The sequence below is a fragment of the Lygodium microphyllum genome, chromosome 29, assembly GCF_053477565.2.
Source record: "Lygodium microphyllum isolate KBCC chromosome 29, Lygodium_microphyllum_v1.1.10, whole genome shotgun sequence".
NCBI classification, from domain to species: Eukaryota; Viridiplantae; Streptophyta; class Polypodiopsida; order Schizaeales; family Lygodiaceae; genus Lygodium; species Lygodium microphyllum.
Window position 1 is genome coordinate 67,637,074 of NC_141163.1, and position 72,089 is coordinate 67,709,162.

Sequence of the window (72,089 nt, forward strand, 5' to 3'; positions counted from 1 at the left end):
ATTTTCTCTAGGGCCTCTTCCATGTCCTTTTGTCCCTTCATAAGGCTTGAAAAATCTATCCCCAAGCTTGTTTCTTCTTCTATTTTCTCCGACGGGAGCTTCTTGGCTTGCTCTAACCAGAGTTTTTGTGTGCTTTCTTCTTCTTTGCCCAAGCCCACCTCCTTCTTTACTTCTAATTCTTTCTTCACGTCATTCATCTGCCTCTAATATACATTCACATGTTTAGTCTTTTTGAGCTAATAGATAGAAAATGCCTCTTTTTTTTATCTCTAGCTCTACTATGGTAGGCTTTCTTTCCTCTTTCGTCTTCTCCAACTATCCTTGGAGCTCCTATACATACTCATCATACTATTGGTCGCAAGGCTAGTGGCATGGATGTTGTCGATGTGTCCACCTTGGGTTTCTTGAGGTCCTTCCTTGATTCAGCGTCCCTTGTAGCTAGCCTCTTTGTCCCTAAAACAAGATCTCCACCATTGGGCACTAGGCCTAGCGGCTTCGAGCTCAACAAGTAGTGCACCCACACCACCACATTGCTTTGGTCCACCTAGACTCCTCAGGTCTCTTGAATGGCAACAAGTGTGACAGTCATTGTGGAAGATGGTGGGTGCAGCGGGGGCCTTTCCCTTACCCAACATGATGTGTTCTTGAGCCTTCTCTTCCACAATGGTGCTTGATCTCGGCTGATTCTTCTCTTAAGCTTATATATGTTGGCTCTTGAGGGTGGGAGGCCTCCTCAATCAATAGCCTCAAGGTGGCCATGGCCAACTGCTCATCATATTCTTCTTTCAACCTCTCCTCATCCTCTAGCCGCTTCCTCTTTCTTTCCTCCTCTGCTTTTCGTGATTCTTCCTCAATCTTCTTGGGCCACTTGTTCTCTTTCCCTTGCTTCTTCCTTCCCTCATCTTTCAGCTTCTTTGACTCTTCTAGCTGCTTCCTCTTCCTTGTAGCTTTCTTGGCCTCTTCTCTTTGCACCCTTGGTACTTCCTTGTCTCCTAGGCTTCTTGTGGAGAAGGAGACAAAAGTCTGCACTTGTAGTGGTGAACGGGCTCATGATTCATGGATAGGGGAGCACTCTAGAGTCTCTTCCACCACCTTAGGCTTTTCCATGTCTCAAATGGAATCTTGAATGATCGCAGTGACGACACATCCAAATCCTATGTTGGAGGCCTCGCCTGATGGTTTCTTTCTTGCCTTCCCCGCTATGGAAGCCGAGGACTCCCTACCTACTAGTCTTGCATCTATGGCTAGTGCCTTTGTTGAAGCTTCAATGGTCTTTCAAACATATCCATTCCAATTCACCTCATCTAAGGACCTAGTTGTGAGACTCTCCAGCAATGGTACACCAATCCTGCTCATTAAGGCATTGTACCTCTGACTAGAGATAGAGCATGGATTGTCTTTGCCTAAAACCTGCTGACCTCAAGGTCTAGGATGTCGGCTATGTTGACTCTGTCATTGGTGTGGACTAGGGCCTTTTCCATACCTAGCATGTTGTAAACATCCCTTTTAAACCACCTCTTGATTTTGTTGACCAAGCCGAGTGCTCTTTCTACCAGTTTTGAGGCTCAGCTCAACTTTGGCCCTGTGGGTTTCTTCTTCTTGTCTCACAGTTATAGTGCCGTGATTCCTATTGTCAGCATCAAAGGTTCATAGGAATTTCATGTACTTGGTAAAATCCAAAGCCTATCCGACCTTCTCTACGTACTTGCTCAAGTTGCATTGGTCAACGGTCCACTCCACATCCTATTCTTCCATGACCACATCTTCCAAGTTCATGATGTCCTGAACTTGAACTAGTTGAAGACCCTTATTTGAGTCATTAGGCTATACTTCACCTGCTCTTCTTTTGTGAATGGAATCTTGCTACCTTTGTCTTGACCTGCCATGTTGGATTCATGTTATGACATTACAGCTCATCATTAGTTTTGTCTTGAGACAACTCCTTGCAACAAGATAAGTAAATACTAAATGCAAGTTATGGAAAGGTGAAATGCTTAATTCTAGAATGAAACTTTTGCTTCAAGCGGTCCATGCATTCCAACAACCATTCCCAAAGTTAGCTTTTAAAATTTGGTTGAGGTTTTAAGATACGTGTCCTTTTCCACCTTACCCCCTCCCCCCTGGGAATGATGTGAATCCTTCCTAGGATTGGAGGATGAAGGGTTAAGGGCATTAAGTCATGTTGTGGTGCTTCACTTTTGCATGAGCCAAGCATAAAAGTGTGGGTTATATTCCAAGTGATCATGTCAATCCATGTCATGAGGTCAAATGCCTACGTGGATAATGTGGGTCAAAATGTTAGTTAGAAAGTCATCAAAGTTGATCGTGCTAGCGATGTGTAGCTCTTCCTTGGTAAGGATTTGATCTAAATAGGGGTGGGACATTTATGATCTTCTAAGGGTCGATTGCGAGTGATGGCCAATATTTTGAAGGAGGTAGGAGCTACATAAGTAGGGTCATACTCAAAGGTTTTGATGGCGCATCTCCGTTCAGCATTGGTCATGATTGGGCAGCCCTCTTGTTCCCATTAAAGACAGAGAGCATACCATTTACATAGAAAAGAGGAGTAAGTGACAACCAGCTTTTTAAGTTCTTCTAGCTCTTGACTTTCGGCAAAGACTTTGATCTTGCTATAGGAAGTGATTAGCCTTTGTTTACGAGCTTGCTCTCAAGAAATCTCAATGGCAATCGATTCCTCAGCTACCACCCATGGGGATTTAATGAATATGAATTCAGATTCTTCCCAGTGCATGGGAGAATGCATACATCACTTGCCAAAGGTTCTTCTAGGAGGCCTAAGTCCAACAGGTCGTAGCTTTAATAAGCATAGTGAAGGTGGCATCCAAATGGCGAATGCAAGTGACCAAGTCAACCCCCATATTCACAACTAAATCAGAGGACAAAGTGAGAATAGATCAACACTCATAAGAGGGTCTAAGACCTACAGGAGATTGGGCTTTAACTAGGCTGGATAACTTAGCAATTGATGCCTCGTGTTGGTCAGTAGAGTGCTTATTAGGGACTTGTGTGAGGGTCTTTTCTAGGGGCTTTGACATTGCACTACTTCTTGCTTGTGGAACAACAAGGACACCAAGAGTGTTGGGTTGTGTCATTTTAGGGGCAGCATGATATGGTTTTGGTCGGTAGACCTATTGAGGCTCTATGGGTTTGGTGGCTTTTAGTTCAAGTAGCTTCTCAATTTTTCTAGGAAGCGTAGAAGGTTTTGGAGATGAGCTAGGAGTTGGCAACTAAGGGGAGTGCACATGCCACTCATGTTCTTAGGCAACCAAATCTAGTTGTTTTCTTGATAATAGCCTTGAGCACACAACATGGCTTTAAGAACCCATCAGACTTGGCTATTTTTTTGGTTCTATACTACTGAATTTGTCACCTAGGCATAGGGCATGATGTTCAAGGATTATGGGTCCATGCAGGTTGACTTTTAGGTGGTCGTGATTATCATTTAGGCCCCCATTTGAGCTGTGGCTCAATGCTTTGGGTCATGTCTTCTTTAGGTTGTGATCGGTTTGTCCTAGTTGGGTGGGATGAGTCATGACCCCCCCCCCCTTGAGACTTTGCACTACGTTTCCCTATCGGTGGCTCTATAGGCGTAGATGGTGCCACACTATCCTTGCTGAAAGCTGTCACTATACACACCCTACCAACAACATATGGTGGCTACTCTTACATTGACACATGGTTGTAGCATTGATGGCTCATGCAATGGATGGGTTGAGGGATAGTATTTCTTGAGGCGACTACCATTGAAGAAGCCTATGCCCTCACCCTCTAAGATCTCAAGCTCGACATTTTCGGTTTGTCGACTAATATTGTGGACTTTGAAAGGCTCTAATCATCTGAACTTCATTTTTTGCTTATGGCCCTTCACAAAGTATAGCAACATTGGGTCACCTTGCTCCAAGTCATGATATTTAACATGCTTGTCAAACCAACTCTTGTGTCATGCTTTTTCATAGATTAGCACATGGGTAGCTAAGATTGAGGTCTCAGAAAGACATTCTAGCTTTGCTAGGCATTTCGTCCATGCCTCCTTTCCATTCCATCTCTCTTATACTGCCACTCTCAATCTTGGAATGAAAAACTCTATTGACAGGATCACTTTGATTCCATAAGTCAACTTGAAGGGTATTTGCCCCACTGCCATCTTGTAGGCTTTCCTATTGGCCCCTGATGATACCATGAGCTTGTTATCCTAGTCACTGTTGTGTGCAAGTCAGAGACCACCTTGGTCAGGACATTCATTAGGATTATGTTCGTGGATTCTGCCTCATCGTTGGCCTAAGGGTAGTAAGGTGATGACTTCCTATGCATGATTAGGAATGTGGATAGCAAATGAGCAATCACTTCATTAATGAAGTGTATGCCGCCTTGGTCACTAACTAGCTCGATGGGGTAGCCGAATCGTGAGATTGTTGACTCTTAAAGGAACTTTGTCATAGTCCTAGCATCATTCTTCCTAGTAGCTCAAGCTTTGGCCCATTTTGTGAGTAGTTATTAGTGGCTACTATGATGTACTTGGCCTAGGAAAACTATGCTACAGGATTGATCGGCCCAACAAAGTCAATTCCCCATTTTTCAAAGGGTTTTTGTGCTATGATTGGGCTCAACTCCATCTTATCTTTACGAACAAGAACCTTGCTCCTTTGGCACTCGTCACAATACTTTACAAATTTGGTAACATCATAGAATAGGGTGGGCCACCACAATTGAGATTGTAGCACCTTATGGGCCACGATATCTCCACTAAAGTGCCCTCTAGCGATTCCAGCATGCGCTTTACTTAGTGCATCATGCATTTCATGCTCACACACGCATCTTCGGAATAAGCCATCCTATCCCAATCTATAAAGCTAGTCGACAATCAACTGATAGGGCTGAATCTTAAGGATAAGTTGCTTTAGCCTGGTTTTTTTTATAGAAACAGCTCCCACATCAAACTTTGATGCATGAATGTGCACATGGAATGTTATGTTATCCGGCTCGGACAATCCGAGTTGGAGTGCCCGATTTTGGGCATCGAAGCAATTGGGGTCCAAGTCGGACTACATCCGAGTTCAAACTGTCCAAATATGTGGTCCAAGCCAAATGAATGAGGGTGCGGACAAGTGGTCCAAGTGGTTCGGGTCTGAGTGTCCAAGTCAAGTGACTTGGATGAGGAAAGGTGTGTCTGAGTGGACAAAATTTGAACAATCGGACCCTACAGGCAAGCATCCAGTGTGGTGGTGAATTACCAAACGATGAGAAATCTTTAAAAACCCTACTTGCACCTTGCTAATGATTGCATCTAAGGAGTTGACACTGATCAACAAGCACCAAGTGATGTCTAGAATATACCTAGAGGGTCAAAACATGTTGGGATTAAGATCATGATGCATGATCTCTCCTCTTTGATGTCTAGAATATACCTAGAGGGTCAAAACATGTTGGGATTAAGATCATGATGCATGATCTCTCCTCTTTGCCGAGGAGAGATCACATGTTTTGACCCTCTAGGTATATTCTAGACATCACTTGGTGCTTGTTGATCAGTGTCAACTCCTTAGATGCAATCATTAGCAAGGTGCAAGTAGGGTTTTTAAAGATTTCTCATCGTTTGGTAATTCACCACCACACTGGATGCTTGCCTGTAGGGTCCGATTGTTCAAATTTTGTCCACTCAGACACACCTTTCCTCATCCAAGTCACTAGACTTGGACACTCAGACCCGAACCACTTGGACCACTTGTCCGCACCCTCATTCATTTGGCTTGGACCACATATTTGGACAATTTGAACTCGGATATATAGATATATATATATATATATATATATATATATATATATATATATATATCTCTCTCTCTCTCTCTCTCTCTATGTGTGTGTGTGTGTGTGTGTGTGTGTGTGTGTGTGTGTGTGTGTGTGTGTGTGTGTGTGTGTGTGTGTGTGTGTGTGTGTGTGTGTGTGTGTGTGTGTGTGTGTGAAGCTTTCTCTCTCACTCTCAACTGAGAAAATGAGCTCTCCCACTTGTTCCTAGCCTTTTAAGGCCCTTCTCTACTCAATTCTGATCTCCCCCCTTTCTTCCCTCTAATACATTATACATTATAACTCTTTTTCTCTCCCTTTTTCCCTATTTGGCCTATTTACAACAGCAAAAACCCTACAATGTATAACCTTATTTTTCTTTTTTTTCCTTAATCCTAGTACATTCAAATCACAACCAAATGCCTACACTAATCCAATCTATTCATCTAGACTCCCAAAAATAAGAAAAGTTAGTTGCTAAGGAGATCGAATACCTCTTTAAACTCCCTCACTTTCTACCTTCTATCTCAAGCACCGATTCAGGGAAAACCCTACTTCCATGCTCAATTCGGAGCATGCAATTACTCAAAGATTGAATCCATTGGTCCTGACAACAACGGAAAAAAAATGTGGAAGCCTTTGCTTGATCATTAAGGCCCACAAACCATTTATTGCTTCAAGCATTTCAAGCCAAGTGCAATGGCTACCTCTCACACAGCCGTACGCATTCTCACACCTATGAGTGTAGTAGGCTTACCTCCATGCCTGATCAGGTTGACTCCTCTCTCAAGCACTCTGGTAGCTCCGGATCCAAGCTACAAGCTCAAGAAAGCTTGATCCTCAAGCTCCAAGCTCCCTGCTCCATTGCCGCGCATGAGATAAGAGCAGAGAAGAAAAGAAGAAGAAGAGAGGAGAAGATTGAGAGTTTCTATACCATGGTCCCTCACCCTCACACACTCACTCCCTCTCTCAAGCTCAAGCTCAACAAGCAAGAATAAGAAGAAGAGCAAAGGAGAGCTAGTTTTGGCCACACACAAGAATGAGCTTTTATATTCACCTTTTGGCTTTTATACATGCTCTAATCCCTTTTGGGCACCCATCCCTTTTTTACATGATCGATCATTTTAGCATGAGTCCTCTTTCCTATTCCCTTTTATTTACATTGCGGCTTCACCCATGCCCATCTACTCTTTACAAATTATATAGGAGAGAGCGTCGCACTCTTTTACAAAGATTTAGGGGTGCTTTCGCATGTTAATATGGACCTCTTCCATTTTTGCACTCGCCTTTTTTGCACTTGTCCTTTTCCCTCTTATTTCTGCTATCAAGATGCCTTTTTTTGCTTTGCCCTATATTTTAAAATATTATTTTTCTTTCCTTTATTGCACTAGGGTTAACAATAGGAGGCCTCCCCCTCATGTTGTGCGACTCCCGATGGAGTAGGGAAGGACCGCACAATGTGAGGGCAAGGGGTCGCAAGATTGGGAGGCCCCCCCTTGCATTATGTGACTCCTCTCGAGGGGGTGGCACAATGAAAAGGGGCCAAATTGAGAGTTTTCCACACCCCCTCTTACCTTGTGCAGGTCCTGGGCCTACACAATGTGAGGGGAGGGTGCTCATTCAGCTTGTTATGGCCATATTGTGTTGTGCGGGCTTTGTAGGGGGAGAGATTCACCTTTGTAGATGAGCGTCGAGAGCTATGGATATTTGAGAGGATTGCAATGTGCAAAGTAAAAAATTAATCAAGTATCAAATTTTGTGCTATATGCGATGCTTACATGTGCTGGCGTCACTCAATACCATGTCAACAAGAACATGCATATTGGTGTTTCCCATATAGTTGTGTTTGCAGATTTGGATGCTACACAGGTGTAGCATATGGAAGGGACTCTTGAGCTTGCTTAGGAGTGAATCCAGTTCTAATGCTCCAAAACAAGAGCTCGCTAGTACTAAAGGCACTCCTAGTGCTTTAATCCAATAACGTAAGAGAAGTGGACGTAGTCCTGAGGAGATGCTTGTAGATTTCCTTCATCAAATGGGACAAGAACATCTACTACCACAAGTATATCATGTGTTTTCTATCACTACCTCTATGGAGGAATGGATTAAGGCCTCGCGAGTCTACCTCAAGGAACATGAGGCCAATTTTTTGGAGTGGACGTCTATTGGAGAGGTTCCTATCGAGGGCCTGTGGTATGTTCACATGAATGATGCCTTTGTTGATAAGCCCCAAAGGAAAAGGTTCTATAGGGCAGTGCTAAGGATTCCTAAGGGCATGAAGAAGGCATATCTATAATTCCCTACACACAACCAAAACTACCATCTCATCAAGGATTTTCATGGGTTTGTATGCTTTTTGCACGTGTCGCTAGGGGATGAAGGGAAAGAGCCTATCCATGACCTAGAAAATACACAACACCCTTGTGAAGTGGAGATAGAGGGAGTGCAAGAGGTTTCACAACCCAACAAATGTGGGCAGTGAGAGGGAGAAAAGTGCTCAACTTGACATTGAAGCTTTGAGAAGGGAGAACATAGAGGTGGTGGATTTTATTGTTGAGTAAGAGATGAGTAAGAGATTGAGGAGGATGTTGGTGAAGTTTTCACAGCTTTTCTCCCCTCCTTCCTTATTGGCAAAAGGTAGTATGTTCTCTTGTTTAATATCTAGGCCCTTTTTAACATTAGGGAGGACTATTGCTTAGCCATTGTTTCACATAATCTAAAAAAAGATTCTAATCTTATTATACCAGATTGGAATAAGTATTTGCTTGTGGATTCAAATGTCAAGGAAACAGAATACCTCTCCTCAGTAGAGACTTTGACTATGATATATAAGGATGCACTCCAATATGAGTCATCCATTCCTTCATAGGAAGAGTTCGAGGCAACACAAAAAAAATTGAATGTTTCTCGCTTGGGCAAATCAAACACCTAAGCCCTTGCAAATGGGCCAATCATCCATTCAAATATGGGATGAGGGGTTTTTTGTTTCAAATGAAAATCAAAAGGTTTGTTTCACAAACTATGTTCATTTGGATACCATATTGATTTTCATAAAAATTTTCCTAAGATGTCAAAGACCTCACCATTCCAAAGTTCATTGCATTCCACCACAAGTTCTCAAGGGACAATGCAGAGTTTTCTCTTTTTGCATTGAAGAACTTTTCAAGATATCTTGGAGGCTATCCTTTTAGGTGGAATGTAGCAAGATAATGTTTTTGGAGAAACATGAAGCTATGAGAATTTTTGGTCAAGGCCTTGGTTTCCATAAACCTTATGCCAAATACCACTTAGCATATGCATCATTTGAGTTGATGAGCAGGATCAAGGATCCGAATATACTTGCAGAATATGCATTTTCTTAGAAGTAGATCAATTCCAAAAATTGATCAATAGTTCTTTAAATGAACTAGAGCAACAAAACAAGAAGAAGCTGGATCATCTTCAAAGAGACCATGAGTAGAGGAGTGAGCTTCATTATTGTGTACTCGAGAATAGTAGTTTTTCGGAAAAAGTGAGTTGTATATTTGTTATGTAAAATGTTTCTTCCAAAAAAAGATAATTGATAAGTATTCTTCTGTGTCAAAATCTCTACAAATACCTCAAACATTTATGAGGAACTATTGGTTATGGGTATCCAATTTTTCCCTTGCCTTTGTCTAGTTTGTCACCACACAGTATGTTTGATTAATGCATGAGAATTCTCTCACGATTCTTTTCTCTCCAAATGTTGCATTGCTTTGTTGATTTCATATGTTTTTTGTGCTTCTTTTCTATTAGCTCTATGGACAAGCTTTTTGTATGTCCATTGGTATAATTCTTGTAAACTGTTGGCTTTCTCTACTCCTCCATCATGTCTTCTATCATTGAAATAGTCGGTAAACACGATATAATGGGTTTTCTCAATACCTTAAGCTAACCACATTGATAAACTTACATATTCCTTGGCAAACCAAGGGGTGTGCTCATATAAAATGTGCTATCAAATCATAAGAAAGGAAGCCAAATTAGTGCTTCATGTACCTACAGCTAAGCAATTATAGTTTATTAGATATTATGAAGATAACATACCATGTAGTAGGTAATGTGCTGATCTTTGTCCATGCACTATCCATTGAATTTTTAAATTCGTATAATGTTGTTTCAAAGGCCTACTAGTCATCTATGTTTCATGCGTGCATGTCACAAAAATTAAATATTGTATCTAAAGACTTCCAAACATTGGCTTTGCGTGGTCATGCTTCACCACTCTCAGCATGGTCCACAATTGCATTGCGGATGCACTTTCACCTACTGAATTGAATTTTTTGAGTAGAATGTTTTACATGACTAGGATTATCTAAGGGTGGTGGAGATTAAAATCTCCATGCTTTCACACCCCCAATGGAGAGTTTATTTAGGATGTCTTGACTATTCTTTGACCTTTTATCATCCCTTTCAATCTTCACATTTCCACCATGCAAACCAGATAATGCCTTCTCAAGTGCTACAATTTCTTTGACCTACATAGACCTAGGTCGCATTGTCCAAGAAAAACATATATACAAGAAATGTAATTTCTTAATGATCCTACATAGACCGTGCATTGTGCAGATATAGATTTGAGATAAGGGAAAATCTAAAATAACTCTCAAAACGTGGGATCTTTGAGGTGCCTATTGGGTGCCTTTTTCCAATTCCTTTTGTCAAGTTCCTTTGTATCATGCATGCAGTATATGCATGGGCTCTTCAAATTGGCCTCTTTTGAGACATTGTACATGCACTTTGGGATCTTCAAATCACCTACTATATATGCCAGTCTACTTTGAACCTTCCAAATGTGGAAAATCAGAGTTGCAACAAGAAGAATGTGCACAAGAGGGAGATGAGAGCTCAAAGTACAAGAACAAGATATTGGTTACTAATTTTCTCAAAGTACAACTTGGGTACACTCTATCTCACACTTGATAGTGACCCATAGGCTATTTATGTAGCCTTTGCCAAGCTAGGGTTAGGGTTTTCCCTGCCCCTTAAGGCCATTCACATCCATTTGCCCTCGTATACTCTTGCTTAGGGTAAATTCCCATGCCTATATTGTAACAACCCCCCTCAATCAAATGGGATCCTTTATAAATCAAGCTACAAGGATATTCATAGGTAGAGGATGTTACAAGACTCAAAAGAGTCGGTCATCTGTGGATTGGGAGGAGGCAAAGCTGGCCTCCAATTCCTTAGATACTAGTGGAACATTGGGACACTCAGTTGTGATATGCTCGATCTTTTTGCATTTGTTGCACTTCATTTTGTTAGGGTATTTCTTCCAACAATTGCTTACAATATGCCCTTTTTTGTGACAAAAGGAACGCTTAGTAGAAATGGTACGAACTAACACTTGCTCACAGAAAGTGATTGCTAACGTTTCTTCAATATGGTTTTTCTTCTCTTCATCCAGGCAAGACTGGATTGTACTTGCCAAAGTTGGGTTTGGAATATTAGTTAGGGTAGTCACAAGGGTTGGAAAAACCTTCTTCACAAACTTTAGTAGGATGGCAATGGCATCTTCATCATGGATGGGTGCTTGAACGGATGTAAGCTGTGCCATAAGCCCCTTCATATGTGAAATAAACTTGATTAGATATTCTCCATGCTTGTATTCCAAGCTAAAAAACTCAATCTTGAGAAATATATTGGAGTTCTTCCATGTAGCATTGTAGAGCCTTTCAAGCTCATCCCACTTTTCTTTGGCAATGGAAAGTTGGTCAATGTGATGAGTTAAAGATTCATCTAAATGAAGCATGATGATGGCCTAAGCCCCTTCATCATCTTCTACATCAAGGTTATTGGATGGGTCAATTACTTTGGTCCCTTTTATGAAGGGTCACTAGCCTCTTTCCATCATTTTGTATTTTAGCAAGACTTGCCAAGGATGGAAATCTTTTCCATTAAATTTGTGAGTTTGAGGCCTTACATTTGCATAGGCCATGGCCATTATAGGAAGGTCTAACCAATTGCCTTAAGCAATGGCAGTGTTTAATCCTTTACAAGTGGCCAAGTACAACCGAATAACAAAACTGATAGTCAAGTTTTAAAGTTGTAGAGTTGAAAATGATTGGAAATCATACATATGCAATATCTCAAGATAGGATTTGGGAGGTCCTGTTCTTCAAACAACCCTTGATTTAGGCTTTACTATTTTTATAGGTTTTAGCGAGGTAAGCTTTGACTAGACTTCAAGCTCTTCCCGATAATGCGGCCTATTAGTGGAGTTCTTGGTGGAGCATAGCTTATTGGTGAATTCTATGCTTTTGGATGAATCAAAAGAGAGTACAACGGCACTCATATCTCTTATGTACCATCACACTAATATTGGGATATGGTCTATGTGTTTACACTTGTACACATAGCCTTACAACAACCAAGCAGGAAGGGATAAATGTTATAAAGCACTTTGATGGATTTAATTTTCTACTAAAAAGACCAGATTGAGACAACACCAAGCTAGCAACATTATTAAATGCAACATCAATGCTTACAAGCACTCATCTCAAGATTTATGCCACTTGAGATGTAAGATGTGGAGTGTTTGCTGAATTAAAGAGATCCACCGAGTGTAAGAACTTTGAAATGGAGATTTCAAACCTTCAACTAACTTTGGAGAAGATTAATCAGTGATTAGAATCACTGTTAGTGCTTAGACATTGAAAATTTTGAAGAATGAAAAAGCTTGAAGCTTCCTGGCTAAGGCTGCTAGGAAACAAATAGTTAGGGTTTGGTTGATTGCAACCACCACCAGGAAGAATTTCACCAAACCCTCTTAGAGGGAGATAGCCCACTGGGGGGCTCTGGAAGCCCTATGGTTGTTGGAGGGATTGCTGCGTCTATAGGCCGCGTTGATCTCTGGGAATCGATGTTTGCAAATCTACATTGATTTGATGATTTGCACAATGCCACCTTCCACACTACCCAATGTTGCCCTTTCATGTGCCAGGGCTGGTTGCCTTGTGTTGGGGAAGAAGTCCTCAATTGAAGTCAAGAGCTGAAATGTTCTCCTTTGGCTTCCCCAGGTCCTCCAAGGTCAGGAGGTGAAGCTGGCTATGGAGGTTGAAGGTCCAAGATGAGAAAATGAAGATTTTCTTGTGCACTTAGTGAGGCCGAGGTTTGAGGAAGCTAAAAGGATCAGAGGAGGCTCTGATACCACATGGAAAATCAGAGTTGCAGCAAGAAGAATGTGCACAAGATGGAGATAAGAGCTCAAAGTACAAGAACAAAATCTTTTTTACTATGTTGCTCAAAGTACAACTTGGGTACACTCTATCTCACACTTGATAGTGACCAATAGGTTGTTTATATAGCCTTTGCCAAGCTAGGGTTAGGGTTTCCCCTGCCCCTTAAGGCCATTCACATCCATCTGCCCTCATATACCCTTATCTAGAGTGAATTCCCATGCCTATATTGTAACACCAAATCCTTCCACATCCAAGATTCTTGCATCCCTTTGCTCACTAATGATTTGGGGAACATTTTTCTTATGGAAAATCCAATGCAAGGTTTCAAAATTCTTGGACATAACCTAGAATACACACATATTATAAGCATGTGACACAACAACAATATTAGCATAAGTAAACTTCCAATTTAAAAATATTGTTCACCTCAAAGGACCCTAGAGAGAGTATATTGTTCTCAGACTGGACACTAAACCATTTTAGATTGTGCTTTGAAATTGTTGGATTGAGTGTCCTATTCATCAAGGTGATGGTGATCCATTCTAGCTTTTTATCCTTCACAATATGTCACTCATTGAGCTTGAGTACAAATTTCAAGAGACCATAACATTCATCTAGAGTCACCTCAAATAATTGAATAGAGCATGACTGTAGGGCCTCCAAGATGTAAAATATATTGTTGTATTTGTTGTAAACCATCACTTCCCTTGGTGCCAAATGATATATACCTTCGATATGAAATGGAACTCCCAAGAGTTGTAGAACTTGATCATTCACTTGTTTTTGCATTCTTTTGAGTGGTGTTGGGTTTGTTGGCAATATTGATCCTTCTAGCTTAGATTCCTTCATCTTCTTGTAAAAAGATTTGTAAATGGCTATGTATCCCCTACTAGATATACCTACCTCATCCAACAAAGCTTGCATATCACTTGAGCTAAGTTGACTCCCTCTTAGGAAAAACTCAATCTCCTATTTCACAAGATTTTGATACTTTGGATCCTTCAAGATTGCTTTGATAGCTTCCTTATTTAGAAGCATTTTAAAGTGTTCAATTGATACTTTCACGCTTTAAGTCGTTTCTTCATTGGGTTGTAGGATATCCCTATATTCACAATAAATAATGTTGAGTTATCATAAATTATTTTACAAATAGTTTATGAGATAGAGAAAAAAGTAACAAAAGCTTACTTCATTGCATGTATTCATTTCTTAATACTACCATTTGTAGCTTCATGTTTTGAGTATTTCTAAGTTTCCTACATCATTTGCGAACCCCCAATATTGTTTCTTTAAGCCTCAATTGATCTATCTGTTTCTCCAGCTCTAAAATAGTATCCTTGTTTTGTGATAATTTGTGCTTACATTGCTCTAATGTTTGCCTCAAAGAGACATTCTCCTTCTCTAACAAATCTTTTTCTAACTTGTGTACATTGCTAATGGCATCCAAATGTTGTGTATCATAAGAGGCCATTATAACCATTTTCAACGAAGCTTACTAAGGATGTAACATCCCTAAATGGAGGCATGGAGTTATGCAAATGATCTTTTGGATACATCTTCCTATCAGTCCATATATCTATATTCCTCTTTTCTTACAACCTATAAAGTTCTTTAGGGTAGAAGACATGAGATAGGGTTTATTTTTATTACTTAATGGCTCATACTCACAATCAAGCTTGACATGGAGGTGATATGCCTCACTTCTATATCTATTTGATGATGATTCTTTAGACACTGCCGTCTCCCTTTCTGATGTTGATTCCATCCTAGCCATCTCCATTCATGGTGTTGATTCGGCCCCAGCCATCCCTATCGATTCCGCCTCAACCATCTCCTTTTGTGATGTTGATTTAGCTTTATCCATCCTTATTTGCGATGTTTGTCAAGTTGCTTTTAAAAAAATGAGAGAAAATACATGGAAATCTTCCAAACGTAATGTGGCAAGTACAACTCAGGGCTTCACGTAGTCTTTTGGCTCATCTTTTGATAAAAAGAGACAATGTCATTAATTCTAATCGATTCAGATACAAGCCGTCAAGTTTTGAGCATTGGGCACTTAATTCTAAGAACTGACCTCTAAATTCTTAATTAAGATTAATTGACAACTTAAAGGCTACAAGAAAATTTATATATTTTTTATTAAAAAATCCTATTTTTTTAAATTTTAGTCATTCTTATTGATTTTTAAATTACCTCTCCCTATACTAAGGTGGAATTTCTTGCAAGGCCTAAACTTGAGTTTGAATCTCCCCTAATGGTCACAAAATGGCAAGCAAGTCTTCTGCAACCTTTTATAACTAGTGCATATCAATACACTAAGTAGCCTTTTTTACTGACTACTCAACAGTACACATAATCTAAAACCATGTTTGTAGATAAGACTTACATTTACTTCTTGACAAACACCTCAAAAGTTACATATTTGAAATCTGCAACTTATGCATCCACTTTCAGTTGATACGATCGAAACTGCAGTATACCTTGAAGATGATATGCATACCAAATCTCAAGAAAATCCATAGAATATATAGTGCTCTACTTGCACATTAAATCTCATAGCAATTTGAGATTTTTGCTCTATTGCCCTGCCTCGAGTGCCTCCACAAGTATTATCCAAAAAAGAGTGGAAGAATGGGAGAGCTTCTTACCCATTGCTTGCTTGCTCGAATGATTGGGAAAGTGCACACACACTAGCCAACTAGCTTGGCCATGGCTCTTACCATGTTGAGAAACATGGATCTAGAGCTAGTTAGCTATGGTGGATGCAAATCAAACACATGACACATTATCAAAATGAGAGATTGTAACTCAAGCGAATTAGGTTCCAAGATAGATTAGCTTGGACTCATAAAGATATTCTTGAGTAACTCAAATTGATAGTTCCATTGCCTTGAAATGAGTGTCAATAAGTAGATGCCTTTAAAGCTTTATGGATAGTACCACTTTTCTTCTCTGTGCTTATGGGATTTTGGACATCTCTTCCTAGAGCTTCTAAAGCTTACATAATATGTCTATCTTCCAGCCTCTTTTGGGCGCACATCGTTTGCTATTCTCAACAGTTGTTGTCCTTGGAAGATGGTCTTGCAATCTGGCAAGGAGATGTTGGTGCAAGGAAATTCTTATACGGGAGGAAGATGGAGTTATAGACAAAATTTGGTAGATTTTCTTAGTGAATCTTAGCCATGGCCATTTAATATTTTCCCGTAGGGATTATTATCACCTAGAGAAGATAAGACCTTGTTATAAATTAGAGGTTTTTGGGGGATTTTTAGATTTGGAAGGTCTTGGCAGGTTGAGATGAGGATGTTAGAAGTGCAATTTTAAGGTTTGAAGCTAGGATATCTTAGTATTAATCTAAAGGGGGAAGCCTCATAAGTTATGCTACCTTCCAAGGAAATTATTAAATCATCATGATCCAACTACCTATGGAGACTTTACTTCCCAACAGCTAGCATGCATGGTTAATAATTAAGTCCTCCTACCTGCTACTTCTTCATCAACAACATCGATACTATCATGATGAAGGCATGATGATCATTAGATCATATGATGATGGCGGTAAGTTGAAAAAGGGGGATTGGAAGGTTTAAGCTTTCTAAGGTTTAGGGCGGGGGAGAAGGAAATGAATTAAAGGAGAAGAAAGAAAAAAAAAATATAGAAGGTGGAGAAAGAGGCCGATAAAACGAAGCATGAAGAAGAAGAGGGGAGTATGGGATCTTGGGGGACTTTTTCTGACGGCGAAGAATGTGGAGGAGAGGGAGATTGGAGAAGAGGTGCCATTGGATAAAGGCAAAAGAAGGGAGAGAGAGAATGCAATGATTATCATGATCATCACCATGACTATGAATCATCATCACCACCTTCGAAATCATTGTCATTTTCACTATGTGTCTATACATTCAATAATGAGGAGAGAGATAAAGATTATCAATGGCAACACCAGTACCAAGAGTCATCATTGCAGTATTAGGAGGGTCGTCATTATCAAGTCTCATTCTCTCTCTATCATCCCATCCTTCTTCTTAATTGTCGCCACTCTCTCCATTTAGAATATGGGTATACAATTTACCACAACCTACATGAAATCATCACTCCTCACTTTGCTTTGATCAAAGAGATCAATCATGTAGCAAGGCATCATCAATCTATGGCATCTCAAAATCATGCCAATCAAATCAGATCAATCGACAGTCACAAAGAGGATTCTTCTCTTCCTTTCCAACCTATGTTACTAAAGGTTTAATTAAAAGAAACAACAAAGCCTTGTTCAAGTGTGGAGAATGCAAGACCATAGTAGTGACTTTGGGAACATAACCTTAGACTAGAAAATCAAGAGAATTGTTGTGGAGCATTAGCAGACCCCACTCCCTAGCTAGACTGTGGGACGCGTACTTCCAAAGATAAAATTTTGACTTGTGTGTTTCCAAGTAAGCACTCGATTCGTTTAATAAAAATAAATAGTATGAAATTATAATTTTCCTAGTTGAGAAATTTTCTCTAATGTCTTAAAGCTTATCTTTCTACTCTAAATTATTTTTAGTATTTTTTATAATTAATTTTATTTTTAAAAATTTATATATGGTTAAAAAGCTTTTAAAAGCTCTAAATTTGTATATATAAATTTTTATAAAATCTATGGGTGATCGATTATTAGATATAATATTTTTCTTATGAATTCTATACTATTGAAGGTCTTTTGAAAAATTTTCAAAATTTTTGGAAAGGATTTAACATGTCTTAAAAGTAAAAAATAATTATTTAAAGAGAAAGTTATGGTTTTTATTAAATAAAAAATTATGTTTTATACCAACAAAAAGTATGATATCTTATGGGAAAATTAAGGGTATAATTTTTTATGTTTTAGTTAGAATTTTTAAAGTTTAGAGAAAGAATTATGATCCATTATACAATAAATAATATGTAATAACTATAATAATAATAAACCATTAACAACACTAGAAATTACATTTTGTTAACACAATGGAATGAGAGGAAGCTTGAATATCTATGTTGAAACCTTATATTTTATTTACATAAATATTTTTTAGGTGCTCGAGAAAATGAAAAGTGGAGGGCCACAAGTAACTGAAGGAGTTGAACTACTACAATAAAATAATGTCATAAATACTTTGAAAGTTAGACGGAGTTGTTGAAATTAGTGATACTTATCATTTATTTAGTAAAACAACTCTTAAGAGTTGGCTTGGCAATCCAATTAAAAATGGCTACGATCACTTGCTTGAGCTAATGTGCCAAACAGACACCTTACACACAAGAGAAAGGTCACTCAAGAACACAAGAATAGGGATGGATGCCAAAAAAATTTATTGCTGATTTTTTATTATTCTTCCATGTACAATACAATGTACACAAAGTGTAGATAAGATACAATATTAAAAAAAGTGGCCTACTAACTCAAATAATGTATAACTAACTATAACACAATTTTATTGAATTTGGAAATCTTTCAAGTCCCATTCTTCATTATTTAGAATATTGGGACTCCAAAAAGACATATTTAAGTTTCACAAAGCTATCATGTGACACATAATTGGAAATCTTATGAAACTTGAAACCTATTGAGCCATTGAACAATAAATTTGGAGCAAAGGTGTGAGAGTTCTAGCAAAGAGAAAGTTTTGACCATGAGTCCTAAACTTGTGGAAATTTCACAAATTCACTAATAGTGTATTCTATACTAAATTGATTGGTGCCACAACTATGCAAGTTGTAGGTATGTACAATAAACTAAATATAATAAGTGGTAAGTCAGTGGAAATGTGAGGATCATAATGACCACCAACATGGTAAGTGTAGATATGCAAACCCATCTAACCAGGTAGTACATCATCAATGTCTGCAGATGTTGAGCTTACTATCTCAACAAATATCGGTCTACTTTCCATGAGAAATAGGTAGTAGCTAAAGAAATCCATCAAATAGGAGTGTGTAATCCTTGTTTCATTGACATGGAAGACATCTCATGACATAATCTTTAACATCCCTCCAAATGCCTTTCCAATAAAAGCTCTTATGGATATTATCAAATGTCTTGAACAAACCATGATGGCTCACTAAAACTAAAGAGTGCATGTCTCGCAAAATATTGTCTTTCAAAGATGAATGAGGAGTCAAATAGACCCATCCATGATACCAAAGGAATCTGTTATACCACTTATAATTTGGATACTCTTCTCCTTGGCCTTGCTAAAATTACTTTATCATTTTGAATGCTCGCTCATTAAGTAAGTACTCTTCCTGAATGTTATGGATCCAATCTTTATGTACGTTGAAAAGAGTGGAAATGGAATATACCAACATTCTTGACAAAGCATTCACTACCACATTATCTTTTCCAACTATATATGATATCTCAAAGTCATATCCTTGAAGAGTGGCCAACCATCTTCTTTGCTTGGGAGACAAATTGGGTTGTGAAAGAAACTGTTTCAACATACAATGATCACTTTTGACTTTGAAATGGTTGCCATAGATATAGTGATGCCATTTTTTAATAGCATGTAATATTGCTAACATCTCTTGCTCTCATAAACATGTAGTTAGTGCTCCTTGTTGTCAAGCTTTCGGCTCTCATAAGCTATGACTCAATGGTCTTGATATAAATAGCTCCTACTCCTCTTCCATAAGCATCCACACATATGATAAACCCCTTAGAGAAGTTCAGGCGCATGCAAGAATAGGTGCTAAAATTAGAAGAGTCGTCAAGCTTTCGACTCTCATAAGCTATGACTCAATGATCATGATATAAAATAGCCCCTACTCCTCTTCCGTGAGCATCCACGTGTATGATAAACCCCTTAGAGAAGTTCATGCACATGCAAGAATAAGTGCTAAAATTAAAAGATATTTCAAGTCATTAAAGCTTTTTTCAACAATGGAGTCCTAATAGAAAGCTTATTTTTTAAGCCTATCTGTCAATGGAGCTGCCAGATGAGCATAATTCTTGATGAACCTTCTATAAAAAGAACATAATCTAAGGAATCGTCTCAAAGATGTTGAATTTGTAGGGGTAAGCTATTCCTTGATACATTTCACTTTGTTTGGATCCACTCTAATTCCTTGCTCTTCCACAATATGACCTAAGTATTCCACTTCATACTTCAAAAGTGCAAACTTGGACTTGCTATTGTTAGGACTAAAAATGGGCCTGATACTAGCTTTAGGGCTCTAGCCAAGGGCCTCTATGCTCAACCAAAACACCCCACGGCCTCGTGGCTAGGAGTGTCTGGAGGCCAAAAACATTGATCTAACTTAGACATGCATTTGTATTGTTCATAGTCCAACGAATCCCTTCTCAACTCCAAACAATCTGAGTTTTCAAACAGATTGGTGTCTAGCAACTCCTATCACATACACAAGGAGCACCCCCCAAGTAGATTATTGTTGCCCCACTATAACTCTCTTATACCTCAGAGATTGGCCCCAAGATGCAGTGTCCAAACATATAGCACATGCAAAACATAGTGTCTCTATATATTCATTTTAGGAGATAATTCAATCCTTACCAAATCAAGCCCCAAAGGGAACGAGTGTACTATCCTACAACATGGGACTCCTTACGCTCTCAATGCGGGTCAATAATTGTAACATTCAAGTGTAATGCATCTAGGATTTGTTTTTCTAATACCATGTATATGTAATGCAATGCAAAGCTAAATGCCCTTAAGTGCACAAATATGTAAACTTATAGATCAAACAGTTCGAATTGTGCACAAACAATTCTTTTCATGACTTCACTCTAATGTAGTGCGTCGTTGTTAAGACATCACTGAAGTAATTCATGCTGCAGCCCTTCTTTAAAGACTTAAAATGAACAAATCCTATATGTCAACATATGCATAACATTAGATTTCAATGGATTCTTAACTCTCACAATCCTTTTCCCCTAGCGTTTATGGTTTTGCATTTGTTGGTAGGTGAAAAGAGTATTTTTAATGTATTTTGCATATTAAAAAGTAGTGAATGCATACTTTAACATAAAAATGGGGATAGGCTAAGACTAAACCTCATGCGCTAGCTCCAACATACATTCATATCATAATTTTTTGTAATTTCTTGATACATAAAATCTACTTTCTCCATATAAAATCCATTTTTCTTGATTTATTTTAGTATTTATAAATTATTTTTTTACTTTCAAAAATAAGATGATTAGAAATACTGGGTTTTGTCATCATTCACCATTTCATATTATAAGAATACAATATGACTTAACAAAACCCATAAAATTCATGATTTGCCATAAAATCGCACTTTATGGATTTTTCATGTTTAGCCTTAAATTATTAAACAATCACTACTTGCTATTCTTTTTTATGTTTCTATAAATACAAATCATTTCCAATCATATGAAATCAAAATGTATCCATAAACAATGAAGAATCCCACTTACGCATTAAACTGCATAAAAATCCATACGTATCTAACATTCAGAAAGCTATTGGCACTTGTCCATGGCTATTGATGCCTTTTTTACCTTTAATCTATGCTCCATAATGCTTCAATATTGTTCCATGTTCAAAATCTTTCATCTAAACAGCACACCCCTCTCTCACATAGAATTAGCCATGAGAACAAGCACTAAGAGGAGAGAGAGAGAGAGAGAGAGAGAGAGAGAGAGAGAGAGAGAGAGAGAGAGAGAGAGAGAGAGAGAGAGAGACTAAAACAATAAATTTCTGTTCATTCCATCATATTGCATGATTGTATAGGTGATAGGAAGTGAAAATTTTGTAACTTGCTGCCTAGATACTACCTGTCCTTGATTGGAATAGCCACAATTTCCCAAAATCGATGATTTTGATGGGGCACCAAAAGACTGATTCCCCCCTCTATAAATCATGGAAATATTAGAGCTTAACCTCTCTATTAATTTTAAGCTTCAAAATATCTCATCTTTGACTATCTATACTTGAACGGAAGTGGTTGCGGCCTAGAACAGAAATCTAGAGACCTTTTGCACTGGCCTGTGGTTGCAATGGGGTGAGAGAAAAAGCCATGAATCTATGATAGCTTATAAGATTTCATGTTTTGCAGAGGCTAAATACGTCATGATGATATCAGGGCACACTAACTTACTGTTGTAATTGTCTAATCTCTCGAAGTTAAGCATCAAAGAGAGACAAACATGGGACTCCTTACATTCTCAATGCGGGTCAATAATTGTAACAATTAAGTGTAATGCATCTAGAATATGTTTTTCTAATACCATATATATGTAATGCAATGCAATGCTAAATGGCCTTAAGTGCACAAATATGTAGACTTATAGATCAAACAGTTCGAACTGTTCACAAACAATTCTTTTCATGACTTCACTCTAACACAGTGCGTCATTGCTAAGACGTCACTGAAGTAATTCATGCTACTGCCCTTCTTTAAAGACTTAAAATGAAAAAATCCTATATGTCAACGTATGCATAACATTAGATTTCAATGGATTCTTAACTCCTCACAATCCTTTTCTCCTAGCGTTTATGGTTTTGCATTCATTAGTAGGTGAAAATAGTATTTTTAATGTATTTTTCATATTAAAAAGTAGTGAATACATATTTTAACATAAAAATGGGGATAGGCTAAGACTAGACCTCATGCCCCAGCCCCAACATAAATTCAAATCATATTTTTTTGTAATTTTTTGATACAGAAAATCTATTTTTTCCATATAAAATCCATTTTTCTTCATTTATTTTATTATTTACAAATGATTTTTTTATTTTCAAAAATAAGATGATTAGAATCATTCACCATTTCATACTATAATAACACAATATGACTTAACAAAACCCATAAAACTCATGATTTGCCATAAAACCGCACTTTATGGGTTTTGCATGTTTAGCATTAAATTATTAAACAGCCACTACTTGCTATTCTTTTTTATGTTTCTAAAAAGACAAATCATTTCCAAGAAATAGAAAACATTTCCAATCATATGAAATCAAAATGTATCGTAAAACAATGAAGAATCACACTTACTCATTAAACTGCATAAAAATCCATACGTATCTCACATTCAGAAAGCCCCTGACGCTTGTCCATGGATGTGGATGCCTTTTTTACCTTTGATCTATGCTCCATAATGCTTCAACATTGTTCCATATTCAAAATATTTCATCTCAGCAGCCCACCCCTCTCACATAGAATTAGCCATGAGAACAAGCATTAAGAGGAGAGAGAGAGAGAGAAGAGAGAGAAGAGAGAGAATGACTAAAACAACAATTTTCTCTTCATCCCATCATTTTGCATGATCGTATAGGTGGTAGGAAGTGAAAAATTTGTAACTCGCTGCCTATATACTACCTATCCTTGATTCGAATAGCCACAATTTCCCAAAATTGATGATTTTGATGGGGTGACAAAAGACTGATGCCCCCCTCTCTAAATCATGGAAATATTAGAGCTTAACCTCTCTATTAATTTTAAGCTTCAAAATATCTAGTTCATCTTTGATTGTTTATACTTGAACGGAAGTGGTTTCGGCCTAGAACAGAGGGCCAAACGAGCTCATAATCGCGAACAGACTAGACACTTGGCTTTATGTCATCAAAATTTATCAACCTGGCCTCTGTCACGCACTTTTGGCTCTCAAATCCATTGGCTACTTTATGACAAAAAACCTTGCGAGGATTAAATGGGGGTTCAAACGACCTCTGATTTGACGAATAGAGACTTGCATTGGATTCTTGGCATTAAAATCCATCTAGGAAAACTCCAACTCATCGATCCGCACTTGTTTCATTTTCCATTAAAAAATGACTCTTTTATGCCTCTTGGGCCACTTTTTCTCTCAAAAAATGGGCCTCAAAATCCAACTCTCATTGGCAACCACGGGATAAGGTGACTCAGCTTGTCAAATCCACAAATTGACCTAGACATCCCCAACCATAAAAAGCATCAAGCTACTTCAATGAAGAATACACAACAAAACACAAGAACAACTCTCTCACCCTAACCCCTAACCAAATCAAGGCATGAAGATCCACAAGGGATAGGCCAAGTATAACTTGACAGAGATCTAGAGCTAGTCACTAATGAACTACTCCAACACAAACATGCTAAAAAGAACTATCGAAGGAGTCATCCTAAGTGGTGGTCTAAACTACCTAGCTACCCTCGGACAATTGGACCAAGAACTCCTACTAGGTGAGGACTCCTATAGCATGATCTTTTATTTTCAAATACTTTTAATTTACCAATTTTTAGTAGAATAGGGTCACTAGGAGTATCTTCCAAAACAATTCTTAGAGTGCTCGACAATGCCTTCACAGGAGGCAGACAATTGCTTGGACCTCCCTAGACACACCTAACCTAACCCTATGACTTCATGCCTTGAGTGCTAATTCCCAATAAAATAAAAATCTCCACATACACATAACCATTCATCATAAAGGGAAAAGCTCATAAAGGAAGGATATCACATGGACTTGGCCACAAGAAGCATCTGCACAACAAGAGCCTCCCTCCAGGCTTCGCCGAATCAGTTTAGTGCACCACTAAAACAAAACCCATTAACTACACCAACACTAGACAACCAAATGGCCCTCTTGGCCTAATGGGATAAAACATTTCTCTAGAAGAACAAACGGCTCTCTTTGTCTAATAAGAATCAAGCATTAAATTCAACTAAAATGGCCCTCTTGGCCTAATGAGATAAAACCAAAAAATGCATCATTGAGTACACCTATTGAAAACAAACCCTTACTCGCCACATAACTGAACTAGGAAACTAGACCAAGGATATGGGCTACTCAAGCCCTACCCTAAGTGCATCAAATTATTGGCCAACCCCCTTGGATAAATGGCAAGGGGTATTTGACGAATATGATGTTGAACGATCCTATGCATCCACAACAAAATAGGAAGGTGATCAAGTGCTACGTGACTCCTAACCCAAATTAGTCTCATCAGTGGCCAAAATAGGACATGTCAGCAATAAATCCCCATAGTAGTCTAAGGTTTACATCTAAAGGCAATTGTAAGGGCCCTCCATGACCACAATTGAAAAAAACATATTCAACATAAGCATAATTGGCCACAGAATCCAGAAAGTGATTCCATTGTTGGGGAGTCAAACCAAATGTCACACAAGTGAATTAGGTTCCAAGATGGAGGTTGGACTCATTAACACAATCTTGTGTGTTGACAATGACACATACACTTTGCTAGAAGTACAAAAGTACTATGACATTGCATTCAAAAAGAGAGCAAGTACAATGCTTTATAGGAATAGACTAGGCTACAATTTCCACCATTGTGCATACGAGATTTTGCATCCTGACTAGCCCACACTGCTCCATACAAAGAGTCTAAGCTAGGTATGATTGCCAATATCTCAATACCCCTCCTCAATCACAACCAGAGAAGTACAAAGTGTGTAGAAGCTTTAGTGAGCAACCACCTGCAAAGTGTGGGCAAACCACAAACATGGTAAACACTAGAGGCCGTCATGCAGAAAAGGGTAAGTGTGGCTACCAAAGACATGGTGGACATCCGAAGACTGTAAGAACAGGGGCCTCACAAAGTGTACAAAGGCTATAATACAAGGTTTACTTGAGGAGTTTACAAGCTTATGTCAAAAGCATTAGGGCTAGGCAATACAATGCTAAAAAAGTCCATCATAATAGGAGGACAGATGGCGCTTGTCCTTCTCCTGGTGGTCTTCTTCTTCTTTAAGAAGAACTAGATAGGACTTTTGGGACCTCTTCTTGGCATGAGAGAATTTCTCCATATACCCGATTCTTTTGCAGAAGTCACATATTAGTTGATCTTTCTTGCCCTTGTACATGGTACCTACATATAGCATTTGTTCATCTTTAGAGGTGCTTGGTTCTTCTTTGGATTTTCTTCTTCTAGCAAGGAGGCCTTAATGTCAACCAATTTAGGACTAGACATGTTGATCAATGTAGTTGACACATTATTATAGTCAAGAGGCGGGCTTTTTAACAACACACCAATACAAATGACTTCATACATCTTGAGATCAACTCATGCAAGCTGAGTTAAGAGACTTTCCATGGAGTTTAAGTGAGTTTCAAGACATGTGTTTGATTTCATATCTAGCTTGAAAATTTCAATCAGTAATCCATACTTAGATGACTTTGATTGTGCACCAAACAAAGTATCTAATCTCTTCCATATATCATTCGAGGTTTCACAGGTATCCACATGGTGGATGTAGTTGTCATCCAATTCCAGCTTAATAATGGCATGTGCTTTGTCATCATTCTTTTGCCAAGTAACTGCAAGGTCCGCATCCCGAGGCTTCTTCTCCTTGCCATTGGTAATGGCCCAAAGACCCTTCTTCATCAGGATGAGCTTGATGCAGGTTTGCTAGGCATGGAACCGACCCCTTTCAACCAAACAAGTGGAGAGTCTTTGCCTATGCTGGAGCAACAAATAAGCACCAAAACTCTCAGATTTGAGTAGCAAAAGATTTAATTGTGTCAAGAGACACACGGAATGTAGCCCAAGGAGTCCACCTTATAGAACATGTAAGATACCACGTGAGTTCAAAAGAAAGGATATATCTATTATGTTGACTTATAGTTTTCTAAAAACAAAAGGGGTTTATAAATATGCTCAATGTAAATCCACATTATGGGTTGTTTTATTCCGAAATTCTTAGAGACACAATGGGGGAGCAATGGGGAGGGGAGTATGCCCGGGATGTGTCTATTTGAGAGCCCCAAATAAAATCCTCATTATGAGCTATCATAGAGACATGGCTTTTTCTCTCACCCCATTACAATCGCAGGGCCAGTGCAAACGTCTCTAGATTTCAAGCACAAAGTGACAGCAGAGGCCTTGTGGTTGGATTGCTAGTACAATCCAACCTAGGTTTTTGAAGAGCTTAGAAAAATGAATCAATGTTGATACTTGAATTGAACGAAGTGGAGCCTCAAGAGGAGAAAGGAGCTATCTTTTGAGAGGAGGCTGCTCATTTTGTGGGACTTTTGAAGGCTTGTGCAAAGCAAACCAATCTATTCAAGGGCACAAGGCTACATGAGGACATTTGCAAACGACACTTACTTGAAAGAAGCCCCTATGCTACAAGCACTTTGATAACTATGCATGCTAAATGTGGTGCTCTTGCAAAAGCAGCACAAGTACCCTAAAGAAGGTATTGTTTATGGATAGATTTTCATGACCTGCACTGATTGCATGATATGCACAAAATGGCCATGATGATGAAGCTCTAAAATGCTTTGATAAATGCAACAAAAAGGTCACTTTTCACATTCAGTCACCTTTACATGTGCATTAGAAGCCTATACTTGTGTAGAAGAACTTGATAGGGGTGAATGAATTTATGATGAGATTGTTAGATCAAAGTTGTTGGAGAAATATGTTGTACTTGTTAGTAATGCTTTGGCGAACATATGTGCCACTTGTGGTACATTGGGAAAAACACAAGGAGTGTTGGATGAACTTCCTGTCCAAGATGTAGTCACTTGGAATGCAATAGTTGCACAACACAGGCAAGGTAAGGAAGCATTGAAATGTTTCAATAAGATGCAACATGAGGGACACTTCCCCCACTTTAATCACCTTTATTTGTGCCTTAAAAGCATGTGCCAATGTAGAAGCACTTGACGAAGGCAAACAAATTTGTGATTGGATCATTAGATTGGGGTGGCTAGGGCAAAATATTGTGCTTGGCAATTCTTTGGTGGACATGTGTGCCAAATGTGGTGCACTTGTAGAAGTGCACGAGCTCTTGGACAAGCTTCCTATGCACTATGTAGTGTCTTGGAGTGCATGAATTGTAGGGTGAGTGTAGGGTATTCACAGCATGGGCAAGGGAAGGAGCCATTGAAATGTTTCAATAAGATGAAATATGAGGGGCACTACTCCACTACAATTTCCTTTACTTGTGCCTTGAAAGCATATGGAGATGTAAAAACAATTGTAAAGGGTGAAGAAATTCATGACGAGATAAATAGACTAGGGTGGTTGGAGAGAGAGAGTGTGGGTTCCTGGAGATTCCTTCTTCAAACAATAGCAAACAATTAGCGTATTAGGACATTGTGCAAGTGAATATACGATCAAATGCCCATCACTTATTTCATGTGTAGCCCATCAAGACACTATTTATCTGAAATCACGACCAAGTGCCCATCCACACCCAAGGGGGAAGGGCTACCACATTAGTAATACTAAGGTCTACGACCAAACGGCTCTCTGGTTAGCCGTTTGGTGGCAAACCTCAGTATTACTAATGTGGTCCCTACATTGCATTCAGATTCTATGAGTGCATTTCAATTGGCCAAAAATCCATTGATCTTCCATGTGAAGACAAAGCACATTGAAGTGCGCTATCACTTCATCATCATGGAGGTGGTAGAGGACAAGTTTGTTGAGCTTATTTAAGATCTTGACTGACAAGAATCCTACAGATTTTTTGACTAAAAGTCTCTCAGTGAAATGTTTTGTCTTCCTTAGGAAGATGATGGGTGTAGAATGAGATGACGTCTATTCCTCATGCTATTGTACTTTATCACTTTTTCCTTGTTCTCTTCTCACAAGGGGCACATTCGCCTTTAAGTGGTAGATTGTTGGGGATAAAGGTACCTTTGTTTAACTGCTTGTGTATTTATTATACTAATAATACATGTACACTGCATGTGGTGGGTGTTCATCACAGTCACTTTATTCTTTCAGTGGTATTTGAATAAGGGAAGGCTGGTCACACATTGTGATTGTTAGAATTCCCAGATACGGTGTCTTTCACTCTTGCTGTCTTGCTCCATCCACCATAGTTCTCGGATCTATTGACATTCCTTCTTCAAACAATAGCAAACAATTAGTGTTATGTTTGAAATCTTTCTTGGATCTATTGACATTCCTTCTTCAAACAATATATGCCCCAACAAAACTCTTGTTTTGGTAGCAAATCCTGGCCTAAGTGGATTCAAGGGCATATCGAGCATCTTACATTTCTTGAAACACAACCTTAAATATTGCAAATGATCATCTATTTTTCTAGAGACACAAAACTCATGGGAATGACAAAAACCAGAAAGTCTCTTGAACTTGATAATTATATCCTTAGTTGGTGTAACGTGTCCCCCTGTCCACTTGTAGGATACGTCTTAGTAGCCCATCTTGGGAAGAGAGTCCAGAAAGTGCCGCCCGGCACTCCCATGGAATGTCACGTGGTTTGCGATCTAGGTATTCCCGAGTCTGCCACGAAGCGGAAGCATTCCAACCGTTCCCACGTAGGATCGACCTGAATCAGGGTTTCCCTAATGGTCAAGTTCATCGGAGGTATCTAGCGTCGAGCTCGGACAAACTACTTTACGCAAAAGCATAAGGGTCGAAGCGGATTTATACTGCACTTGGTTCAAGGAGAATGGGAAACGAGAGGGATGTGAAGCTCGACCTCTCTGCCCATAAGGCATAGTCCCATTCCATTCCCATAAAACAGTATAAATCGGGAACTCTAGCTTTCTAGATTCTAGGTCATCGTTACCTTGCTGTCAATTTCTTTGAGAAAAGTTCCCGGTCAACCGGGACCACCTTTCCGTAGGACGGACCTATGGTCACATCCACCGCACTTTCCTCAATTGCTTTAGTTATCTAATTACCTACCACATTTAGTTTGACAAGCAAAACCAGCTTCCTTAATTAACCAATTAACCATTGGTTCCTTCACGTAACTTAGGCACTAACATAGAAAAACAATGTCAAGCAAGTTCCTTCTCAACAATTGATCTTATTTATCAGTCTTTGGAATACATCATATAATCCAGCTCGAAGGCTATTCCATAATCCGCTCGAAGGCAATTCCATAATCTGCCCGAAGGCAATTCCAACAATCCTCAGGGATCGCTATTCCAAGTTTCCGCCCGTAGACTAGTATGCGGGCCTTGAGATCCAATCTCGAGTCACGTTGGCCTCTTGTGCAGGATCCGGAGGCAAGGGATTTATGGCCAGAGTCCCCCTTGGCACCCAAGCGTCCTCCTGCTCCAAGTAGCACCCACGGAGAGACCTCTCGTGGCAGGTTCAGTCCACGTACCCAGCACGGCTAACAACCCCCTTGGATAGGGTCATGCAGACAATCGGGGGTAACTGATGCTGCCTCTCCCTCCAAGTCTTCAACCTGAAGCATTAATTATTTTTCCAGCTTTAGTTCCTTGAGCAAAGAAGTACAAACAGTGCTCCTAACTGTACAAACACAATCAATCCAGTGGTCGTTTGTTCAGCCAACTGCTAAGGTGTGAATCCTTCCTTCTGAATACATCCAATATTCGTTTCGAGATCAATTGCGACTTGGCAAGATCCCAAGGGTTTTGTAAGCTGTGTTGCTAGTTTATCCTTTTTCCTAGGGTTAGGGTTTATACCCTGTTAACCAAATTTATCAATACCTTAGGTTTCCTTAGATTAAGGTCAATAAATCCTGGACAACCCCATTGTCCTCACTTGATTGGTCAGTTGCTTGCTAGGCAATTCATAATTACCCTAACTTAGCAAATCAGCCCTAAGGAAGGGTGATGTAGTAGGATGATCACTCATCCTCTTGCAAATTAGACTTGCGCTTAGAACTCGCTAGACTTGTTCTAAGGAGTAGCAATACTATTTTGTGATTTAAACACAAAACCATGCGATGTTGCAACTTGTTGCACGAGACAAGTGTCGCACCTAACTTGTGGGATTATTTCTTCCATCACACGGTATTCCTTGGTCAAAAATACATTTGGTCAAGATGTAGGTTTGGGAGTCCTCTTGACCCAATCCAACCCTAACCGTGCTAGGCCGATAACACTTTGGCCCTAGGGTTTCTAAATTCAAATGGAAGTCTAGTATTTGGCCAATTGATCCTTAGGGTAAGAACCCTAGATTGTTCTTGCATAGGCGTTTAGCTAACCCTAACATTCCGTGAATCTGGGTAGGACCTTTGAGGTCGCAAATACTAAGTCAGTTTTTCGAGTGCGATACTAGGCAGAATTTTATCGCGTCTTAGCTCTACCTAGCGCATTGAGGTGATTATCATTTGAGTTACACCATTACAAGCGATTTACCTAATTGATCTAATTGTCTTGCGACAAGAGGTGATCTTTCCTTAGAGATACAAATACTTTTCCCAAAAGATGTAAATAATTGCAAGATATAACACTCCATGTAAATATGCAATTCATAGACTTTTTCCTTCTATGCAGCTATAAGTTCTACAATGATCGTTACTTTTCCTTGCCCAAACTATAATGATTGACAATTTAGAGCTAACTCGTATAAACCCTACGTTGATTTACATCAAGAACTATGCCTATAAACCCTTTGTTTAATGCATTGAATTCAAGCTTTAATATGAAAATGCATCCTTTTCTAAATACAAACTTTGATAAAAGAACTCCATGCATGAGCGAATACCATGAGTCCAACATTAAATTAATCTTTCCTTTAGCACTTAACCTGTTGCAAAAATGAACTATCATCGCATGCAATTTACAAGTTCATAAATTCCTTTCCATGCATTGCGACTATTTTTGGACAACATTCAATGGGCGTCTAAGGATATCTCATGCACAAGTCACGACGAGGAAATTATTACCTAAGTGCATTATGTGCTGTTCCTTTTTCGTGAGGCAATTAAGGATGCATTAGATAAATCCACCTTTTAACTTATGCAATATGTATTCAGGATTGCAACTTGGAAGTGCAAGCAATTTCAAATGCACATCATGCAACTAAATCTTGTAAATCGGGTGAGCAATTAAAATTTCCAAATGTAATTAAACTTGCCTACGAGAATTGGACATGCCTAGTGCATTCTTTTCATGCGAAATCAATTTTTAAGAACCTGGGCATTGAGGTTCGGGGTGTTATCCACACGCGAACTCAGAGTGGAAGCTCCTGCGTGTGTGCCTCACGTCTTTTGCTTGGGGGCCATTAAATCTCGGTTCGACAACTTCCTCTTGGGTCTCTTACGCATTACGAATCCTCTCTGATCGAGATCTTCTCCTCTGCGCAGGACACGACCCTTACAGAATGCGGTTTTAAGAAAAACCCGCAATGCATGGGAGAACAGGGCTTATGGAGGCTTTAATTTAGAAGCTTCCAACTCCTGTCAGGGAACGTGACGTGGAGAGAGAAAGTGGATGATGGAGAGGATGATGGGGATGATGATGATGAAGATGACAAGGATGGTGGTGATGATGATGATGATGGGGGCAGAGGTGGCGGCCTGGCGACGGCTTCCACAGGGCAGCGACAAGCAGCACGGCGTTTTCAAGTGGTAGCAATAGCATGTCCTTTCTCCCCCCCTCACAAGCTTCAGGGGGGGTCATATAGGAAAAAAAGGGGGGGGGGGGGGAGATAGCCACACACGTGGCTCTACATGCCTCCTCCCTCCCCCATGCTCTCCACCACTCAAACTCTTTCCACACTCGCTCTTCCCGCCATGCATTGGTTGAGGGGGAGGGGGTTATTATAAAAAATTTTGCACAAAATTTAACCATTATCCTTTTGCTTTTCCCGTGAAGGGTGTTCCCGAGTGGGCTTGCGGTTTCAAGCCACGGTCTTCCATACACGACACGGAGCTGGAATTTATTAATGCGCACGGAGGGAGCACTTAGCCACCAACATTTATCGATGCGGGAGATTATTTTGAACCACTTTTTGCACGTGATGTGCAGGGTCTAGGGTCACTTAATATTTCATTACGGAAATATTACAGTTGGGAGCTTCTTTGACCATGTATTAACAACTCTTAACTTTCCATATGCACACTAGTGAGAGGGAAGCTTATTCCTCCATTTTCTTAAACTTGCTAGCGGATTTGCCTTTATGGATAACCCAACAACTCCATAAGTTGCCATGTCCAACCAATGATCACAGGCTAATCAGTTTTCCTTTATCATTTAGCTTGATTTGTTTACTATCTCCTCCATTTCCATCCATCGATATAGCCTCCTTTGGAACTTATATCCCTCTGATTAGATTACCTCCCTCCAATGTTCCAAAATTACTATCTCCCTCCATCCATTGGTACCTCCTATCCCACGGAATCTTGGCATTATTAATGCAACAGGTTCCCATACCTTAGGGGATTCTATATGCAATAGTATCTTGAAGATTGTTCGGGAGGATTCGATCTTAATCGTTCCTACCCCAAATGCGCACCTCTCTGGACCGTAATTCCACAAGAATGCTCCAAGCATTTTCTTAAGTTTATCCCATAGAGCTGTAAATAAATAATAAATAATCTCTCTATCATTTAAAAAAAAAAAGTAATCCAATTTTTAATAACAATACCTCGAAAGATTTGCAAAGCTCCGTTCAATTACACGTTTACACTTTTAATCATGAAATCCTTTCACCGAGACTTAAGACTTAAGAAGTTATTAAGTTATTGTTTAAAATTCGCGCTTTCCAGTGTGAGCACTTCTGCGCTGCCATGGATCGCCATAGCTTCTGGGGATCGGTCGAATCATTTTGACGCGGAGCTATTTTTCGATCACATCTACAATGTGGTAACCTCCATCCTCTTCCTTCTGTGAGAGATAGAGAGTCCGCTTTAACGAAAAGAAACAGAAGAATTCTCAGAATCGTTTATTTGTTCTGCAGGCCTATGACATTTTCGAGGACTCCTTTGACACCCTTGAAGAGTAGGTCCGCAGAAGCTCTCTATTGCCGCATTTATGTAATGAATGTCTTTACTTGCATACATGAAGTTCTTGATTGCACATGCAAATCATGAGATGTCTGACAAGGCACTGTGCGAATGCAGAAATGTGCCACTCTTACTTGGCAATCCTAGCGAAGATACGATGAAGGCCACTACCAGGGTCAGTATGACCTTCACTTTGGCATGATATGCTCTACCTTTGATGGAGATTGTGTCAATTTCTACAAGTTTCTTTGCGTTCTTATCAGATGCAACTCTGTGTGGTGCATCAATAGTTGCAGACACTGTTGAGCCTCTTTCTATTCCTTGTGCATGTCTTTCTTGATACTTATTTGTGCTATCTTAAAGGGCTTTGATGCAGTGTTCAATACTCTTCAAGAAAAGTTGGGAAAGTACTTGAATTGGTGGGAGGAATATTGTCAAACTAATTGCTTCACATCTCCAGTTGAATCCTCCAGTATTAAAAAAGGCGTGCAACTGAATTGCAGGCTTGTTATCACTCTGCTTTCCCATTTTTTAAGCTACAATTAAACTTTGTGCGTGGTTATGCTTTCTCATGCCAACACGTACTGGTATAGTGTTTGGTAAGGTAGTTTGTTGGAATTTACAAGCTTTTCTTTTCTCAATAGAGTTCTTCTTTGCTTAAGAAGGAGACACATCATCCAGACACTACATCAAAAGAGAGGAGCAACTGGATGCAGAACTTGAATCAGTTCGTAGTGAGCTACACAATGTATGTTGATGTTTTGTGTTCAAGGCCAGACATGCACCTTGCAAGTTTCACTATACACATATGACTACACATGATTTCATTGTACTTTGCTTAAACACTCTGGTTGGTATATGTGTGATAGGCTGGGAAAGAATCAACAAGAATACGCAGGGAGCTGCGCAACTTGGAAAGATTTTTAGCTATAAAGAAAAAAACATGAAGATGCTATGCAGGATGCTGTAGTACAGCTTAAAGATGAAGAGCATCATGACATGCTAGAAGGTACACATTTTGACATTTCATCGTAAGCCATAGTTAAGTACATATAAGGGTTGCAAACACATGGGGTTTGTGAGGCTTTTGTCTTGGAGTACATAGAGCTTTGGATGCTAAGAATGAAGTTGATGATTAGTATAGCAAGCTTGGATCTATAAAAATGCTATAGCTAGTGGAAAACTCATTCTATGCTCATGTGTTTCCCGCATCACTAATGCCCGCACCCAAAAGAAGCCCATGGAAAAGATTGAGATTGCAAATGCTTGTATTCCTAGTACAACTCCAAATCAATGAAAGTAGCAAAAGCATGAAACTGAATTAAGTAATACTCACACCCAAAACAAGCCCATGGTAAAAGATAATTGTTGGTGATATTCAACCTTGCTAATAGCATTTCGGTCTTCAATCCATATTTGTAAGCTATCTCAAAGATGTGGTTATGGATTCTTTGGCCCTTGTTGTTTCAAAGGGGGATTTTGAGGATCATGAGGAGGTCCTTTAGGGATTAATGTCCTTTCTTTCATGTGGTGATCTCTTTTCTTTGTTATCAAGCTACCATCCCCTATTGCTTGCATGCTTATCCCATGGCCTTTGGTTGCTCTTTTTTGGTAGGTCATGATGCCTTTAATATCCTTGCTATTGTCTCCCAATTGGTTCATAGGCTTGGCTCACCCATTCTTGATGGGACATCCCTTAGGTAATCTGTTCGAGGCCTCTGTACTCCCCTTAGTCTATGGTGATCTCTCTTTCGATCAAATTTTCATCTAGAGAGGGCATCTTACTCCTAGGTTGGCATTCTTCTTTGGTGGACTTCATTGGTAGTGGCACTCTTCTTGCCACCCTTATATCCATTCTGTTATGTCCTTGGATATCTGCATGGGTGCTAGTAGCATTGGTCACAGTAGCCATGTGAATGTACTAAGGGCACTTCGGGGTTATGGCAACCAAGTCTTATTTATAGGACTCAAGGCCCTATTGTGCACATCCATTGTGTGATCATCCTCTTGGACTCTTGGCCAATGCATTTGTACATTGGCATGGTGTGGGTTGATGGTATGGGATGCCAACCCTTGGGATGTGGTTATGGCTTGGAGTGTTGCTAGCTCCTAGGCTTGGGTGTGAGCTTGGTTGGCTCTACGGTTGGGAGATAAGTCTGATGTCTAGTCCCTTTTGTGTTGAGTTTGGCTTACGTTTTGTTTTGCTCTTTTTGGTCTTTGTTTTGGTCTTCATGTTTTTCTCTTTGTCCTTTCCGCTCTTCTTTTTGCTCTTTTTACTTTTTTGTTTGCTCTTTTGGTACTTCCTCCATGATATGTTCAAGTCAACCTTGGCCAGAGGCGATGACTTCTTGTTAGATCAAAATGCAATTGTTTTACATAGCACAAGAAATTTGCTCTGAAGGGTTTTTCTCAAGGTCGATCGGCAGATAGAGTTGAAGTAGATGAAATCAAAATATTGAAACGTTTGGATTTGGAATATGCATTCTACTTGGATTCTTTTCTCTAGAGTAATTTAACTATCCTGGCTAGTTGTTTGCCTAGTTTCTAGATCCAACCATTGTAGTTAATGTGGATCTGTTTTTTTGTTATTGCTGGGTACTTAGATTAGTAGTGTTTATGGGCTCAATGATTGAGCGTTTTAAAAAAAGAGTCCTATGATTCTGCAAGGTGATTTACTATAGATTCTCTATTCATCTGAGGGTATTGCCACTGTTGGTGACGTTTCTTTGGTGCCTATTAGTGATATTGGTACCTTGCCTCTATTGTTTGACCATTCATTGAGCTTTGTTTTTTAGGCCTTACATATTATTGACTTGGGCTTCTCTTTCTCTCAATTCATGGTCTTCCTAGTCTTGGGGCTTGTATTGTCTACATCGAGCTAGCCGCCTTTGTTGCGGATTCTTCTATAGAAGCCACTTTTGTGATAGGTTGGCAAGAGGGGGCTACAGGACCTCATGTTAGTGTCAAATGTCTCTATCAAAGCATATGCGACATGCAATACTTTGCATCCATTATATTCAGTCAGATCTTGTCCAAAAAACTGCCCTATAGGACCACCCTGCAAAAAACTGATCGTATCTTTTGAACCATAATTCAGATCGCCAAGCTTTAAAAAGCAAAAAATGTAGCCCCGCTTGTGATCTACAACGTATCTAGAGACACCTGGACCAAATTCTGAAGATTTCAGCCCCTAAAATTTTCTGCGCAACCTGCAACCATTCATTACAGCATGTAGTCCTAGCTAGAAATCGACCTTCGCGACTCTGTATCTCCTGCATATGAATTCTGATGTTAGTACTAGGGTTGTTCTACCCAAATTTTAGTATGCATCATGGCATGCCTTTTCATCCATTTGTTATTTTGAAAGCAATATTTTGAAAGGCTTCTTCCATCACCATTCGTACTAGAATACTTATTGCCAAGATTTCTTCCGTAAGGGGCATCCCATCATTTAATTGATGCTTTGCGTATGCATCCAATTTTATTCCGGTTCTGTGTTTCCAAAAACGATAGAAATGTTTGATGAAATATGTTTGTGATTTTGTTTTCATAGTCATTACAACTGTCAAAGAGTTGTGTACGTGTAGGCCTGCCATGAAAAGCTGAAACTGAAATTCAGAGTTACGTTCTTCCTTAACTGACCATACAAGATTGAAGCATGATTTTGCATCCCAGACTTCTTGTGATCTGTTACCATAGCATGATTTTGCTGTCCATAGAAGAGTGAAGCATGCCAATGGAGTGGAGTTCTGAGCAAAAATGGTGAGTTGGTTAGCAGGGATGCAAGTGGCACAACTAGCATGCAAGGAATTGTGTGCTATGTTGCTCCTCAGTATGTTGGGAATGGAGTACTTTCAAAGAGAAGTGACATCTCCAGTTTTGAGTTCTTGTGCTAGTTATTTTGTCATGTAGACGCCCTATTCAGGTGACAATGTCACCTATGAAGGAGTTTGAGAGGGCTAGCCTTATATCCTGGGCTTGGACCTTATCTCAATCAAGAAAGTTTCTTGATGTGATGGATGAAAGGCTTCATAGAGACTCTGATCAAAGAGTAGGCAATTTTATGTATAAGTCTAGCTTTGTTATGCTCGCAATGGGTGGTGGCCACAAGGCCTTTTGAACTGCATATCTATGTCAAAAGATGACGTACCAACGAGATAGTAGGGTTTGCGGGGAGGAACACGGAGTGAACTCGGCAAACATGGAGAATAGAAGAGAAGTGAGAAGAAACTCTGATGAATGGAATGATGAAGATCTGAATCATGGAGTGAATGTGATACAAGGGAACAAGGGTGCCGTGACACAAGGAAGATGGTGAAGACAACCACGAACCACGAATCGCAATGTCCTCCTGAAGGGGTGTGAGGGTAGTAGAGAGGCTAAAGAGAAGAGGTGACGGACTGAATAAATCAGCCGTAAGGAATGAATGAGAGAGTGGCCTATAAATAGGCATAGTCAGTCTAGGATGGCACCCCTTTTTGGGGTTGCTGTCACGAGGACGTGAAAATTTGATGCTTTGCTTATGTTTAATTGACATTTGATTAAAGGATTAATCAAATGTGCAATTAAAAGATGCACGTGTTGCACATGTGGGGTGCAAGCTACTTTTTCATAGTTGAAGGCCGAAGGATGTAAACGCCCCGAACAATGTAGTATGCTCAACGATTATGGTATTCGCTTGTTTTCGAGATTTAATATAAAAGAGAATGAACACTTAAAGCTAAAAATGAAAATTACTCACAAAATTACAGCCATGAAAATGTAAAAGTAATGGAGACAAGATTGAGGGTTGAAGATGGGCAAAACCCCCTCCCCCCCCCCGAAGGAATGTATTTTTGCTCAACCCAAGTCCCTTAGGGAAGAGCTTAGTTACAATCAACTTGAGAGTGAGGAGAAGTAATTCTCACTCTCACAAGATCATGCAAAGATGTACAAACACACATGCATTATCTATTATGCAATGATAAGAACTGATTTCTTTATAGTATGAGAGAAGAAAGAGGGGAAATCAGCCTTTCTCCATTGTTGATCAGCAGTATATGGATAGGGCTTGCTTCTTGTTGCTAAAATGGAAGAAAGAGCTCGAGAAGGAGGTGCTGTAATGAATTTACAGGCTTGCTGTCCTGTAAAACTGTGAGAGTGCGCAACGAAAGAAGAACACGAACACAGAGGAGAGGAGAGAGGAAGCAGAGAATGAAGGAAGAAAGTCTGCACTGACTGAGATGAATGCTGAATACACTGGAATGGACAGAACTGTCCCTGCACGCAGCCCGGAGCGTCAGTGAGGGAACCAGGACAGACTGGAAGCAGAGGCAGTACCAATGCCGGAGACGGAGACGGAGGGAGCAGTGCTGTACCTGCAGAACATGAATGCTGGACTGATTGGGGGGGCAGCTATAAATAGCCCCAAGCCAGAAAACTGGCCGACCAGCTAAACTGGCCGACCTGGCCAGATTTGGCCGACTATGGCCAGATCTGGTCCGACTGACCAGAACTGGTCCGACTGCCCAAAATAATGGGCAGTCACCCCAAAAACAGCCCAGATCTGGGCTGTAAAATGCCCAATGCTGCATGCTGACTAAAGCATCCTAAAAACACACTGACAGAGCTCCTCTGTCTCCTGTCAGACTCTGACAGGAGCTCACAACCAGGAGATGACAGACTGAGACTGAATAAGAGCAGGCTAACAAAAACAGCAGTGATAGAAGAGGGAATATGGAGGAATTTGATAATGGAGAAGTGGGGGATGATGATGGGGATGGATGGGGCCAGTTTCTGGCTATCTGTGGGTGCTGCACATGAGTTTACAGCAAAGAAAAATGATGTTGAATGAAGAAAAACGAGCTCTTATTTATAGGAGAGGGAAGAGCTAGTACAAAAGGGGAAAGTGGAGTAGCACAAGACAAGTGTTCAGCCACATGTCATGAGATGTGACAAGCGGTGGGACACTTGGAAACTTGTGTGACAAGTGTCTTGACACTTGTCTCTTCTCTATGGCCTTCCTTTTTGGGTTGAATACTGTCAAGAATAGAAATAACCAAATTTAGTAAGCACAGTCAAAGTACAGGACTTACTATTTTTAGAATGACATTCCTATTTTTTAGGACTAGCATTTTTAGGCTAATTCGAGGCTCCTAAAATTTAGGGACCCCCCCAATATGGGTGTCATATGAAAGCTTTTTCCGTGTACATCGCAAAAACGGTATCAGAATCTTCATGTGACTTTTCTATGCAAAGAAATGTGCATTTCAAGCTTTCAGCCCACACATGTACATTATACGAGCATTTCATGATCATGCCATCTTGTTGATTGTAACTGTTTGTTCTGGTGGATCTAGCCCACACTTCAAGGCATCAATCCTTTCTGTGTGCGAGTCTAACCCTGATATGCGTGAGTTCTGGTCATGGGCGCCCAATCGGGCCATATAGGTGGAAGTGTGAACTATCTTTTCTCTAACCCACTGCATGGGTCCACCATAACCTGTGACCACTCATCAGTGGCCAACTCCAATGCACTTTTCTTTATATCTAATTAGTGCAAAGGAAATAAATTTAATAAATCATTATATAGACAAATTAATGAAAAAGGATACAAATTTTGTTTCTATAGAGTTGTGACAAAGGACCCTGTGAAAAAGATGGGCGTTAAAGGCAAAAGTTGTAACAAGTTACACTTGTTAGATTCTAGGTGAATTTTGGTGTTAGTTTGTCCCTAGGACCATTAATTGGCCATTAAGTGTCAGTGGTGACACTAGGAACTAGGCATTAATTAATGGATTAATGCTTGTCCAAGGGTCAATTAATGCATGGGACCACTTTGGGTTGCAAATGGCCTATCCAATTAATTTTTGGATGGGCAAGGTCAATTTTTTGGGCATGGATTAAGAGCTGAATTAATTTTCAGTATTAATTAATTCTGAAAATTAATTAAATGGTTGGAAATTGCTGAAAATGGATTAAGAAAGCTGCCACTTGGCAAAAATTTCCCATGCAAGTGGGGGAAAGGCTAAATAGGGCTGAAGGGAGAGGGAAATCTCGTTTTTTTCATTTTGGAGCTGTTGAAAAGAGGTGTTGGACTATTGCTGCCAGCTTTTGGGGCCAATTTCCAGCCATTGGAGACCATTTTGGTGATGGAGATTGCATATTCTTGACCTTGGGAAGCTGACAATTGCTGCTGATGCACTTTCTCCTAAAGATCAGAGTCTCTGATGCTCCTATTGTTGTTGGTGTATCTGTTTGGGGCTGGTACAGCAGGGCAGCAACTGATTTTGATCAGTTCTTCGCGACAAATCTCAGAATTTTCTCTCTACAGTATTCTCTCATCTCCTTCGGCCTATGCTCAGCCATTCTCAACAATTCTCAGCCATTTGGAGGAGATTTCAGTCATTTTTGGTGGGCTGATCTGTAATTTCTGCAGTAAACCCTAATTTACAGCAGAAATTAGGGTTTAGCAGCCACCTTGGGATCCATGCCAGAGATTAAAGGCTCAAGGGACTGAAATCAGCAGCTGATAATTGAAGATTATCAAGGGATTTCAGGAGCCAGTCCATCCCAAATTGATTTGAGGCAGCATTTGGCCAGCCAAGGGTCAAATTGGAGAAGAAGTCCTGGGTGAATCAAGGGGCAAATGACCCAAAAGGCTTGTTGGTCATTTATGACAGCAAGAGCAATTGGTTAGCAGGAGGAGATTGAAGAATCTCGAGTTGTACTCCTTCCAATTGAATGAAAGCTAAAGAAATACCGCAAGGGGCACTAACTTTGGGGCCAACAGGGTGTCTATTGTCCAAGAATGTTATGGTAAAGTGTGTATTTTATTTTATGTGCATTTATTTATTGCTGTAATTAACTCTTAAATCAGGTTATCACCACCCATTCCAAGAAGGAAGGCTGGTTACAGCTGCAAACCCTAAATGCAAAACGTAGAAACCCAAAAACGCAAACTACGAGTGAAGAGTGAAGGGTTTCTCAACACCCCCTCTTAGGCCCAAAAAAGGGAACAAGAGAAGAGTGAGGTGGAGATGCAATGCTTATGCAGTAGATGCCACTTGGACAGTGTCTCTCATGGGGAAATTGTTCACTTGCCCAAGCGCCCTAGTATATAGATGATGAAAACATGCAATGTATAGGAGGAATGTCGGACTTTGTGTGGTGTCGAGAACCATAAGGATATGCTTGTACTTGATCTCGAGAGGTGGCTCCATGCTGACCAAGTGACCAAGGCAAGAAGATTTAGAGAATCCTAAGATCCAAGATTTCCATCGGAAAGGGAGCCTGCAGTAAAGAACAGTAGACCGAGTGAACTGGAGAATCCAAAACTCAACCTTGGGAGAGAAGCTACTAGCTCAGTGTATCCATGTTGGAAGGAATACGAAGGCCTCGTTACCAAGTCGCGGTTGAACCTCCAAGGTCTCGATCTAGGTGATACCTGAAGATCTTGGGTATCAGTAGAAGAGATGATTGGTCGAAGGCAGCCACCCCAAGAAAAAAGAGGATGGGTGAAGAACTTCATGTGGAGTAGGTTCCCTCTCTAAGGTGGGAGGTGGAGGGGCCCTTGCTGAAGTCGAAGAAGTAGATGCTCCCTCTGAGGGCAAAGAAATAACATCCCCCTCAAAATCCCCCTCTGAAGCAGATAGGGATTCCAAAAACTCATGGATCATGGACTCCGAAATGTCTGATGACAAAGGAAGTGCCGCCGGTCGTGCTGAAGAAGGTATCTGGGGTGCTGAAGAGCTCCTAGAGGTAGCCTCTCAAACCTGAGTAGTCTAGGGTGGGAAAGGGTGAGGCTTAGAATGAGCAAGAGGTGGGCAATAATCGTTGTCTCTCAGTGGAGCAGACTAGATTGTCAAAGAAGAGAAAGGAGTTGAGTAGCCATTGTCTCTCGAAGGAGCAGACTGATGAGGAGATGATATCAAACAATCACTGTCTCTCGGTGGAGCGGACGGAGAGCCGTAGGTCATGGAAGCCATTGTACCGGAAAATAAGTGGAAGAAGACTGCCGCTGGCATTGTGACAATCTCCAGGAGGTCGTAGTGCCAATTGATCCTCCATGTGCTCGAAAGGACTTAGTGCACATCGGATGTGTCTTATTGCCTTGAGCATAGTACTCTGATAGCCGCAAAACGATCTCTGTGGCCCAGAAAGGAGAGGTGGCACAAGGAGTGTATGGTGGAAGACGCATATACTCCAGCGGGGTGGGGAGCAAAGGTTGAAGTCGACAAGCATCGGTGGTGTGTCTGGTGATGCCACAGTAGGAGCACCCAGTAGTTTGGTCATTTGTTGGTAAAGAAGCCATGGATACCGGTGTGCCTTGTTGAACCACGAACCGCAATGTCCGCCTCAAGGGGTGTGAGGGCAGTGTGAAGCACGAACTGCAATGTCCGCCTCAAGGGGTGGGAGGGCAATGGATGAGTTGGATGTGAGCTGCTAGTGGGGGGAGGATGCGACCAGCAGTAAGAGGTTGCAACTAGTAGAAAATGCAGGTGAGGAGAGACAAAGACTAAAAACGCAGGTAGTAGGTGGCCAGGACAGCTTGAAGGAGAGAGAAAGACTAAAAACGTAGGCAATAGGTGAGAGAAAGACTAAAGACGCAAGAAAAAACAGCAGCAGCAATCAATATGTTGAAATCAGCTCCGAACAGTGTGTGATAGGCTGGAAACAGGCGCCAGATTGTTATAGACAGCAATGGCCAGCTTGAACCGCGATGTCCTCCGTGTTTGGGATGTGGGCAGCAAGCTGAAATACTTGAAATCTGCAAAAACGAGATTGTTTTCTGAATGGAGAGTGATTAGCAACAGTCGTTCTGTTGTAAACAGCTGCAAACTGAGGGTGGAAGGCTTGAAAAGGGCGCCAGACTGTAGATGATAGCAAGGGACAGCTGAGACTGTGATGTCCTCCGCGAAAGGGGTGTGGGCAACAAGCTGAAAACACCTGAAACCTGCAAAAACGAGATTTTGATGCAACGGAAAAAGAAGAAAAGTGGATGCCGAACCCGCCACCGGTCTTTGCTTTCACTGGAGTGGAGGATCTTTGCCATTGTTTGAGTTGAACTGGCTTTGATACCATGTCAAAAGATGGCGTACCAGCGAGACAATAGGGTTTGCGGGGAGGAACACGGAGTGAACTTGGCAAATATGAAGAAGAGAAGAGAAGAGAGAAGAAACTTTGATGAATGGAATGATGATGATCTAAATCATGGAATGAATGTGATACAAGGGAACGAGGGTGCCGTAGCACAAGGAAGATGATGAAGACAGCCACAAACCACGAACCGCAATGTCCTCTTGAAGGGGTGTGAGGGTAGTGGAGAGGCTAAAGAGAAGAGGTGATGGACTGAATGAATCAGCTGTAAGGAATGAATGAGAGAGTGGCCTATAAATAGGCATGGTCAGTCTAGGATGGCACCCCTTTTTGGGGCTGCAAACCCTAAACATAAACCCTAAATGCAAAACGCAGAAACGCAAACTACGGGTGAAAGGTGAAGGTGAAGGGTTTCTCAACAATCTGTTAGACTACCATTTTGTTGTGAATACCTTATTGCCAACCATGCTGACATTCCCTCCACCATTGCTGAAGTGCAGGGAGAAAGTGAAAGCAGAATTTGTTGTTTGAAGGGCCACAACAGGAGTTGAGCTAGATAGAGTAATCCTTTTGACCTATCTTTGAGTATTCACATGCCAAGAATGTGATTTGCATCACCAAAATCCTTCATATCAAAGCTGCCATGAAGACTTTGCTTCAGTGAGTCCAAGACATGAGTATCCTTGCCAGCAATCAGCATGCCATCAACATACAGAACCAAGATAATCAGGCTGCCATCTGCTGCCTTCTTGGTGTACAAGCAGTGATCCACTTGACTTCTATGAAAACCTTGAGACTGCATAAATGTATCAAACTTATGATACCATTCTCTTGGTGCTTGTTTCGGCTCATACAAACTCCTTTTGAGTTTACATACCATCTTCTCTTTCCCTTTTGCCACAAACCCTTGAGGCTGCTGCATATATGTCTTCATGCAGATCACCATGTAAAAATACAGTCTTTACATCCATCTGTATGAGCTCCATATCTTCAGCTGCAACCAAGCCCAAAATGGTTCTCAATGTAGTCATCTTGACTATAGGAGAGAAGATCTCATCAAAGTCAACTCCATGTTCTTGCTTGTACCCCTTCGCAACCAATCTTGCTTTGTACTTTGGCGAGGAACCAGAAGTGACCTTAATCTGGTAAACCCATTTGGATGGAAGGGTTTTCTGTCCTTTAGGCAACTGCACCAAGTCCCAAGTGCCATTTTTCTCAAGAGATTCCATCTCTGACAACATGGCTTTATACCATTTCTTGTTGTCCTGTCTGTCCATTGCTTCCTAGAAGCAAGACGGTTCACCACAATCTGTAAACATGACATAATCAGCTACATTATTGTGAAGAAAATTGCTAGGATTTGCACTGAGGACACACAGAGTGTACGACCACGACAGAAACACAAAGAGACAGACACTGACACAAAGGGCAAAACTCAAACCCTTAACGCAAAATTCAAAACTCAAACACAAACAAAAGAAGGGAGAGAGAGAACACAACTCTGAAGTGAATGAATGCTGTAAATAAATGTAAGTGTGTACAGTGTGCTCAAGGGCAGAGCAATGTCGGAGTGTGACGTCCACCGGAGACGGATCCTAAGTTCGTGACTATCAGTTAGAGTGTAGGAGTGCTGAATAGTGAATGGCAGCAGGCTGGTCACCAAAACTCAGCAGTTTGGAGATTGGAAACTGGTAAACGCAGCAGTGTACTGTTGATTAGAGGCTTGAAACTGTGCACAATCTGTTGTAAACAGCAGGTTGAAAGAGTGTCTGATGTGGTTGGCGATGACTGAATGATCAAATTGCAGCAGATGATGATGTCGCCAGCAGCTGACGTAAGCATGGATGAAGGTGCCAGGAGCAGGAGCAAACATAGATGGAGTGGCAGCAGTCTTGAGGGTTGGACAACCATGTGGGAAGAGGCTAATGGCTGAAATTTGCACATGGAGTGAGAAACATGCATAGACGGAATAATGGTTAAATGGGGGCAGCTTGTCTATTTATAGATGTGGAAGGGCGTCCCAAAAATTAGGGTTTTCACTAAACTCTCTTGAACCGCTCCCCGTTTTAGGGTTTCCACTGAACTCTCTCGAACCGCTCCCCGTTTTAGGGTTTTACTCTAAAAGAGCATTTTTAGTGTGTTTTGGGGCTGTTTAAGAGGCTAATCAGCAAGTAATGCATATTTTAGCTCAATAGAAGATTGGAATGAGTTAGATGAGCTTGCACGCTCAACCATCGAGCTATCGATTTCTGATGCCTTGTTGTTTAACATTGAAGGTTTTGATTTTACCTATGCTATTTGGACTCGACTGGAAGAACTGTATGCACAGAAAAGTGCCGCAAGCAAAGTTTATTGGTTGAAAAAGCTTATGGATTTGCATATGAAAGAAGATACAGCAATGTCTACTCACTTGAGTGAGTTAACTCCATTTTCAGCTAACTGGTTGCCTTGAAGTTTACGATTGATGAGGAATTTAAGGCTACTTTCTTGCTTTGCACTCTAGAAGAGAGTTGGGATACATTCAAGACTGCTATGAGCAATTCTAATGTAATTCTTTTGTATGCTGATGTAGAGAGTGCTCTACTCATGGAAGAAATGAATTGGTAAAACAATGCATCCAATAAGTCTTCCAGTGCTTTGCATACTAGGGGCAGATCGCGACAGAAAAGCAAATCTGATAGCAAGGGACGCAGTAAATCACGTGGTAAGGATGTTGAATGCCATCATTGTGGCAAGAAGGGTCACTTTAAACGTGATTGCTACAAATGGAAGAAAGAGAAAGGAAAGGGCAAGAAGACAGATGATAGCAAGGAAGAGAAGAAAGAGAGTCAACCTAAGAAGAACAGTGTCAAAATTGAAGAGGTGAATGTAGTCGCTCATGACAGTGACAGTGGGAATGATGTACTCTTTGTATCTTCACACTTTAGTACACATGTTTTACTTGCAGATACGGATGATGACATGCATACTTGGATTCTAGATTTAGGTGCTTCCTTTCATGTCACCCCTCATCGTGAGTGGTGTTCTAACTAAACAGGGCGTCGACATGGTGTTGTTTCACACTTTAGCATGTACGGCATATACCTCATCTCAAGAAGAACTTGATTAGCACAGGGCAGCTAGATGACGATGGATTTCATACCACCTTTGGTGATGGGAAATGGAAGATCTGCAAGGGATCTAGAGCGATTACCCGAGGTTGTAAAAGTGATACCTTGTATCATCTCCATGTATCTAGTGTGCGTGATCAGGTTGCTGCAGTGACCGAGCAGCCAAGTGTTTCTTTGTGGCATGGCCGGTTGGAACACATGGGTCAAACTGGAATGAAAGTGCTTTCTCGTTTAGGTTACTTGCCTTGTCTTCGTTATATTGATTTTGAGCATTGTGATCATTGTGTTTATGGTAAACATGCACAGATATCTCATAAAAAGTCTCTTTCACTGAAATCTTCTCCTCTAGAGTTAGTAGATTCCGATGTATGTCAGATGCCAGGGTTATCTTTAGGGGAAAAGAAATACTTTGTCACTTTTGTCGATGATGCTACATGGAAGGTATGGGTTTACCCTATTCATAGCAAGGACGAAGTGCTTGACAAGTTTAAAAAATTCTTGGCATTGGCTGAAAATCAGACTGATAAGACACTTAAGTGTCTTTGCTCTGACAATGGTGGGGAATATGTGTCCAGGGCGTTTTAGGCATTTTGTGACAGCAAAGGGATAAAGAGTTTTTGTAGACTCCCAAAAATGTTTTTCTCTTTTTGTATTTTCATTAGATTAAAGGTACCACAAAGCACCCCATACAGATAAGCCAACTTGACCAACCCTCTGGATGTAAACTCAAACTCATTAAACTCACACCACTGTTTTACCAATCGACCTATGTGCTATTGGTGCCGAAAATGTTTTGATGAATTAGTATATGAACTTAGGCGTGGTGAGGCCCTCACCTACATGCTAGATCAAAATAGAATGCTCATGAGCAATGTTCACTAAAAACATTTTTTGTAGCAGTTATAAAAACATTTAGTTTAACATATTCAAGGGATTCTTTAATCAAATTGTAAGTATTTTCCATTTAAAAAAAATTAAAGTTCCATATTTTAAACCTCCATTAAATTTTGAAGGTCTTTTTGAACTTTTTGCAATTCATTTTCACGTCTAAGTTTCTAACTGGGCTCCATTGATACATGCCATATAAACTGCATCTGCAGGTTGTATGTGTACACATATATGTGTGCATATCATTAACAGACTCATGGAATGTCTATCGGAGCTAGGCTGCTGCAACGTCGGGCAAGCTATGTGAACCACGATGCCATCTCAGCCATCGGAAGGAGGAACAGAGAAACAGGCCATGAAAGCCACACAGGAAAGCAACTGGCAAAAACAGATGAATTTCATGAAACCAATGATTGCATTTCAGCCATTGGAAGGAGGAGCACAGAGACGGGCCATGGATGTCACACAGGGAAGCAACCAGGGGAAACAGACAAATTTTATGAGAACAATGATGCCATCTTGGCCATCGGCAGGAGGAACAGAGAGATCGGCCATGGATGTTACACAGGGAAGCAACCAGGGAAAACAGATAAAATTTGTTCAGAAGAGGAGAAAAACACGTTAGAATGCGGTGACAATCAGAGCCGTTCTTATGTGGCCTTATTGAGGGCTTGCTCTCAGCATCAGGATATGCAGACAGGCAGGGATATCCATGCTGAGATTCTCAGCAAGGGTTTGCTGGAAAAGGATGTCTTCATTGGCAGCTCTCTGATCAACATGTATGTGAAGTGTGGCTCCCTTTCAAGAGCACAGGAAGTGTTTGACCAGCTTCTGATTCAAGACCCGGTGTCGTGGAGTGCACTCCTTGCAGGATATGCCCATTATGGAAAAGCTGAGGAGGCACTGAAGTGTTTTGCACGTATGCAACTCGAGAGTGTCTCTCCCGATGCAGTAACATTTGTTGGCACATTGAAAGCTTGTGGCAGCATAGGAGCAATAGATAAGGGCCGAGAAATACATGTACGTGTTGTCTCACAAGGAATATTATGCAGCAACATTATTGTTGGCAATGCTTTGGTGGATATGTATGCCAAATGCGGCTTGCTTGAAAAAGCACAAGAAGTGTTTGATGAGCTTCCATTTCAGAACCTGGTCACATGGAGCACGCTAATTGCAGGATATGCGCAACATGGACATGCTGAATGCGCACTGATTTGTTTCTACCAGATGCGATTAGAAGGCATCTCGCCGAATGGAGTCACCTTTGTGTCTGTCTTGAAAGCTTGTGGCAGCATAGAGGCTGCTCATACGGGCCAGCATATACATGCTGAGATTGTTACAAAAGGTTTGTTTCAAACAAACTGTTTTATTGGTGCTGCATTGGTCGATCTGTATGCAAAATGTGGCTTTCTTGCAAAAGCAGCACATGTTTTTGACAAGTTTCCAATTCGAGACATAGTCATGTGGAGTGCATTAATTGCAGGCTATGCTCACCGTGGGTACGGCCAGGAAGCTCTGAACTGTTCTGGACAGATGCAACTTGAGGGTGTCTCTCCAGACGCATTTGCCTATGTTTGCTTCTTGAAAGCTTGTGGCTGCATAGGAGCCATAGACAAGGGCTATGAAATACATGCTGACATTGTTATAAAAGGGTTGTTGGAGGATAATGTTTTTCTCGGTGCTGCACTGGTAGATATGTATGCTAAATGTGGCTCTTTGACAAAAGCACAAGAAGTATTTGACAAACTTCCAATTCAAAATACAGTTACATGGAATACATTAATCACAGCATATTCCCAGATGGGGAAGGCTGAAAACGTTTTTGATACTTTTGATAACATGATAAGCAAAGGTATAAAGCCTGATTCAGTTACATTCCTTACTGTGCTCAATGCATGCAATTATGCTGGTCTTGTAGAGAAGGGTCAGATGTATTTTCAGAGCATGAGTAAAGACTATGATGTGTTGCCAACTTCAGAGCACCTCACTTGCATGATTGATATTTTTTTCCATTCTGGGCAAGTTGATAAGGCTGTATCCATGATGGGTAACACTCCACTTCGTGCTGATCCTGTGGTATGGCACAGTATTCTGAATGCATGCCAGAAATGGGGAATTGTGGAGCTTGGAAGGCAGGCTTTTGAATTGTGCTTTCAGGAATGAATTGTGCAGCTTATTCCTGTAAAACTTTGTGAAATGCTGAAACAAGATGAAGTTCACATGATCGAGGTTATGGGAGGCCAGGTGCTGGACTAGGTTGTTGTAGATGCAAGAAAATATTTGCTCAAAAAATAGTACAGGAGTGGCATGACCAAGTCTTTCTTGGCTGTTGCATAGTTACATGTGGATGATTTGAGTGTGTATAAGATTGTCCAGTAAGGTTCCATTCCATGAGACTAAGTTAGGTATTCTCTTTTTCTACCTTCATATGTACTTTGGTTTCTTTTGCCTTATTCTTCTTATTCCTCACTTCTTTTCCTTATCCTTTCTTCTTGGCCTTCCTTGCCTAAATGTGTCTTCTTTTCTTTCTTTTGAGTCTATCTTGTCTATCTTAGTGTTTTCTTTTGGCTTTTTTCTGTCCATGCCTTCTCATCTGAGTTGGCTCCTCTTCCTTTATCTATTCAGTCTTCTTCCAAATTCTTTTCTTTCTTTTTTTCATTGGTTTATTGTCTTCATCATTCTTTTGCTCCTTTTGTATGTTATTTGTACACCTATCTTCTTGTTGTCGACATGCATCCTATTCTTGTCATCTTTTTTTCTCACATTTTCTTATGTTCTAGCAATTGCTCCACATAGCACATTCTTCTCACCTTTTCTTCTATCCTTTTCTATGTATTACCATATTCCAAGGATCCAATTCTTGAATTATTCTTCTAGTTTGTTGTAGCTCAACTTTGTTGGTTGTGGTTGAATTGGTTGATTGAAAAGTTGAGCTACAAATGGGCATGGCCCTAAGGTTTCCTTAGGGTTCTCCTTTGAGTTTGAAGACATATAATGAAGAGGACCAAATGTTACCTCTAGCAAGTGAAAAACAAAAAGTGAATGAGCTAAATAACGGAAATGGGACAACTAGCAAGAAGATAACCAAGGAGAAGAAAGGTGACACTTCAAGATGACTAGAGGCAATCAAAAGAAAATTGCCTACTAATCAAACAAATAAAGAGACCTACATAGGATATTACTACTCCATGGAAATGATTACTCAAGTGACTACCCATTAGAGACTATACTTGATAACAAAAAAGCTGAAGCTAAGGTAGAGGAAAATAAAAAACAACACAAAGTTAAGATTAAACCCAAACTTGAAGTAGCTCGCAGCAAAATTGGCCTAATTTGGCTCTCTCTAGCACTAGGAGCAGTTGATAGTTGATCTCATCCATGCTATGCTCTCTTCTAGTCCTTTTGTCATTATCTTCAATTTCTTACTAATGGTGCTATTAAACTTTGTATTCTCATATCTTAGATGACCTTTGCTTGGATTTGAGTAGCAAGTTGTCTTCTTGTAGTTATCTTTAATCTCATTGCATAGATTTTCTTGTTACCATGGTTTTCTTTCATAGTTATAGGTCTTGCTAGTTGGTTGTCAAAACCTTTGCTTCCTTGGCAAGCATTTGATTTTGAACAATGTAGCATCATATACCTTCGGACCTCCTTTGCTACCATGAGCCTCCCCACTCTTATCAAGGTTATGGCTTTGCAAGGTGCTTGAGTTTCTCTAATACCAAGTTTTTCGAGCATAGAGTGAAGCTTTGGATATCATATGTTGTGCTGTTAATGGAAGATCAAGTGTTATGATCACAATAGGGCAAGATGGAAAAGGCACATGTATCTTGATAAGGAATCTTGTATTATTCAACAATAAAGGCACAATGATAAGTCAACTCAAACCACACCCTCAGATGCCACATAGGGAGATGGAGATAACATGTAGAAATATTCAAGTGGATTTCTTGTCATAACATGTACATGTCCTTTATTATCACAATCAAAGCACATTTCCATTTCATCCTTTTTTTAGATTAGATATTGTTTACCCTCAATTCTTAAATCATTCTTAGCACCTCAATGAACTAGATATGCCCACTTTTGATTTGCTTTTTGCTTGGACTTTCAACAACTTAAATTCTCTCTCTCTCTCTCTCTCTCTCTCTCTCTCTCTCTCTCTCTCTCTCTCTCTCTCTCTCTCTCGTTTTCAAAACTATTAGCTAGATCTATTGTTGCTTGTAGTATGGCAATGGATACAAGTCTATACGCTTCTTAGTCAATGAATCTCAGTCCTATGATGACCTTGTTAAGCTATTGATTTCTAAGGTCTTGTTGAAAGACTTACATGGAAAGTTGAATTTCTAAATTCCCTAAATTAATTCTGACAACTAGAACCCTATTTTAAGTTTTTTCCATTCTTTGGTGACTCTTTTCTCAAACATCAAACTTTAGAAATTGTAATACAATTGCTTCTTACGATATTTTCATGTTTTAGCATCTTTGCCCATAGATTTCATTCCCAACCACAAATCTGTAGGGTTAAATATGCACACATATATTCATGAGTAACTTACCCGAGGTATTTGTGCACCAATATTTGACTAATACAAGAATCTTGAATTCTAAATGGTTAAAAACTCCCAACATGGCTTTTTGGTGTTGAGGTTATGAATTTTCATAAGTAATTCCTAGTTTATCATGGCATAGGCTTATGATATCTTGTGCAATATTCTCAATGTGTAGCCCCTATACTCTCATAGGGAAAGTAGCTATGGTGTGAATCCAACGACATGGTTGCATAGATATATTTTGAAATTTAATGGGCTTGATTCTTATATATACTATAGGCAAGGGTAATTTAACTAAGTTTAGGATGCATATATAGTCATGTTAATTTGAATAGGAAAGCTGGTTCTTGGGCATTCACCTTCAAAATTGATTGGTATGGATGCATATTAATGATTGGCTGATGCCATGATGCATAACCTTTGTGACAATGAATAATAATTCATGCTAGATTAGATCCAAGGAATTCCAAAGATAACCATTAATTAGTCCCTCTTGATGATATTGGGCTCTCATTTTTTAATATTTAATGGTCTGTTATTTCTCTCGGGATACAAAATCATCACTAGTAATTTTGGACTGAGAAATGGGGAATTACGTGAGGTTGAATATGGAATCAAATACATAGAGTATCTACTACCTATTAAACATTTGTGGATACATATTAATTGTTAATACACTGAGGGCTACTGACATGATTCATAGTTCTTATGATGTCAAGGATTATCAAAAGCTAGATCATGAATGATAGTTGGAACTAGCTAACATCGATAACTAACCAAGGTAGTTCTTGGCTTTCTCATAGATGAAGCAATAGATAGCAATAAATGATAGATGGCAAATATTGTACTCATTTTTAGTAGGCTGGACTTTTTGTTATAGATTATCCATATCTTTATGAACAATGAGGAAATAGGTTGATGTTCATGGCTATAGTAATCTCAGGATAGGTCTAACAAGTGTATATCTAGTTGCATATGACATGCTTCTTGTATAAATGTACAGTTCTACCATAGAACATAGAACAAGATTGTCATGTCTAGATATATGTAACAAGTTTTCTATATATATGTATGGATAGTTGAATGCAACTCAATAGAGTTAGACCACAATGTGATATTCTAGTACCAGGGCATGGCATTTAGATACTTACTTTTATTTTAACAGGTGTACACATATTTAGATGGTTATACTTGCATATGGGTCATCTTGTATTTACATAGTCTATTCTAGATGCTAATTAAGAGTAAGCAAATTTCATTTGATGTGAGCATATTTATTACTTTACAAATCCACAGGTCAATCTTTACTATTTATACATATATGTGAAACTATATGCATGGTTAGTGGAGTGTATATTGGTAGGGTAAGCTCAACACTGCAAATATTGATGATGGTCTACTCGGTTAGATGGGTCCACATATCTACACTTAGAATGTCGGTGGTTATTATGACTCTTACATGGATATTGACTTATCACTTATTATATTTAGTTTATTACACTTATCTACAATCAGTATAGTTATAGTGCTAGTCAATTAGTATATCCAATTATGTACTAGTTGACTTAATAGGTCACTTTCCTTTATGTTATATCTTATCTATACTTTGCGTATGTTATATTGTGTGTGAAAGAAGAAGAAGAAACTAGCAAGGAAACATTTTGGCCTCCATCTCTTGTGTTTTTGAGTGAGCTTTCTCTTATGTGTATGGTGTGTATTTGGCGCAACAGCTCAAGCAAGTCCCCCCACCACGTGATTCATGACATGGTATTAGAGTAGCGCTATTGAGGAAGGCTCGATTTGAAAGTTGAAGTGAAGCAAAAGAGGCAAGGATTCGAGCAAGCAAGCAACGGGAAATAAGCTCTCCCATTCTTCCACTCTTTCTCTTGGATAGTGCATGTGAAGGCATCGCAAGCACAACGGAGCAAAAACTGTGAGATTTGTGTACAAGGTTATACACAACAGTTTTAGGGTATATTGCGATTTCAGTTGTGTTGACCAAAAGTGGATACATAGGTTACATATATTGAATTTGTAAGTTCTGAGGTGTTTGCCAAGAGGCAACCACAAGTTTTATTTGCTAAGAAGTTGTAGATTATATGTATTGTTGAGTAGTTGATGAAGAAGACTACTTGATGTATTGTTATGCACTTATTGTGAAAAGGTTAAAGAAGACTTGCTTACTATTTTATATCAATCTTGTGATAATGGCAAAGAATAATGGAAATCCCATATTAATAATATGGACAAGAACAATTACCCATCATGGAAATTTCGTGTGACGAACTTTCTTAGTGGAAAAGGGCTTTATGAGTTTGTTTCAAGTAGAGAAAATGAGCCACAGCTAAGTAACCATGTGATTGTATAAGAATTAAAGGCATAGAAAGAATGGAATGCAAAATAGAAAAATGTGATATATTGGCTATATATAGTCATTGATAATAGTATGCTCGGATATATTAGAAATGCCAAAACTTCACATATAGATTGGATAATTTTCAGAACGTGGTTTCAGTGAATACAAAGGCACGGAAGATTCAACTCAAGCAAGAGTTGAATACTTTGAAGAAAGGAAAGATGTCTAGAAATGAGTATGTTTTGAAAGTGAGAAGCATTATAGATGCTTTAATATATAATGCTTGATGATGAGTTGGTTGGACAAAGTATTCAATTCATGCTTGAGTTGAATTTTCCATGCCCTTGTATTTATTGAAAACATGTTCTCAAAAATTATCCAATCTGTATGTGAAGTTTTTACATGTTTGATATATCTGAGCATAGTATTATCAATTACTATAGATAGCCAATACATGGTAGATCCTTCTCAAGAGGCCATGTTATGGGATGTGCTAGAGTGATAACCAACAAAACAAGTTAAATTAGTAGTTCAGTAAAATGTAGATTTTTTATTAGGCCATCCAAGCAACCATTTCACAAGTTGAAGGGGGCGATGGAGAGTAAAGAGAAGATGTAGATCATCGATATAATCAGAAGGGGGGTTATTCTTCAGCTCCATAGCTCCCCCCAACAAAATCGTCGCTTGCAACAAGAGGGTGCCTTCATCTTCTTCACGCGACCAAAAAAATGGTCCCCTCCCCCCCACCAAATAAAATTTAAGTTAGGGTCCCCAAAAGGGATCCCCAAGGGTCACATCTTTTCCTATTACTAAAGTCCATTTACAACGTCTTGTTTGGTCTTGGACTCCTCGGCACTACGATTCGACTGTCCGACATCCAAATCGACTTCTAAAAATTCTTGGGCGTCTGTCTCAAAGTCCCCCACTACTGAGCATCTCCCAAAGTCTCATCTGGCATGTCGAGAAATTATGAAAATTCCCCAATCGCCGCTGGGTGGGTCTTTAAAGCACTTTTGGGACTTGCCGCTTTAAATCGTACTGATTGTGGCTACCGCCTTTGATGAAGTCTAATTTTTCCTTGAAATTTGGATTTTTTGGCTATTTTTAAGCACTTCTCAGAGTCAGAAATCAGCTGTAAAATAGAAGAGAAGAAGAGAGGAGAAGATGGAGAGCTTCTTCACCACCATCGTCCCTCACCCTCACACACTCACTCCCTCACACTCTCACACTCCCTCTCTCAAAAAAGTTCAAGCAAAGAAGAAGAAGAAGAAGAAGAAGAGAGCCACTTTTGGCCACACTCAAGAATGAGTTTCTCATTCACTTAATAACTTTATATACAAAACCCTAAATCCCTTTTGGGCGGTCATCCCCTTATCCCCTTTTTTACATGGCCGACCGGCCCTTTTTCCCACTATCCTCCTCTCTTTATATCTTCCTTCCTACTGTCCATCTACCTTTACAATTTGCACGGGTGAGAGCCCAATGCTCTTTTACAAAATAAATCATGGTGTGCCTTGTGCTCTTTTACAAAAGCATTGACTTGCGCTTTTTCTTATGCGCCCCTCTCCTTGATTTAGGACTTTTCTGTACTTCTTGTGTTTCCAAATTTTTCTTAGTGCGCATTCATCTTCCATTCCACTTTTTCCTTAGCCTTGTTTTCTGCATTAGATTTTTCGAATTTTTCACCTTGTTCATCTGAGGGCTAACATTACCTCCCTCCTAAAGGAGTGCCAGTCCCATGGCACTCTCCGTTGTAGGTAGCAAGCTTTGGCATGCACCGAAGATGTGGTTGGAAGGGACTGTTGTGGTTTGCCATGGAGGAGTTTCGGTGGTGGTGTAGATGAAGGTGGTTGGTGACACTTTGTTGGCCTGATTGGTTGGCGATAGGGTTGTTGAACTTGGTGATAGGGCTAGTTTTTGTTGGGAGTTGCACTAATGGGTTGGCACATGTGTTGATGTTCTAGGGATTCTGTGGGTGACGATTCTTTGGTGGGCGGATAAGAATTCAGAGCTGAGTGTTGATGAAGAGCTGACGGAACTTTCATTGGAGTCTTCAATACCTAAAATTGAATACCTCTCATATGTGGTCTCTCCTTGGGGGTAGTGCTAGTCTTCTTATCATTCACAATACGTAGTTTGATTAGTTTGGGAGACAGATTGAGCCGAGCCGAGAGTAATGTCCTACTCTTGAGCACCCAAACTGTGTTTAGATTGTGGTGCAAATATTATATGAGTGCACATATATACTTAGATATTACGTAATCAGAAGGCTACTGGTCTGGTTTCTCGTATAGCAATATGTGGATGAAGCAAGGGTTCAATGGGGTAGAAAAAATTGTCAATGTTGAGGAGAAGTACACTTGAAGGCTTCTTGAGACATCATTTGTGATTTTAACAATAGGATGTAGCATAATTGAGCTCATTGATCCCTTAGCTTTTGGTGGTAGCTGGTAGCTACTTGTATTGTTCGAAGAGTATGGTGTTCTTTCCATGGTCTTTCATGCCTTGCTCACCACTATGGATTGCGATGGTACTAAGGTGGTGTGCGAAAAAGAATCGTGCAACTGATTAGAGTGATAGGTCAAGACAAGCTCCCTAGGTTGTTAGAATATCAAGCTCCCGTTACTCTTCAATCAGTCTATCTTTATGTGTGTGACCAATATTAGCTGGATACAACTGTACATGTGTGTGACATTCAATAAGTCGGTGTAGTGAGTGACTTAACCACAATTAGTCTTCGTTAGTCATACCTATGTGTGTAAGTCTCTTTCAGTTCGTATGATGGAAGAATAATGGAAGAAGAACAACAACGAGCTGAGACTCATCTTACGCTCCACTCTATCTATCTCTCTCTCTTGTGACATGGTATCAGAGCTTGAACACCTGAAGCTTGAAGGCTTGGTAGTGGCCATTTGACATCAAGACATCAGATCTGAAGAAAACATCATCAAAGGAGATTGTGCTTATAGTCAATTTTTTAAGAGAAGATATATCTTGCTACAAAAATTGTTTTTGGAAAAACAGCTCGCATTTTTCTCACCTTTTTGAGGTGACCTACAACTTTGCAGAATAAAGTTTTTTCAAATTCCTCACAGATTTTGAGATATTCAGTACAGACCTATGCAGACTGACTATTTACTACAGTAAACATCAGGTGATTCCAAGACGCTAGTGGCTTTCATCCTAACAATGTATATGCCCTTATTATCATGCATTTGAGCATGATATTGGAGTGTTAAACGCTCAGTTTTGGAGCTTATTTGCAGGCTAGAAACAGTGAACTGGTTGCTGTCCTGAATTTGAAAAAAATATACCTACAGGGTTGAAGTATCTGTGATGCTTATTTGCTAGTGACAAATTCTTGGATCATACCACTTGAGTGGTAGATGCTTTTTGGGATATTGTGAGTGCTAAAAGTCCAAAATTTGGATTGATTTGTTGTTGGTTATACCAGGGTGTTGACTGGTTATTGTTTGCAGGAAGGATACCTATCATATTCACTTGACATACATGCAATATATTCTAACCGGTTGGACATGTATCAACTCTTGCATAGAGTGACAACTGAATGAGATATTTTGAGGTCTTAATACTCTTTTTTTAACATAGAAAATACTACTGGTTATAACAGTGGGCTGGCTGTATTTGGTACTGCTACTTGCATATAGTACAAACATTGATACTTGTATGGACATAGTTTATTGTTGGGATGTTTTGCCACTACCATAGAATGTTTTGAACTGATTTGATCTTGATTTATGCTTAGTTGACTATGTTTTTTTCGTTGTTGGAATACATTTTACAGCAAGCAGGTTGTCAGGAAAATTATCCTGAATTACAGGAAACTGTCCTAAATAGCAAAAAATTGGTCCTGAACTATAGGAAAAGAAGTCAGATACTTACAAGTTGTATACATCACTAAATATCTAAGCTGCAACTATGGCAAATGCTCAAGGTACTTACAATATCCCTCAAATTGTGGGAGAAAAGCTGGACAATTTTTTTTTTGTTTTATGGAAGTTCTGTATGAAGAATTTTTTGGTTGGCAGAGATTATTGGAACTTATGTACAGGTGATGAGGCTAAACCTGAAATGCATGAAATGAATCTGATAAATGATTAGAAAAGGGCTCATAAGCTGTGAACTGAGAGAGCATGCAAGGCGTTACATTGGTTTTCCTTATGTACATCAGATGCTATGGTTATACAGATTACTGGATGCAGTTCTCCAAAGGATGCATGGGACATACTCATAACACCATATTGGAAAATATGGGAATTTCCCATAAGTTTGGGACACGTGGTCAAATCTTTGGATTTGTCATAACTTGAACACTATAACTCCAAATCAAGCACTCTATAGCTTAAAAGATTCCATTTTTCAAGCGCTTTCCAATGATAGGTCACATCATAGGGCTTTGAGAAACTTATGGGGATGTTATCTGAGTGCCACCTTTTTAGTATTCAAAAAATGGGAATTAGGAGATTCCCAAACTCACTAATATTGTGTTTCATGAAGAATTATGGAAATGTAAGGTATGCAAGAAAGATTTAGCTGAAGCAACAATTCAATAACATGTCAAGGAATGGCAGAAGCATTCAAGCCTACACTACAAAGATCAAGAACATAGTGGATGAGCTTGCCACCATTGGATCTTCAGTGTTTGAGGATGATATGATTGCATTGACATTGAATGGACTTGGCAAAGAGTATAAAGAATTTGATATGTCTATTTCTATGAGAGCTAAATCCCTTGATTGGGATGAGTTGATTGCTTTGCTGTTGCATGAGGAAGTTAAGCTTGGGCTGAATACAGGTTCTAGTGCATCTCAAAGCAGATACACCATTCTTTACTTTAGCCAGCGTGGTAGAGGAGGCAAAGGCTGTGGCTCTTTTGAAGGTCGAGGAGACACTCAAAATGTCACGTCATGTCGTATCGTGTCGTGCTATATTGGGGGAGGGGAAGAGATGTCATGTTATGTTGGATAAAGGGAAAGGAGAGGGGCACATCACATAGCATTGTGTTGTGTTTGTGGGGGGATGTCGTGTTATGTTAGGGAAAGGGGGAGGAGAGGGTTGCCTCATGTTGTGTTATGGTATGTTTGTGGGGGAGGCATTGAGAGAGAGAGAGAGGCACATCACATCCTCATGTTGTGTTGGGGGAGGAGGGGAGTGCATCGTGTCGCGTCATGTTGTGTTTGGCGGGGGGGAGAGGCACACCTCCCTCCCTTCACAAAACCATGCTCCACCCAACCCCCCCTCCCCCCACTATAGGGCACAACCCCCCCTCAAAAAACCCTGCTCCACCCAACTCCCCATGATATGGCACACCCCCCCACTCCACCCGAACCATGGCATCCCCCTCCCCGCCCCACCCACCCAATCCCCCCACCCACAAACCCTACTCCACCCAAACCCCTCCATGATGTGGCACATCCCCCCCTCAAAAAAACCCCTCCACCTAGCCCACCTCACCTCCCCCCACAACGTGGCACACCCCCCATGACACAACATATCCCCCCCCTCAAAAAATCCTGCTCCATTGCACCTCCCCCATGACATGGCACAACCCCCCTCAAAAAACCCCGTTCCACCCAAGTTCCCCCCCAATGACATGGCACAACCCCCCTCAAAAAACCCCGTTCCACCCAAGTTCCCCCCCAATGACATGGCACATCCCTCCCTTCCCCCCTCACAAAACCCTACTTCACCCAAGCCCCCAATGACATGGCACATCCCTCCCTTCCCCCCTCACAAAACCCTACTCCACCCAAGCCCCCAATGACATAGCACACCCATCCTCTTCAAAAAAACCTTGCTCCACCCACCCCCCCATGACATGGCACACCCCCCATTCCACCTGAACCATGGCACCTCCCTCCCCAAAAACCCCTCATGCCACCCATCCCATTTCCCCCACCCTCCCCTCCATGACATGCCACATCCCTCCTCCACCCTTTAAAAACCCTACTCCACCCACCCCACGTCATCCCCCCCCCCCCAAAAAAAAACCCCACTCCACCCAAGCCCCCCATGACATGACACATCCCCCCCTTAAAAAACCTCGCTCCACCCAAACCCCCTCCCCCCCATGATATGGCACACCCTCCCTCTTTAAAACAACCCCGCTCTAGTCACCCCCCCCCCCCCCCCCCCCCCCCCCTCCCCACAGCATGGCAAATTCCTTGCTCCACCCAAGCTGTGGCACCTCCCTCCCCAAAAAACCCCCACTCCACCCACCCCATCCCCCTATGGAAAATCAAAGTTTGCAGTAAGAAGAATGTGCACAAGAGGGAGAAAAGAGCTCAAAGTATAAGAATGAAATCTTGCTTACTAAGTTGCTTAGAGTACAACTTGGGTACACTCTCTCTTACACTTGATTATGACCCATAGGCTGTTTATATAGCCTCTGCCAAGCTAGGGTTAGGGGTTTCCTCACCCCTTAAGGCCATTCACATACATCTGCCCTCATAGACCCTTGCTTAGGGTGAATTTCCATGCCTATATTCTAACATCCCCCTCAATGCCAAGGTGGCATTGCATCATAAGACATGTTAGTTTCCCCCCCAATCAAATGGGATGCCTTTATAAATCAGGCTACAAGGATATTCATAGGTAGAGGATGTTACAAGACTCAAAAGAGTTGGTCATCTGTGGATTGGGAGGCAAAGTTGGCCTCCAATTCCTTAGGTACTTCTAGAACACAGGGACACTGGTGATATGCCCGATCTTTTTGCATTTATCGCACTTCATTTTGTCATGATATTTCTTCCACCAAATGCTTACAATATGACATTTTTTGTGACAGAAGGAGCACTTAGTAGAAGTAGTATGGACTAACACTTGCTCACGCGAAGTAAATGCTAAAGTCTCTTCACTATGGTTTCTCTTCTCTTCATCCAAGCAAGATTGGATAGTACATGTCAAGGTTGGTTTCGGGATATTAGTTAGGGTAGTCACAAGGGTTGGAAAAACCTTCTTTATAGACTTTAGAAGGATGGCAATGGCATCTTCATCATGAATGGGTGCTTGAACAGAGGCGAGCTGTGCCATAAGCCCCTTTATATGTGAAATAAACTTGCTTAGATCTTCTCCCTGTTTGTACTCCAAGCTGAAAAACTCAATCTTTAGAAAGATCTTGGAGTTCTTCCCTATAGCACCTTAGAGCCTTTGAAGTTCATCCCACTTCTCCTTTGGCAGTGGAGAGTTGGTCAATATGATGAATTAAATATTAATCTAAATGAAGCATGATGATGGCTTGAGCCCTTTCATCATCTTCTACATCAAGGGGATTGGATGGGTCAATAACTTTGGTCCCTTTTATAAAGGGCCAATAGTCTTTTTCCATCATTTTGTATTTTACCAGGACTTGCCAAGGATGGAAGTCTTTTCCATTGAGCTTGTGAATTTGAGGCCTTACATGTGCATAGGCCATAGCCATTATAGGAAGGTCTTACCTATTGCCTTAAGCAATGGGAGTATATAGTCCTTTATAGGTGGCCAAGTACAACCGAATAGTAGAACTAATAGCCTTATAGATTATAACCAACTTTTTAAGTTGTAGAGTTGAAAACAGTTGGAAGTCATACATATGAAATATCTCAAGATAGGATTTAGGAGGTCCTGTTCTTCAAACAACCCTTGATTTAAGCTGTACCAGTTTTCCTAGGTTTCAACAAGGTGAGTTTTGATTGGACTTCAGGCTCTTCCTGATAATGTGGCCTATTAGAGGAGTTCTTGGTGGAGCACGGCTTATCAATCAACTCTATGCTATGGGATGAATTAGAGGAGAGTACAATAACACTCATATCTCTGATTTACCAGCAGCAAACTAATATTGGGATATGGTCTATGTGTTTATAGTTGTACAGATAGTCTTATAGCCAAGTAAAAAGAGGTTAATGACATAAAGCACTTGACAGATTTAATTTTTTGATAACAACACCAAATTGAGTCAATATCTAGCTAGCAACATGATTGTAAAATTCAACATTAGTGCTTACAAGCACTCATCTCAAAGTTTATGCCACTTGAGATATGAAATGTGGGTTGTTTGATGAACTAAGGAGGTATATCAAGGGTAAGAGACTTTGAAATAGAGCTTTCAAATCTTCAAATAACTTTGGAGAAGATCAATCAGTGATTAGAATCACTATTAATGATAGCAATGGTGTGAAAAAATTGAAATATGAAGAAAGCTTGAGGTTTGGCTATGGCTACCAGGAAACATGTAGTTAGGGTTTGCCTCATAGCTGACAATAGAGGGAGAATTTATTCAAACCCTCTTAGAGGGAGATGGCCCACTAGGGGGGCTATGAAAGCCCTATGATGGCTAGGAGGATTGCTCCATCTACAGGTCGCGCTGAGCTCTAGGAGATGTCTCTTGCAGATTTATGCTGTTTTTGTAATTTTTGCAATGCTACCCTCCACAATGCCTTATGGTGCCACTCCAGGTCACCTTGAGCTAAGAAGAGTTCCTTAGAAGAACCCTTGAGCTGAAACCTCCTTCTTTGTTCTCCCCAAGTCCTCCAAGGTCAAGGGGTCAAGGCTTGGCTATGGAGGTAAGAAGGAAAAGATGAAGATGATGAATGCTCATGTGCACTTAGTAAAGCTGAGGATAGAGAAAGATAAAAGGATCAGAGGAGGCTCTGATACCATGTGGAAAATCAAAGATTGTAGCAAGAAGAATGTGCACAAGAGGGAGAAGAGAGCTCAAAGTACAAGAACACAATCTTGCTTACTAAGTTACTTAGAGTACAACTTGGGTACACTCTCTCTTATACTTGATAGTGATCCATAGGCTATTTATATAACCTTTGCCAATCTAGGGTTAGGGTTTCCCCTGCATCTTAAGGCCATTTGTATACATCTGCCCTCATAGACCCTTGCTTAGGGTGGATTCTCATGCCTATATTATAACACCCCCCACAACATGCCACATCCCCTCCCACCCTAAAAAAACCTCGCTCCACCCACCCCACCTCACCCCCCCCATGACACACCACATCCCCCCCACGACATTGCACATCCCCCCTCCCCCATCCAAAACCCCCACTCCACCCACCCCACCCCACCCCCCCACAACATGGAACACTGCCCCCTAAAAAAACCCCGCTCCACCCAAACCCCCTGCCCCTTGTCCATCGAACAGCAAGGCATGCAAGACGAGCTAGGTGCCTTGAGCCCACAAAGAGATGAAGGCCTAAGCTTGAGTACACATGTATTAGAAATTACACCACCTGTAGTGACTAAGGGCAAGTGCAAGGCCCCTCTCGACCCTATTCCACCCCTCTTAATACCCACCACCACAAAGCAGTAATGCCTACTCAAGGCACCTCGACCAATGTAGATTCCAACAATCTCATGGCGGTCTGGGTGTAGTATTTTGTCACAATAAGGAACTAACACATGGGAAGAGTGTGGAAACCGCAATTATTGGGTAGATGCTAAGCTAAGACAGGATCCAAAATGACAAAAAGTGGAAACCTCCATGACTCCCATCCATACAACAATGACACCAACTGTTGTGACTACGATGAGTATGTCAAAGAATTACTGTTGTAGTTAAAGAAAGATAAGGAGAAAAAGAAAATAGCAGTGTGTGGTTGAGTTGGAAGTTGGGAAGGAGTTGGTAGCTATCTTCCAACTGAAGAAGACCAAACAAGTGGCTATGTGCCAAAAGGAAATGTACAAGTGGAGAGAAGAGCTTAGAGCAAAGAAAGGAGAAGACACATGGTGGGAGGCAAGGTTGGCCAAAGAAAAATAGAGCTTCATGAGGATGCAAAAAAACGCTGTGGAGTTGGGAGAGTTATGTAAAGAACTACAAGCAAAAATGGAAAATCTTAGGGATGCCACTACAACACTGGAAACATGTAGACAAGAGCAAACCCTAAGATTACACACAAAAATAAAAAGCTTGAAACAAGAAGCAACCTCGAAGCAGGAGGAGCAACTAAGAGTGAAAAGAGAGATTGAAGATCAAGAGCAAAGGCTAATGGTACTGGCTTAGAGGCAAGGGGAAAGCCTTGAGAAAAAGAAGAAGAGAGCTGAAGGAAAACCACAAAGAGAGAAGATTCAAAACCTTGATGCACCATGTGGCTTAGATAGAAAGAGATAAAGTGCTAGCTAAGAGCAAAGTAGAGGTCGTCCAAGTGGACTTTGAAACCTAGCAACGTGCCTTCCTCAACACCTTGATGGACATCACTTAAAAAGAGGAAGGGGAGGCCATTGATGACATAAAGAAAAAGCTAGGGATTGCATGCAAGGCCCTGGCTTGCACATGCCACCGTAGCCCATGAGAGTCAACTTAATTGTTGAAGAGCAACGAAGATACCTATTGCAAGTAGGCTTGACATCATAGGAAACAGATGCACTAGGGTTTACAGAGGGAGTAGCATAGGGAGACCAGCAAAGGAGAAAGGGATGCTTGAGTTGGGACCTACGACATGCCACATCCCTTTCATCTTTTATATGTCCACAACAAGGAAAACAACACCAAGAATAAGAAATCTACATGCAGCTTTATAAAAACAATTCTCCCACAGTTTTAACTTTAACAAAATCCACCATTTTCTTAATATTTTTCATACAATTCATTGATAGACATGGAAAACATAAAAGAATACTCCACTAATGGAAATATATAACATATGATTCATCTTCAAAGATTCCACTGCTTTCTCTCACAATCTCTCATAGGTAGATACATTGTTTGGCATAGAATTGGTTATCTCTGACTCTCTCTCTCCCTATCTCTCAATAATACATCATATCCTCACTACAATACTCAATAATTTCTAAAAATAACCTCTCTTTGTTCATGAATACCCCTCCCAAGAGGAGTGTCCGATATGAAAGGTCACAACCACTACATTGACTCTTCACAGCTCACTGTTTTCACTTCACTCCAGTCTTCTCTTGAGTCTTCAATAGCTATTTCTTTCACTTCCTTGAGCTCTTTTGAACTTGAATTCACCTCTTTTCAAGGATAGAAAACTTTCCAAAAGTCTTACATACATTCCATAAAACATTTACAGAGGCATACAAAGAACATGATAGAATAGGAACCGAGGCTCTATAGAAGCTCAACAGAGGGCTATAGAAGGTCAATAGAAAACATCAGAACCACATAACTCATACTAAAACCATTCCAAACTATTAAAAACCATTCAATGATCTTTCAAACAACCTCAAACTTCATCAATCATTACTCCATGCTTCATACAGAAGAAAACCAAAACAAAATAGAAGCTAAACGGACTCAAACAGAACCAAGCAGAACCTATCAGAATATCATAGAGCCTCATATCTCTACTACAAAACATTATGAGCTTCCAAAACATAACAAACCTCATCCAAAAAACTCTCAAAAAATTTCAAAACAACTAGATATAATTCAAAATCCATAAAAAATCAACCATTCAGCCCTCAAAAACAACACAAAGTCAACAAAAAAAAAAAAAATCAAGTCATTTCAGCAGTCAACATATCCCCACACTTAATAAGGGAGCTTCCTCGCGACCTAAGAAAAAGGGAATACAAGTTCATCAAAGAGCTCAACTTGACCTTCTTTAGCATCTTTAATAAACCATCTAACCATGATCCCAACTTATAACCTACATCTAGTAAAGAATACAACGAAAGGAAAATCCCTTATCCATTAATATATGTTATAAACAACAACAAATCATGACAAATTTGTAAAGGATATAAGAGGTTTTTGCATCTTTTCTTCTTAAGCTATCCATCCACCATCACCATCACTGCAAATCTCCAAAAATATAGCTCTCAAAAAAATCGAATATTCAATCACCAAGAACTCATTACATAGAAATTAACACAACACAAACACAAAACACCCATTTGAATGACATCTCCAAAAGAGAGATATGTCAGTATGAATCATGAAAGATATATCTAGAGGTATCAGTGAAGATGATCCCTCTTGAAGGCTTGGTGATTACAAAAACGATCCATGGATAAGGATTCATCTATAAAAGTTTTTGGAGGGTTTTGGAAAAATTAAAGGCAACACACTCTCTCTAGCAAGACAAGGTATCTGCTAGGCACACAAAGGGCATGAAAATACAATACATCCAATTTTTGGGAATCAATGTTCACATTTATATTCATGCATAACTTTGGAATAGCCTTTGGATCATTATGTGAATGCATGTGCATATATGCTAGGTACCAAGCAAAGTGAGCCATCAACCTCACTGAAGGATATGTAGATTGTGAATATTGTTGAGCAAAATGGAGATTATTTTGATATACTTGACTAGCAGTCATCCACTCCCCTGGAATTAATGGCCAATGAATTTGCGGTCTAGTAAGAGAATCAGTTGAGTTTCATCCTCTTCTTTTAGGAATCTTTGGATCAAACCTTGTGTTGAGATGACAAGCTCAACACATGCGGACATTAATGATGGATCGCTTGGTTAGATGGGTCCACACATCTACACTTAGCACGTTGGTGGTCATTATGACTCTCACATGGCCACTGACTCATTACTTATTATATTTAGGTTGTTACACCTATTTACAATTGACATAGTTATAGCACAAGTCGACTAGTGTAGTCGGTAATGCATTGTTTGACTTAGTAGGCCACTTTCCTTTATGTTCACTACAACACAATGCCGCCATACATGCGTCCATTACACGTGAAAAGTTACGGGCGCGTGTATGGTCGTTTATACTTACAGCAATATCGGGCGCGTGTATACATGCATGTAACAGTGCGTGTATAATTGCATGTGTGGGCGCGTGTATTTGCGCGTTAAGTCTGTCATAATACACGCTCTTTTACACGCGACACAGAGCCTAACTACAGAAATCCATTTCTTTTCAAAACAAAAAACCATTAAGTTTTAAAAATGTCATTGTGCATTGCAGTGTTTACAAACCATTACAAAATCCCACTACATGCACTTACAACAACGTAATATATTGAAAAATATATCTTCATATGGTTATTGAAAGACAAAGTATACAATAGAAATGTCATGAATTTGGAACAATACAGTGATGGATTGGTTAGGGTTCGATCTCATCTTCAATAAGATCCATCCTTGCCAAACGATCAACATCAATATCCATTTGATCAATTTGTAAGGCTACGATTAAATTTATTCTACTATCGCTATTTTGCCCATTGATAATGGTACCGATGCCTTGATCATTCTCATCATCATCACCATCATCCTCAATGGAAGGGTCATCCTCATGATCATGAGAAATGGCACGCTCATCCTCATTATCATGATCATCTACATTGGCATGTTCGACATCATCTTCTTTGCGGCTTGCCACATCCTCCATATGCTCCATATCAGTGAATGTATTATACATTACTTTGGAACGTGGTGCAATAGGGATGACATACCACCATTTACTGTCATGCACCATTGGCAGATAGATAACCTGCTCAAATACACATAATTCATTAATTAATTAGCATATCAAAAGTCAAGGGGTGCGCGAGCTTAGATATATATGTACATGAAACACATTTGTAAAAAAATGCATACCTGCTCACATTGTTGTGGCAATACGAGCCTATCTTTCTTTGTTTGCCAAAACTTTGTAGAGTCAATAGTTACATAGCCACTTGCATGGCGTTTTATCGTTGCGTTAGGCCCTTTTTCCACCACGTTCATTTGCCATTTGACATCCAAAACATACACAAAGAAGCGGCGAAAGTCAAGTCTGTATATGTCTTGGATTGTGCCACAATAATCATCAATTTTTCCATTGGCTCCCTCAAAGCTACTAATGACACTGCAATCTTGTGTATTCCTCTTTTCATCTATTCTTTGTGTTCGAAAATGCTTGCCTTCACACCATATAGCATTGAACATAGTGCACTGGACCAAAATATAAGCAATATCTATGTAAGCAATTAATGTGAATAAATATGAAAAGCCAATCACTTACAAAGAATGCAAATTTACATTTGTTCTATGTACCTTTAACATGCATCCTCGTGCATACTCCCATTCTTCCGCCGTGATATGCAGCCCCTCATCTCTCTCTGCTCTCTCCATTTCCTCATGCAACCAATCAACATGAATATCATTCGGAAGTGTTGCTAGATGCTTAGGGTACGCCTTACGAGAGCCATGTTGCCTCCGAAAGAGAGCTCTGTCTGCTTGCCTTTTTGTCTTTGCATCCTCGTATCTTGTAACCCATCTGCTCATCACATCACTATTAAGGATGCAAGTGAAATTAAGATCATCAATCAATGTTCTCTCAATTACTTTGCTCTGTCCTTTTCCTTGAGGCACAATAGACGTCATCCTCAAGTCCTCTTCATTGCTCCATAGTCGCGGCAAAGAGCTATCCACCTGATCAAGAAATTCTGATATATATACAAGAGACTCTTGTATCAACCAACCCTCAGCCATGCTTCCTTCGGGCCTTGCACTTTGCCTCACAAAGTCTTTTAAGGTCTTCATGAAGCGCTCTAGGAAGAACATCCAACGGGCATGCACAGTGCCACATAAAGCAATTTCATCCACTAAATGCATAATGAGATGTAGTTGACTTGTGAGAATGGTTCGCGGAAAAGTCTCCTCTACCATACAAACCACCTCCACTGCCATAACACGCGCATCATCCAATGTGGCTGGATCAATTGCTTTGGAACTAACATATCTGAAAAATAAATGCACAGTACGTTATACCTCATGCACATTCATTTTGCAAGGTATAATGAAGGGTGATCTTACATGGGATTTACATACCTCACAAGCTCGCCCATCTTATAAATACATCTTTTCAAACTCCTGTCTGCACAATGGTCGATGCTAGTAGGTAGTATGAACTGCGCACATAAGAGCACATGTATATTTGGGTTAGGGCATTACAAAATTTAATTTCAACCTACAATAATTGGAAAACACTTACTTGGAGCATCTTGTGCCAATCGTGGGACTTCAACCCATGTAGTTGCTCAACCCCTCTTTTCTTAGTGGTTGTAAACGCTCCCTTCAACGATCTCATGCATCCAGTGGGAGTACGCAAAGTGGTGATGGCTTGCTTTACCTGCTTCTCCTCCTTCTTTGATATAATCCAGGGAGCAGGCGGAAGACGAACGTGCCCACCCTCCTCTCGTGGCCAAGCTTGACGCATACGTCCTGCGACCTGCAAGTCCTCCCGTACGCTAACATTGTCTCTTTTACCAATAACATGTTCCCAAATACTAGATCCCACATTCTTGAAGATGTGCATGGGATCAAGAAGATGGTTGATCTTGAGATGGGTCCAATATAGTAGCCGGAAAAAAATGGAGTACCTACACAAGGGATTGCAGACTGTCATCTTTATTCCAACTTTAGAGACTACACAAAACAAGATTGAAAACAATGGAGATGTACCTGTTCATGCCATCTGGAGGAAGAACATTTGAAGACTCCCAAATACGCTTCCAATCTTTTGCACGAAGTGTCTGTGGATGAATGTTCCTCTTACTAGGAGCATATTTAGGGTGATCTGATGGGAGAAATCGATGATGATTATCGAATATGGTCTTACAAAAACCATCAGCATACTCATGTACCAATGAAGGGCCACATATAGGACATGCATGTTTACCCGATGTCCTCAAACCTGTTAAAATAAAAAAAAGTTAGAATAATAAAGTCAATAGTTATAATTGATATAGCTAGTAGTATTAGAGTCGGGAGGTAGTTAGAATTCTTACCAGAACAATCGCTGTATCCTGGAAAGTCATGCATTGTCCACATCAACACTGCTTTTAAGTCGAAGTGTCGAGAGGAGGGAGGCCTACTAATGTCCACTACCGCAACACCTCTCCATAGTTCCTCCAACTCATCAATCAACGGTTCAAGATAAACATCCATATGCTTGACTTTATGTTTCCCTGGAATCAGAAGGGATAACATAAGATGTCCCTTCTTGATCGCCATTGATGGTGGAAGGTTGTAATTCACCAACACAACCGGCCACACGCTGTATGCGGTGCTCTTGAAACCAAACGGATTCACTCCATCCATACCTAGGCCAAGTCTCAAGTTTCTGGGCTCTGTTTTAAAGCTGGGCCACTCATCTTCAATATGCTTCCAAGCAGGAGTGTCTGCAGGAATTCTCCACATGCCATCATCCGATCGATGCGAGGAATGCCATGACATGAGCTCTGCTATGGATTTGCACTTGAACATGTGTTTGATGCGAGGAATTATAGGAAAGTGTCGCAAGACTTTACGAGGTACATCAAAACTCTTCACATCTGTTCTATACCTTGCTTCACCACAAGTGGGACACTGTCGAGCCTCCTTATGCGTCCCACGAAAGAGAATGCAATCATTGACGCATGCATGTATGCGATCATAATCCAATCCTCCAAGAGATGTCACATAGCGCCTCGCTTTGTCTCTTGAGGTGGGTAGTCTATTCCCCTTTGGAAGCATGTTTGATAATAGCCTGCATCCAATATCATCAATTAGCCCATAACCCTAAACCCTATACTGTAAACCAAAAACCACTAACTGAAATTTGCAAGTTACAATGCTTACTTCAATAATGCGTCAAGACTTGCATTGCTCCATCCATAAACTGTTTGTATATTGAGCAGTTCAAGTGAAGCACGTAAAATAGAGAATGTGCACCCTTCAAAAACCGGTGTCGATGAAGCGTTGTAGAGATGCTCTTGTTCCATATCATTGTCGTCCACACCTTTGCGATCATCCCTAAAAAGATTCCGCACCATGTCATCAAACACTTCCTCTTCCACAACTTCGTGGGGTGCAGGGCTATTGTCATCCCTTTCCCACTCATCTCCGACAACAGATCCCGAAGCTCCAGCATCATCTCGTCGACGCTTTGCATGCTCTCGCCGTGCGTATGGCACCATGTTAGGGTGTGGTACTGCATCCTGCTTCAATCACAGTATATATATTACAACGCGCTCCATTAATTTGCACACCATGAGTTATTTTAATACTTTCAATTCACATCTTCTCACCTCTAAACCTGTTTGAATCCATTCTCCATACATCGAGATGTGATTCAATGTAATTCGACGCGCTCGTACAATGCACCCTTGACATCGATTACACGTACACTTGATCCTTTGTGCCAGCCACACGTCGCGATCACGATGACGCATTGTCTCATCCTCACCAGAACTGCTTGAAGAGGATGATGACATGCTATGTCCAAAATAACCAATACAGAAGTAGGATCAGTTTTTAGTGAAATCATACACATCCTATGCACAAAACAATGGATACACAAGAACAATCAGTTTTTAAAAAAAGTATAAACAGGCTCTGTGTCGCGTGTACAGGCGCGTCTAAAATGTATTCTGCTGCGCTTTTACACGCGTGCTTTTCGCGTTTACCTACCGCGCGCGCCGCTTTCTTTCTTTCAAAAGCCCTCTTTCAAAACACTTCTTCTTCTTCTTTCTGCGTCGCTTTCTTTCTTTCAAAAGCCCTCTTTCTC

The 72,089-nt window shown here is 40.3% G+C and overlaps 1 protein-coding gene across 6 annotated transcripts; it reads left to right on the forward strand.

Annotated features, from left to right (window-relative positions):
* Positions 1 to 33,400: 33,400 nt before the first annotated feature.
* LOC148010737 (pentatricopeptide repeat-containing protein At1g06140, mitochondrial-like) lies at positions 33,401 to 50,975 on the forward strand. Of its 6 annotated transcripts, XM_087671931.1 has the most exons (7): positions 33,401 to 33,499; positions 33,594 to 33,669; positions 33,757 to 33,814; positions 34,003 to 34,387; positions 34,509 to 34,648; positions 47,927 to 49,059; positions 49,198 to 50,975. In XM_087671931.1, exons 6-7 carry the CDS (start codon positions 47,976 to 47,978, stop codon positions 49,875 to 49,877), a joined length of 1,764 nt encoding a protein of 587 aa, XP_087528057.1. In that variant the 5' UTR covers positions 33,401 to 33,499; positions 33,594 to 33,669; positions 33,757 to 33,814; positions 34,003 to 34,387; positions 34,509 to 34,648; positions 47,927 to 47,975; the 3' UTR covers positions 49,878 to 50,975. The 6 variants fall into 6 exon arrangements, with proteins under 6 accessions (XP_087528057.1, XP_087528052.1, XP_087528053.1 ...); XM_087671926.1 differs by having other exon boundaries at positions 47,927 to 50,972; XM_087671927.1 differs by having other exon boundaries at positions 34,016 to 34,387; positions 47,927 to 50,972.
* The last annotated feature ends 21,114 nt before the right edge of the window (positions 50,976 to 72,089 follow it).

What these genes read in the sequence shown, in the direction of transcription:
- LOC148010737 (XM_087671926.1), top strand. Translation starts at nt 47,976, where the DNA reads ATGTCTATCGGAGCTAGGCTGCTGCAACGTCGGGCAAGCTATGTGAAC.